This window comes from Phlebotomus papatasi, chromosome 3 (genome assembly GCF_024763615.1).
Source record: "Phlebotomus papatasi isolate M1 chromosome 3, Ppap_2.1, whole genome shotgun sequence".
In the NCBI taxonomy this organism is placed as follows: domain Eukaryota; kingdom Metazoa; phylum Arthropoda; class Insecta; order Diptera; family Psychodidae; genus Phlebotomus; species Phlebotomus papatasi.
Genome location: NC_077224.1, coordinates 64,113,754 through 64,174,701, shown reverse-complemented (window position 1 = coordinate 64,174,701; position 60,948 = coordinate 64,113,754). Strand labels below are relative to the sequence as shown.

General features: G+C 33.7%; 1 protein-coding gene across 5 annotated transcripts; it reads left to right on the top strand.

The window, feature by feature from the left end:
- The first annotated feature begins 811 nt into the window (after positions 1 to 811).
- LOC129807186 (protein decapentaplegic) lies at positions 812 to 46,687 on the top strand. Of its 5 annotated transcripts, none has more exons than XM_055856280.1 (4): positions 814 to 1,184; positions 2,352 to 2,817; positions 40,271 to 40,720; positions 45,101 to 46,687. In XM_055856280.1, exons 3-4 carry the CDS (start codon positions 40,285 to 40,287, stop codon positions 45,958 to 45,960), a joined length of 1,296 nt encoding a protein of 431 aa, XP_055712255.1. In that variant the 5' UTR covers positions 814 to 1,184; positions 2,352 to 2,817; positions 40,271 to 40,284; the 3' UTR covers positions 45,961 to 46,687. The 5 variants fall into 5 exon arrangements, with proteins under 5 accessions (XP_055712251.1, XP_055712255.1, XP_055712254.1 ...); XM_055856279.1 differs by having other exon boundaries at positions 851 to 1,400; XM_055856278.1 differs by having other exon boundaries at positions 990 to 1,184; positions 2,145 to 2,817.
- The last annotated feature ends 14,261 nt before the right edge of the window (positions 46,688 to 60,948 follow it).

The window sequence follows — 60,948 nt, the reverse complement described above, 5'->3', positions numbered from 1 at the left end:
ATTTTAAATGCAACCGTCGATAACTCGTCCGGATTACGCCGATCCGGATTAGAGAACGGGCACTGTACCCCAAAATTAAAAATATTTGATGTCTTTTAATAGCATATTAAATTTTTTTGGTTTTTAGCAGCATTTTTTCTTCAAAATTGCAACGAGGCCATAAGTAAAGACAGGTGACAAGTAATGACGACAGCCTACCTCACTAAAGTCTGAAACGGTCTTTAGCGAAAAATCGGCAACTCATTATGGGACGACTAGATAACTAACTCAGAATCGATGGATTATATATATTGCTTACTCTTTGAGTTCGAGCAATAAAAATTCCATAGATCTCCTGGAAGTGATGATCGCGGTTTGAGAAGCTGCGATCACTGTGCGATCTTGTACAGTTTTTTTTTTTCGATACATTCACCACAATATTCACGCGTTCACAGCGAGTTTGTCGCAGAGACTTTCGCCTTTTATCTGTTGTTTTTTTTTTCATCTTTCCCCATCTCAATCGCAAAATACTGAAAATCCGATGGTGTATTTGTTGAAAACAGACATGGAGTCTGTGTTGCATAGGTACAAGAGCAATGGGGATGGGATCATGGAGCTCGCGACAGCACCTTGCCAGGTGATAGAAAGTTCAAATTTGAGCAATTGAATGGCTAAATTATCCGACATAGTTCCATCATGCAAATTATTGGATATATATAGTGTCTCCAATGGTTGGATCGCCTTTTCTTCAATATTATTACTTGGGTGCTCTGATCATCCGTGTGGATCTCTTTGCAAATACAAGCACGAGCGCGCACAAAGTTGGAACAGTAATCGGGCATTGTGACAGTGTATAGGATGTTGGCTTGTGACCACTCCGAGATGGGGAGCCAAGAGTTCCACATTTTATAATCACTAGTGGACAAGTGTTGTTGTTGCCCCAACCAATGTTGCTGCCGTTGGTGTGCCTTGGTGCGAGAGTTGCCTACAAGTCCAATATTAATGTTGAGTATATTGGACGGTGTTGGCTGGTGCGTAGCTGGACCCCAACTTTAAACCGTTCACGAGATAGACTTAGCCAGTAGAGAGCTGATCGCAGACTTAACAGCATCAATTTCTGTGGCGGTTTCATTAATTAATTGATTAATTATTTAATTAAGTAATTAATGCTATTACCATAAATCTCCGTCTCCTCAATCACTAAGGTTGGGATTGAACGAATTAAAAAAAAAGAGAAAAAAGAAAAAAAATATATTGTGCTATAGACTTTCTTGCTACAGTATCGCACTTGTATTTGCCATGCCTAATGGTTGATGTATGCGTGTTGGTGCGTTGTTGGTGAAAAGTGATTGAAAAGTGCTTCTTTCTTCTCCATTTCTTCTTTTTTTTCCAAACCGTCGATTTGTTATACGTCCAAGAAGGTGATATTGCAGTGAATTTTACCATCAACTTGATGAGCTTTTACGACACGAATACAGTGGCTGACACTGAATGGACTTAGTGATGGAATTCCATCTCTTTTGCACCACATTCGGTGGTATTCTGTGAAAACTATATTTTAGTTAATAAAAAAGGCAAAATCGACAATTTTCGAATGGGACTCTGCAAAATCGCAATTATTCACATATGACTTTTAGGAGTAAAAAAAAAATTGGACAAAAATGTGATATGACCAATTAAGCAAAGAAGTTCAGTTGAAGCTGACCATCTCTCTTGGGACAAAATCGTGCAGAGTGTTAAGTTTCAACACTATCCGGAGTCTTTTTTGTTGTTGTAAATTTTGTTTTTGACCCAAACCACTCACTCTCCTTCATTTTGTACATACCAATAAAACTTTCCTTCACATTTCATTGCAAAGCCTGAAATTGTGTGGCTTATTAACAATAATATCGATGAAAAGTGGTCGTTTTCTTTATGTGTCCCATGGTGATTTTTTTCTCTCAGTGCAAAAGAGAGATCCAAGACCGAAAAAGCGTACTCTTCAAATTAGGAGTGACCTCTAACATTTTTATATAAAAAAGAACCGTATAGCTTGCGGGGAGAAAAAAATATATATATACCGAAGCACACAGCCAAAGTGATATTTGGAAGAACTTGAACGTTTGTGGTGTATTTTACTAATTAGTAAAATAAAAACTTGTGACTTAGCATATGATCATTTACAGAGCGCATGCTGGTGTACTTCGTGACAGAGTCAATTACAAAATATTCGATAAACAACTCATTTTTTTTAAACTTTTTAAAATCTTTTCCTTGTGCCTCTCTTGGTGGAGTGTAAGAGTGCTCTCCGTGTAAAATATCCAACATTCGAAGTTGTAAACGAATTTTTATCAATTTTTTTTTATTTTGCTTTCTGTAATCGCCATCTGCAGAGAAATCCAGTCAAATTGCAAGAGAAGGAAACACTATGGACGGGTTTTTGCTGTGTTGCGATGTGAAAAACTATGTGAAACACTGAGAGAAAAAGTGCTTATTTGCGCATTAAAATCTGCTTTGTTCTTGTGCTGAAACGACAGAGAAAAAAAAAGAGGAGAAACAGTGTCCCGCAAAATTGAAAAATAATCAAAAGGCCTGATAGTGAAACAATCACAATCCAATGACTGGGTACGATAAGATGAAAATCCGCCTCTAAAGTGCCTCCCTAAAACTTGTGTACATTGGTGTAATGACTAGGTGTAGGCTCCTCAAGCTAAGGATATACCTACAACCATCCATACTCATCTCCTGTCCAACAGCCATCACCGCATCCCAGATAAATTATTCTGATATTTGGGAATAGATTCCCAAATAAAAAGGGGTGCTTACCCCACCCTCATCTGCTGCCATCGCGCCAAATAGGTGAGTCTGCCAACATCAAAGACTTTTTAGCATCTCACCAAAAAAGATGTTTACACTTAAGATGCCCAAACACTCTTGCTGAAAGATATATTCTTCTTATTTCTCTTTTTTTTCTAACGAAAAATGTACTACGCGGAATTTGTTTCAAACAACCAAAATCACTGCACAATTTATGCCAATGATTTACATGTAATTTAGCAATGATTGGAGATTTCTTCCGGGTAATGACTCCACTCCCAATCCACCATACAATATCATCCGTGAGCACACACTCTGGTGTTCCGCCAAGGGGCGTCCAATTGTGCCTTTTCGTTGTGGTGAAAAAATAATTTTATTGCGAACTGAGGTATCGCACAGAAGATATTCTAAATTTATATCACTGTGCTCAAGTTGTTGAGTGATGCTAACCACAAGCATATCTGCTTGTTAGACACTGAGAGAAAATTAAAATAATTGGAATAGAAACTATTGAGAGATTGTTATTCTTAAGCTCGAAAGGGGAACAAGGATCTATCTATATGTGTGCACCGTGTAGACATACAGAAAGCTACTTTTTTAAAATATAACTTCAAGCTGTTTATTTATGATGTTTAAATTTATCTCTACTAAATTGAGATTTATCCTAAAGATATCCTAGCTCTATATTTTGGAATTTACTAAGGATATTAGGTAGGGTAATATGGGGTTATTCGGAATCATGTTTATTTTGGAATTTTGAGATTTTTTCTCTGTTTCAGATCAAAAAGAAAAGGAAAACCACCAAGAAATAGGGTAAAGTGATATAATAATATAATATAATACAATTCGCCGCTACAAGTTGGACATGGCTTTTTTCTTGATAAATAGAGTACCAAATTTGTTTTTAAGCACAAGGAACCAAATTATAAAACTAAAGCATTAAAAATATACAAATAAAAATAATGAAGTACTAAATTTATTAAGATAAAAAGCCCTGTCCAAATTGTACCATTATTGTCCAACTTGTACCACTTTACCCTACAAGACCTTACATTCAAGAGCACATGTTCAAAAATATTTTAAACTTGACACGAAAATGTTTAGAATAGACCTAGGTATTTAAGAATTAATTATTATTGTAAAAATCGATTCGAAAGGTCTCGACTTCAGCTACAACATACTAAAGTTTAAAGAAAAAGTATGGTCTAGTATTCGAAATTGAAATTTCGAAAATCGATTTTCAGATCAATAGAAGATTCGATTGCATCGGATGAAGTTGGGTTGCAATAAGAACTATAGAACTCCATGAGAACTTTCCAAACCACCAAAATTTTTCGCATTCCGATAATTAGAACCGGAGATATGAGCATTTCAAAATTCAATTTTTGATCCCTTTCAACTTTGGTCAGGGGAGTCAGGCGACCTTAAGTTTGATATTGATCGAAGCCCCTTAGGCCCAGCTATAACGTACTAAAATTGGAGATTGATCAATGCTATAAGGGCTGAATTATTGAAAAAATAAAATTTGGTGGTGTTTCAAAATGGCGGGAGGGATGGGGTGTGGGTCTGACATCACGTACTTCTAGCTACCTATCGATATTTAACCTTTGCCGAAAACCGCTTGTCGATATCTCTTTTCGTTCTCTCTCCAGCTCCAGAAGCGTTTGTACTCCGGACGGGACGGAAGGAAAGGACGCGACAGACGGGACGGTCGTCCACGAAAATTGGTTTTTAGCACACATATTTTTCGTTATTTATTAGTGTCAAAACGTGTAAATCCAAAATTTGGGCCCGATCTGACGAGATCGAATTTCACCTCGGACCACAAAAGCTGAGATTGTAAAGAATCTCAGCTAAAATAAAGTGAATAAAGTAAATTTTTCTCCTAAACATTTTTTTAACTGCTTACTTATGGCCACGTCGCAATTTTAGTCAGAAAGTGTTTTAGAAAATTAATTAAAAATCATAAAATATCAAATATTTTTAATCTTGAGGATTTTCGAAAACATTTTGCGACAAAAAGTGAAGTTTTTTGTGAGGAGGCCATAAGTCCAGACTCCAGGTAGGCCATAAGTAATGCCGTCACCTTATTTTTTGGTGAATAAAAAATCTGCTAATGATGATATTCCAATCCTGATCCTGGTTTTCATCATCATGTAACGTAGTGGAATTTTATAACGATCTTCTTTCAGCTCAGATCAGTTTGAAGTTATTGTATTTTACACATTTTGTATTTTTGGTTTGATATTATAAATAATATATTTTCCTTAGCATGTGCAATATTTTTAAACTTATCTTCAAAATTAGAATTTCATTTAAAGTACATCTAAAAAGTTCACTACAATTGATCACACATGTTGTGTGTTGTGTCCATTGAGTTTATGTACACCATTTATGAACATTTACAAACAAATGTTTGTAAAAATAAAGATTTATGAGCATTTCGTAAGTCCCCAAAAGGAATTCACAAACATTTACGAACAATTTTACAAAATATTTTTTTCTGTGTATGTGAAAAAAACTGGAATTCTTCCACCAAATGCAAAAATCCCCAAACTAAACCCATGAAACTAAAAGATCACTGAACCAATCGATCACTGAGAAAGACACAATTCGTGTTATAAGTTCTGAATAGGGGTTGAGTTTTTGATCTTATGTTGAAAACTCCACCAATTGTGTTGCCGAATCTGGATGGAGATCCACTACGAACATTTCCATTGTAGTTTGTAACGCTACGGTTTAACATAACTAAAACTACCTTTGCTTTGTATTCTATAGGGGAATTCTGTAATTTTTGTGGCATTGTCACGTGTGAGTTCGAAACAAAATGAATTTGGCCTGAAATTTGGAATTTGTAAATGAATTTGGCCTTCTCCCCTGAGTAAGATTCCTATACTTGTATTATTAAATTCTTATACTGGAATAAGAATATAAAGAAGGAAAAGGATTTTTATGGGATGCTTATCAAAACCTTTTATTTCCAGAAAAATTATAGTGATCTAAATTAATTGTAAACAGATAAACTTGCATCGTATAAACACAGATAAACTTCTCACTGTTGACCCATTCCTCTCGTTCAGCTTTGAGAGCTCTCTACAAGTCAGATTTTTTCTGTACCGATTCCAAAGTATAAAAGAGAGAACTTACTAAAAAACCATTGGAAGTTCGAAACTGACGAGTTGCACAAAAGTGAGCAAGTTCGTGAACAGAATATTTTTTAATGAAATGGTAATTCAAACGTTCTGCCATACTGAAATTCTTCAAAACTTCAGAAAAATCAGTTTTTGCATCAATTTTTTTTAAATACTACAGTAGACTCTCGCAAATTCGGCTCTTTTAAGATCGGGCTACTTTTTAATTCGGGCATCGGTTACATTTGAAAAATGTTTGTTGTCATTTTTCAAGTTTGATTATGCTTATCAAATGAATCAAATATGCTCAAATTTGGCATGGTTTGTCTTAGTTTTGATGTGATTTTGCATTATTGAGGGATTTTCATGCAATTTACGTTATATATGAGTATGTAAACTCAATATCTATATGCACATGAATAAAAAATACTTGCATTTCAAAAAGTTTGTCGCCCGAATTTCTGTCTAATTCGGCTGACATTTCGGTCCCATATGCCCGAATTTGAGAGAGTCTACTGTATTCTTCACATTGCTGACGATTGAATTATCAAGCATACCGTAATTCGAAGTGGTAGAACAATGTGCGCTAAAGCGCCGAGTACGTAAACTTGCAACTTGCTTCCGGTAGATTTTCGAATAGGTTTAGCTTGGCTTTGGAGTGGCCTTGTCTCTTCGAAAAGTTATTACTGGACGAAAAGTTATTACTGGGCGGATGAGATCTCTGACTTGACTCTCAAAGTTATGAGTTCGTGTTCCGCCCGGTGCAAGCAACCGAATGTCCGAAAGACATTTTCACTCTGATAAAAACATAATAAAATGGACCGCCTCTGCCAAAAACAGTCTGGACGCATGAAAGAAACATCCACATTGCGGGTAAGACGCTTCTGGGCGATCTACAATCAACAGATTATTCCAACACGGAATATACAACAACATGATTGAATTGTAATAAATACATCCCGATACAATTATTAATAATAATGTAAATTGTTGATTGGGTTAAAAAGTTGTTGTTCCTTAATATCAGTTTTGATCTTTAAGGAACAGCAGTTCAAATTTAACTAATTTACACCCAATAGTCTTGTTATAAGATGCAATCCAATAGAGAAATTTCCCAACGAAATGAAAAGTTCTAAGATCTGTTTCAAAGGCCAAAGAATAGGCATTTTAATATCTCTTTTTACCAGCATGATGACTGAGCTATTCCCTGTTCGAAGTTCGATGTGCCTTGAGTCTATTTGTCAGTCTTGCAACTTGCTGTTAGGAAAGTTAAAACGACAAGGCTTATCAAATTCTTTCCCAATATTCTTCTTGAAACTCTTATAATTTTTTAACAGATTTATAGTTTTGAATGAAAATTTAGATTGAAAATTCGAATTTAAGTTTCAATTCTTCGAATAATAACGTAAATGGAAAGTTATATTACTTTTAGACCAGACACTTTTGGCATATAAAGCTCAGGCTGAGCAAACAGAATCGTTATTTTTCGAACTTATTCATGACTTGGCGCCTTGAATATCTCCACTTAATCGCCCCCCTTGAGCTCTGTGTATTTGAAGCTCGCGGCCAAGCAAAGTAGCAACAGGTGTAACTTTGTACCTTCAATTCGATCATTTTTAATAATTTCATTAAGCTGAAGAATGTTGCTGTAGAGACGCGAAGAAGTATGCCGTGGCTGTGTGAAAAGAAATGAGGACGTTTTATTGATCAAGTCCCGTTTTTTTCTTCCAAAATAACACTCGTTGTTATTTTTCTTAGTGTTTACCTGTATGTATGTAAATCAACTCAAGAGCGAGAGAGAGACGAAGATTACGAAATATTTTTACTTTGGAAACTCTCGATTAGATGTTGTCGTATACATATATCTGCTTTTTTTGCCCTAAACAGACTGCTTTTTTTTCGTGGTCACAATGGTGAAGAATGTTGATTTTTCGTAATGAAGGGACATTATGTAAATGACTATTTCTCAATTAAAATGATCAATAAGAGAAGACGATCGTGTGTGAGAGAGGAAATTTTTGACAATGGACCCGCAATTCTTTCTTTGGTGCCTCATTCGCCATTAAGACTGACGATCTTGCTTGGTTGATCAGCGTCAAGATGAAAATGATCGTGGTGAATTCAACGCGAAATTAAAATTCCTCAGTACGTTTGTGAGTAGCCAACAAGAGTAACGATGTCCGTTTGAGATGAATGAATGAAAATCAATCCATGTATGTCAAAATAATGCACTCTTTTCAATGATCTTTCAACCGGTAGCAAGAAAACGTGAATCTTTCCGCTGTACATATACATTTCACGTTGTGGAGACAACCTGAGACATGCAGAGGGAATTGTGACGAGTTGCGAATAAGTAAGAAGCGCAAACTGCATCAGGCGAATGGAAAAGAACGAAAAAAAAAAGTTGCGCACACACATATTTTATAAATAATTTAAAAGATCAGCGATCATTCAACCATCCATCATTGAAATCACAATCCATTGATAAATTCATAAGTCATCTTATTTTATTCTTGTCACGAACATCCTATCGATACATGTGCTGGGCATCGATATACACTACTGATCATAAAAAGTTGAGCAGGTTATATTATTTAAGAAAAAAAACCTTCTCCTTGTCAGGACTTTAACTCAAAATTGATGTATTATGTAAAAATAAGATATAAAAAAATAAAATTTTAATAAATTTAAATCTAGATAAAATTATTAAATTTATTTCACTAGGGTAAAGTGTATAATTTGGAATTAGTGTTACAAGTTGGACAATTAGCTGGTACAAGTTGGACATGGCTTTTTTTTTTGATAAATACAATACAAAATTTGTTTTTAAGCACAAGGAACCAAATTATAAAACTAAAGCATTAAAAATATACAAATAAAAATGAAGTACTAAATTTATCAAGACAAAAAGCCCTGTCCAAATTGTACCATTGTCCAACTTGTACCACTGTCCAACTTGTACCACTTTACCCTATAGTAAATCGAAACTGTTTGTCTTTTTGAACGGAGATATTCCAAAAATTTAAGGTTATGATACTTAGGGCCTAGACAGACCTGAGGATTAGCCGAGAGGCGGCTTAGCGTAATTATATTAGAAATAATGGTTAAACTACATTTACATCATTTTCCACTAAGTCGTCTCTCGGCTTAAGTCGTAAGTGTGTCTAGGGCATTACTTAGACCTCATGGTAATGATATCAATATTTTTCATTACTCATAATCTTATTCTCAAACATCGAATCATGATTTATTTTAATTTAATTAAACTAAATATGATCAAGACATATCATAATTTCGACTCATTCTTTATAAACAAGTCTGCCACTCATGGTTCACTACGGGTACCGATCTGCGCGATCCTGGAAACTGATCGCGATATCAGCGTGATACTGGAAACCTATCGCGCAATTAATGTGATCGGCGCGATCTTTAAGATTGAATCAACGTGATGTGCCGATCTGCTACTCATGGTTCACTCACTGGCTATACTTATTCACCCCCTGGGATGAATAAATGGCCCAGAGAGTGAACCGTGAGCAACTATCAGCAGATCGGGTCTAATATTAAGCCAAAATCGGCAAAACAGGACAACTTCGCCGATAAATCGGCAGATCGACATTTGAGTGAACTGTGTTTAGTACAGATATCTATCTCTTATGTTACTACTATAAATCGTCGCCTTCATCATTTAATGTCGTATACGAATTTTGGAAATCTTCATATTACTTGTAAATTTCAAAAAATAGTTTTTCTAATGAAATTAAAATTGATATTTTTCTTAAAATTCTGTTAAGTTAATATTGCAAATGCGCTCCTTTTAAGTGTTAACTGAGACCACAAATACATACTCTACATTGATATATACAATTAAATAAAAAATTAACATTTAAAGTTGTACCGGATTCATATGAAATAGGTTTAATCTTTTAAATAGAAAATTTGATCAGCAAAAAATATCAAAATGAACAACAAAAATTACTTTTGGTCGGTAATAAAAATAAATTTGGTCAGTAAAGAATTTTTTTTTAGTCAATGACAGGAAACCGATCTTGATAAGCAAGACAAATTCTGTCAATGGATGATTAAAATTTGATAAATTATCATTTTGAAACTTCCAAAATAGTGGTATTGTCCAGGAAATCTTATGTTCTGGGCAAACCTACTACTTAACCCTTTAAGGGCGAGTGGGACACCGCTATCCCAAGAACGAAAACGATTTATTTTACTAGAGAGAGGGTTATTTTGTCCTCAAAATAATCCGAATAATTGGATTTTATTTTTGGGACACCGGTGTTCCATTCTTTCTTAAAGGATTAAGCCGAGAGACGGCTTAACGTAATTAAAATAAAAATAATGAATTGACCTCATTCAGATAGTTTTCTACTAAGCTATCTTTCGACTTAAGCCGTAAGTCTGTCTAAAGCATTAAATGCTAAACTCACTGACACGCCTTTTGAATCAAAAGAAAATATAAAATCATAATTCACATTCATTTTCTTTATCAGGCGTTTTGCATATGTATACCGCTATTTCGTTTTTCAAATTTACCTTGTAAATAATTAAAATAGTGCAGGAGAATTAAGACTATACTAACATAAGTACCCTGCAAGTTAACAATCTGGTCTAGATTATATGAGAAAATTAAAAATGAAGTAAGAATTTTTATTTACGAATTAACAAATCAACAAAAAAATATGGTGGAACCCCGATATAAAATCATCGTTCTATAGTATTATGGTAGTATAAAATAGATCATTTACCTAAATTTTTATTGGCCCTAGAAGGATAAATTCCATTTTTTTTTCTTAGCAAATTTTGTGAAATTTAAAATAATAATAACGATACTTTTTGAAATATTTTCGAAAATGATACCAATAGTGTTCCAATTTTTCTGCCACGCATTGTATATTGATTGGTATTTTCTGAAGATGAGAAAAAATTGAACAAGTCTTCTTCTTGACTTGTATATTAAAATAACAAAATCCTCTGGACAAGAAGTACACAACTGCACAATAACTTCTCATTGTTGGAGTGCAATGTGGTGAAGCGAAAAGCGATGCAGAGGACAAAATCATTGAAAGAAGTAGTTGACTAATGAATTATTGCTGCTGCACTGAATCTCTTCTCCTCACATGCCACTCTGCCAGCTACCGGTGTGTACAGCCCGATCCACGCACCCAGCATCATTGGAACAGATGCCTATGATGGAATACCTATCAGGCGGGTTCTCCACGATGCCAGAATGCAGGTATTAATGTGGAAGACATGAAGCCATGGTGAAAAAATGTGCCCGCACCGGGGAAAAACCAGGCCGGTCACTTAGACGGTCGCTGATCAATTGTGTAATTGAAAGAGTGGCCAAAAGAAAGACACCGAAGGCTCAATGGGAAATAACATATGGCATTCAAGGTAGTTTCCGGATGACTTTTTATTTACTGCCATGGTAACACTAAAGACTAAAAGCAATATACCCAGAGATCCCCAAAAGATCAATTTTTGCTGCATCTACAGACCATTCATCCATCTCGACTAAAAAAATACCTGTTGTGCCCCACCTTTGGCTGATTTTTTTTAAATGGAAATGTGAGATGGTGCAGAAATTCAGATCATATAAAAATTAATACGTCCACTTTTAAAAATAACCAAGATCGGTTGTTCATCTGCTCACCAGTAATATCCAAGACCAAGAGGTTGACATTTTTCTATCGACGTCATCAGAAGAATGTTACCAAACTGGTTCCTATCATCGTACATACATAAAGCCACATTAAATGATGAAGTTACTTATTTTTAACCATAAAAAATATATATACATATACTGTAATACATTACAAATGTATTTGAGGCGTAGAGAAGACTCCAGGGTGAAGTTTCGAAGAGTTTGCAGCAAAACTAAAAAAAAAACAGACAGTTCTGAGAACAGGCTGTTGCAAAATTTCAGACCCTGCATTGGAATTCCAGAAATTTTATTGTACACAATGAAATTGATACTAACCTGCCTGACTGAATTAATTAAAATTTGAAGTATTAGAAAATTAGTAGAATTTTCTATTTTGTTCAAACATAGGGAAATTTTCTTTAAAAAAATCACAATGAATTTTTCTGTTCAAAATATTTATTGAGATTTCACGTTTAAAAACTTCAAAATTTATGGCAAGCTCCTAGCGAAACTTTGTGTTTCGTTTATTTAAAAAGAGTTCAATGTGTATTTTATTCCATTATTAACTCTCCATTTTTAATATAAGAACTTGGCCATTAACTTTCGTTACACATGATCAGGAGTATGCAAAGGGTTACCTGATAGAGAGTTCACTCTAAGGAGTAAGTATTCTGGATTCAAATCCCTTTCAAACCTCCAAAAATATTCAGGGATTAAACGATAATTAAAGGTTGATATTAAATGATTAAATGACTTTATGATTACTAAATAATATACAACAAAATTAAAATTCTTAACCTAAAATGAATGTTTTTATTTGACTTCGTGTATCTTTGCCATAGATAAAATACTTAACAGCGATTTAGCCCTTCTATTGTTTGTTAGAGACAGCTTTATTTTTCTCAAAATAAATTTGGCCTGGATTAATCCGAACTTCATAGATATCTCGCCCTTAAGACGAATCTTTAACCCTTTAAGGATGAGTGAGACTCCAGTTTCCCAGATAGAAAAACTTTTTTTTGACTATAGAAAGTTATTTTGTCTTCTAAGTAGACAAAAAAATGTTTTCGTTTTTGGGACATCAGTGTTCCACTCGTCCTTAAAGGGTTAAGCCTGAAAAGCAAAGTAATTGCATCATTGAATCAACTTTTAAGTCTTTTGGCATATCTTTATAAGGCTTATAGTGAAAATTTTGAGTCGAAATACTTGTGCAAATTCTTTACCCCTTTTTGCATGTGTAACTATTAAAGATAACCGAGACCAAGCAAGTAGTGATACAAATTAGTTTGTATATAAAGTTCTATAAAAAAATTGTCCATATAGAGAATATAGTGAGAATTTTTCAGAGAATTCGATAAGATAATAAAGAGAAGCAGATACTTTTCATTAGTAGATACTTTTAACTCAATTTACATATTAGTGTTTTCAATATAAAATTTGTAAATTTTTTTGTTATAAAAATACATAGAAAAAACATAGATAATTAACGCTTATATTGTGGATTGTAATTCATAAATCATTTTTCACCGATTTTTTAACTAATGACCTCTACACATTGGGAGCAGTTTTCGTCAAAAATGCTTTTTTGAAAGAAATTCCTTGCAGTGCTGTAGGTGGAAACGTCAAAATTCTGTCAAAAATGAAATTTTTGACAAAAATTGTTCCCAATGTGTAGAGGCCCTAAAGGACGAAAAGGGAAGTCCTACAAAATTCATGCTATGACAGCAAAAAATTACCTGATACTTCAATAATCCCTTTTTTGTTTAATTTAAACAAAAATAAATAAAATCGAATTATTTTTAGTTTACTCTATTTATTGACCTGAATTTCCACAGTGAATAATGCAAAAAAAAAATATTTCCATCACCTACAAACTCGTTACATATTATTGTTTTTTTTATTAGTTCAGTCTCGAAACTTTCCAAGAAATCTTATAACGTCAACGAATCAAACTTGCGTCACCTGAATCCAGAATGAAGAACACGTCTTTCAACCTTATCATTATTGCCATTGTCAAATATTTCACGCTAAATCTCATTTAATTTTACGATTTCATTTTGGTTGAATTTGCGTTTTTGGATTTTGTGAAATTTGGCGAAAACAACCAGATGTGCTCCTCGCAAATACTGGATTCTCTATAATGACTCTCTAATAAAAAATTATGATCTTATTAATTATTCATCATTGTTCTAAATTTTCCAGTGGTGTTCGCTTAATTCATTCAGTGAGTGTAGTTGTATGTAAAATAATCTTGCAGTGTTTTAATGGTACGCTTTACCTTTACCATTCACTTATTCGCAAACACTCCTTGCAACGAAATGGTCATTATGTCCTCATTGAAACTCTCGCTCTTGAAATATCTGACAATTTCCGCTGTGACTAGCAAAATAGTTGATCTATTTTATCATAAATACATCACACTCCACTGAAGTATGCTGTAAATCTGTCACATTCTAGATTCTCATGCTATGGGTGATCTCTCGAGAGTGTATTAAACATTTGATCAACCATACTGAAAAATTTAACACAGTTCCCACATTAGATGATTGAATGGCATTTATAATCACTCCATTTTATTTATAGAGGAATGCCGGTTAATTATAAATAGTCAGTGGACACCTTCTTGTGAGCACGCTAATTGCAATTAATTTATTAAATATTCTGTTACATTTTCTTAAGATTTTTGCAGAGTATTTGCGTATACTACATGCTATGATCATTCTGGGGTGTTGTTTATTGGTTAGAAGTCACTATGGAATAAGCATATGGAAGTTGCGATGTCTATGTACATTTTGCTTTTGCATCGATTGTGCACACCGAGAGATATTAAAGATTATCTTGCCACTGGTCTTCAGAAAACAAGTTATTGAATATTCACATTTCAATTCAAATTAGGTCTGACTCTTGTGGCTTTACTTTAGCAACTCACCCATACTATATTTAAATTACGTGAGTAAAAACAATTTTAATGATCACCACAATGACTACATGCACCCATACTCAAGGGAGAAGTGTCCATGGAAATCTCCGCACGCTCTTACAATATTCTTTAGGTTAGTTCTTTCAACATTTCAATATGCAATCAAAATCATTATTAATTAAATTTTATATGATATTACAGCGTGGATTATTAAATTGGGGATTAACAGAATCACCTTTAAATTGAAAATCTTAAGGATTCCAGAGAAGATTGAGGTTTAGAAACGGGATGAAGGAAATTTTACAAATGCGGAATTACGAAATTTGCACTAATGCACTAATGCAAAATTGCTCTGCATATAGGGTAGGGGAGATCGGGGCAGATTTAGCCAGGTATAGTATTGGATAGTGGTATTTTATAGTTTACCGTCGAAGGAATATTGAGGAAACCACTCTTTAGTCTAAATACATGTATTCTTCCCTTACTATTCATTGAAATATTTATCAGCCTCATACAAATATTTTTTGTACAAATTATGGAAAATTTCATTTGATGGCTAATTCTAACCCGGTCTCCCCTAAGTGTACTAATTTCGGCCAGATAGCAATTTCGGCTACTCTTTTTAGTTCCTAAAATTTCCATGAATTTTTAATTATTGCATACTCTAGAGATTATATAATACAAAAAAATAACAAAAATATCTCTTCGACGAACGAGATGATGTAAAAAAGATTTTGTAAAGATTCCGAAAAGGGAACGATTAGTTATAGAGTTGTATGGCCTAGGATTTCTTTTAACTCTTTCGCGTCTTTAGGGTCATATATGACCCGGGGAAAAAAGTTTCTTTTTGAATATTTACATTAATTGAAATCTAGCTGGAGTCTTGAGGAAATGAGCCAAGAATCTTACATCCTTCTATTATGATGTCGTGCACGAACAGATAGATTTCAATTAATGTAAATACCCAAAAGAACTTTTTTCCCCGAGTCATGACATTACCCTAAAGACGCGAAAGAGTTAAACCTTTATTGTAAAAAGGAACAGATGAACAGTTAGGGTAAAGTGGTACAAGTTGAATAATGGTACAAGTTGGACAATGGTATAAGTTGGACAGGGTTTTTTTTCTTGATAAATTTAGTACTTCATTTTTATTTGTATATTTTTTTATGCTTTAGTTTTATAATTTGGTTCCATGTGCTTAAAAAAATTTTTACTCTATTTATCGAGAAAAAACCATGTCCAACTTATACCGGCGAATTGTCCAACTTGTAACACTAAATCCAACTTGTATCACTTTACCCTACCTAGTTCATGGTAATTTTTATTGCTCGATTTTTGCGGAGATACCAGTGATATTACGTTATTGGCATACATGGATGAAGTATCTTATCTGAACAATATCCAAAACATATCCATAAAAAATAAGAGAAATTTGTTAATTCATTTTGAAGATATTCCAAAAGCATAGGAAGAGGTGGGGCTATTTTGAACAGTAGAGTTACATTGATATATGATTTTTTCGTATATTTCTAAAGGAAACTGGGCCTTAAAGTAATGTAATTCAGATAGACAAAACAATTGTGGATCTAAATTAAATTATTGTAAGGTCCAGCTTTCATTAGAAATATGCGAAAAAAATCTATATCAATGTAGCCCCACCTCTCCCTATGTTTTTGGAAAAGAACGAGAGCGGTAGGCTTATGGGGAAGAGGGCAGTTTCTCGGAACACTACAAGGGTCTATCTCTCATTTTAGTTACCACTTAAATCTCATTCGGAAAAAATTGGAAAAGATATTCTTAAATAACTTATTTCTCCTTTTTCTCAATATGTTTTGAAGGATATTATTTATATCCGTCGGAACGATTACATTAGTCGGAACGATTTTAATCCCTTTGTTGGTGTATCTATCATAGTGTTAATGAAACAACGAGAAATAACGAATTGAGATCTACAAAGGGCTCAATCACGTAGTTTTTTTTTTAATAACTTCAAAATTCGTTCGATATTTTCTAATTATATGATCAATCAATTTTGCTAAAATTGTATTAGAGTAATTGTTCTTTAGAAGGTTTCATGGTGCAAGTTCCTGCTAACTCGACCTTTACGATGAGATAAGTTCTAGTCCTGCAAGGTGCAAAAGATTGAAGCATTCGAAAGGATATTTCTTACAATCAATTGTACAAACTGAGTGGAAAATTAATAAATGAAATATTGTAGGGGAGAGCTTGCATGTTTGAGACGCTGTGAATTATTCTTTGATTTATATAAATAAAAACCTTAAACGAGTTATTTTAATAAAGTCTGTACTAAGTAAGTATTAAGTATACTTAGCGCTGTACAAGATTTCAGGATAATTTTCTGAGTTTTGGAAATAATGCCTGAGCGCTAAAACGTAAAAATAGTGTCTCAAGCATGCTAGCTCTCCCCTATAAAACAGCAAAAAGATACAAGCTCTCCTGTAAAATTTTCCTACTGCGAGTTATTCGTTTCTTATTCTGAATGGTCGATATGGCGTTAGTAGAGTGTTACAAATTCTGTAACACTCTACTAACGCCATATCGACCACTCAGAATAAGAAACGAATAACTCGCAGTAGGAAAATTTTACAGGAGAGCTTGGATCTTTTTGCTATTTTATAGGGGAGAGCTTCTACTAACGCCATATCGATCACTCAGAATAAGAAACGAATAACTCGCAGTAGGAAAATTTTACAGGAGAGCGATTTGAAGTTGAGATTTTACATGCAGAGTAAGGATTTTTGAGATTTAAAATTTCTGTAACTTTGAAAATAATTATCTTTTGAGTATAATATTCACAGGGAAGGTAAAGTGTATAAAGAAGTATCCAAATGCAAATAAAACGATTTTTGGAAGAAAAACGAGTTGTTCGACTGATATTCTGAGTGGTTGATATGACAAATTGCGTAAGAACGGAATCTCAGGAGAGCCTTTTCGAAAAAATGATTTTTTAACCGTGACATTACCATGTGGCAGTGACAGAAGTCACATTTTTGAGCTTCTGGCAATTCCAATGACAATGGATTTTATAAAACAAATCAATCCAGAAGAAACTGTATCTGCAAAGAGTAAATACAGTAATCAGAAAAGAGATTTTGATTTGATTTAAAAATCAATGAATCTCATTTTCAAATTATATTATATTATTATTAATCGTGTCGAGAGCCTCGTAATGGAAGGATCAGTCGGTCCCCGTGGATTGTCCAGCAGCATCGATTTAGTTCCGATACCAGCCCTAATTACGTATGGGAGGTCCTTCATGATATGAGAAAAAACTATGATATGAGAAAAAAGCTAGAATGACATTGTCATGTTTCAAACTCACGTGTGACAATACCAGAAATATTACAGAATTCCCCTACAGTACATCAAAATAAATAAATAATAATAATATTTTTTGCGTCTGGCCTATATTAATGAATCTGTTCAGAGCGGTTTTAAAACCGCAAACACGAATCATTTTTGTACAAAATGGATAAGCTTGCGAATGCTAGGATTTCCAAGTTCGACCCTATGTCTCATTATTTTGTTATGTAAAATAACATTACTCACCTAAAAAAAATCTTGCAATGTAATACTTCATTCTTTAACGAAAACAAAATTGACAAAAAAAAAACGCTGTGCAATTGTTCACATTCTATGTTGGACATTGGCATGATTTCAGGGGCATTTTTTGTTGGAATGGCATCTTTTCTGGAAGTATCAGGAAATGTTTATTTTCCAATAACCCACACGCGAGACCGATCAACACAAAATCCAAGACATGCTACGGGCAAAGATCGGCAAGTTTTGTTCCACGGACAGTTGAGAAAGTTGGTCGAATATATCGATTACTCTTACAACTTTGGATGAATTCGGCGTTGAGGTGTTTCCGGGTTATATAAGACATGTCAGAAGAAATGTGCATTAAAATGCAGAGGAAAAAAAGCTCTTCTTTCTCTCTCAGCCTGTTTATTTGCCAAGAGCGGGAAAATTTCATTAGAAGATCGTAATTCAAGATCACTGTGTCGGCCATGGAATGGTTTTCCAAATGAAAAATTGGAGAGTTTTCCCATGAAAGTTCCCTGATGATTGTATAAATTGGTCAGAGATGGATAAAAATAAATGTGGTGATGTTTTGGAGTGGCAGACACCCAGAGTGTGAAACATATTCCGAAAAGAAAACGAGGTCTTTTGCTGCTCCAAGTCATTCAATTTCGCTAAATGAGTACAAAGAGGTTAGATAATATCCAAACAAGCATCCGCATGAAAGAGTTTAGGATCATGCAGTGTTCTCCATCTCAGCCAGAAAACATTTATATTTGACTTGCTTTCAAAGCCAAATAAACATTTCGCAATAACATACACGAGATGTGATTCGAAAAGTCTAATATATCTTGCCCCTTCTAGCATTACCCAAATCCCGATTTTACAAAGTGAAAATGCGGCTAAAGAGACTCTATATATCTCAAGGAAAGGTATAAGTTCTATAATAATTTCCATCAATATCCCACCCACTTTACACACATCCACCCAGAAAAAAAGCCCATACACACTCACAAACTTTGGACTTTGCCTTCGATTTTCCTTCAAAAACTTCTTTGGTGTATTTTGTAAACGATTCACGATTTATGCGAAATTGGACTTCACAGAGAGTGTGAATAAGTTTTCAAAAGAAGGGAGTTGCCTCGGTAAATACCATCCGAAAACCACATCATAAATTCAACAGTATCATTAGTGCAATTAAATTGAGAAAATATAGACACTATCAATCGGTGAAACATCCAACTATTAAGTGATTTGTGTAAGAAAATATGGTTTTTCGAGTATCTCAACTTGTCCCAGACATCTAGACTCCATATACACACAACTTATTTATGGGATTTTCTTTCGGATATAATGACTATTTTGGCAAGTTTTCCCAAAAGAAATAAAAACTACTTTTATTTCAAAGAAGTTGTTCGAAGACCACAACAGAAATTCAATGATGAAATAATATCTCAATAATAATTACTCAGTCACGATGAGTAAGTGGATTAATAAGAAACATGGCTTAATTCTCCAACGAAATATTGTACACAAGAATTTCAGAACAGAGGATGTGGGAGATAATTGAAAGTTCATTGAAGTGACTCACTGAATTGCAAGAAATAAAGTGACCGCTTCGGAATACGAAAACATATAATTGTGAAATTATTTCTCAAGGAAATTCTGAGAATTTTGAGGATAAAAAAGTTACAATCTGGTTAATCGCAAAATATTTCTGTTTTATTTATTTGGTTGAGAATGTATATTTCGCAAATTTATTAAATTGGTTTTATTATAAATTGGACTAGTTTTAAAAATTGTCAACTGCATCCTCCAAAATCATAATTTTATTTACGATATTGTCAAATTTTCGAGATTTTATTAATTTTGGTTATAAACAAATTATCCTAAGTATTACTATAATACATTAGAATTACATTTATTTAATATGTAGTGAAACAAATATTTTATCTAAAATATAAAAATAGAGATTTTTAACTGCAAAAGTTCAATTATTTTTTTATTTTTTTTTTGTTTTATTTATTTTTGTAGGTTGTTTTTTAGCTAAAGCTCTTAAAAGCAAAAATTTAGATAGATATAGGTGTTCAAAGAATTAAGTGTTTGTGTGATAGCGGTCATCGTCGTCTTAGCATTGGTAACCAACCTTCAGAGTAAAACGGTGGGAAACTCCTCAGTTTGTATGAGCTATCTGCATTATAAAATTTCTTTATTTTCCGTAATTTCTTCATACATTTCAATTTAAGTGTATTAAATTGTTAGGTCATATCAAAATTATACGTCAATGGTTAAATCTCTACATAGACAAACCTATTTTGACGTTTATAATAAGGTGGGGTAACTGGATCGTTTTCCGAAGAGTGCTACTTAAACGTTTGTTTTTGGACTGATGAAATTCTTTTTTACTTCTTCTAAATGTTCTAAATCCATAGAATTATTCACTGTTTCATTCAGAAACATAATATTAAAAAAATTATCAAAAATAATAAAGAAAATTTATAAAATAGTGATAATACTGAAATAAGTCAGCATGGACTAACTGGGTCGCCTTTTCGTTAATTCACTTTTAATTAAACTTTAGATTTAAAATACTTTTCTTCACAAGGAAAAAATCCAACTGGCACAAGATTGAAATGAGTCGATTACACTCACTTATGTAATGGATAAAAATATTATTTTTGCTTTTTCTCAAACTTGAATAGTTATATTATGTTACTGTTAGTGACTATATTACGGAAAAAAAATAAAAATATTATTTTAAGTGGATTAGTCATTAACGATCCAGATAGCGAAGCGCCCGGATTAGCACACTTGACTGTATTCGGTTTCAGACGCTTCTTGCTCATCCCTGCTTTAGGGACTGATACAAAATCTTAACACCTAAATATTTTTCTAACATTTCAGATCTTCAAAGGATAGTCAAATAATCATTTTAATAAGTAACCTTTTGTTTGGTTTTGCTTTAATTTAAGGTTAAGTATAAGCTGAACTTAGATATAACCCTACAATTCGACCGAATCAAATTTTACAATCTTTATATCAAATAAAACAAATAAAAATGTTTGAGATTATGTTTAGTCGAACAACAACTCGTTGTTGTAAACTAAGGTCCTTCTGTTCATATTTATTGTTGATTATTAGATTCCAAACGATTGAAGAAGATATGGCTTCAATGGACTTTTGTAGAAATTGTGGAACTGACTTCTACAATTTATCTTTTGGTTCATTCATATTTTGTAGTTAATGACAAACAGTTGCAGCCGATAAAAATTTTCGGCACATATAAGGTAAAGTGCCCTCAAGTCGACCGGTTCCTCAATTCGACCGTTAGAGTTATTTATTCAATTTATTTATATTTGCACTAATATTTGGCGTATAATCTAACACTAATAGGTCAATTATTTCATAAATAAATACGAATCAGTGACAATTTTATAGAAATTCACCATTAAAACATTCAAATATTGACCACCGGTCGAGTCGAGGAACCGGTCGATTCGAGGGCACTTTACCTTATTTGATCAAAAATTAGCTCGTCCACGTACACCCAATTTTTTGGCACAATATCGTTCCCTTTACGAGACTTAGGAAGATACTCAACATTAGTAACGAATTTGTTCCAAAAAATTAGCTCGTCCATGGACACCGAAATTTTTTGGAAGAAATTTATAACTTCTAGGACAAACAAAAAGACACCAAATATTAGTAACGAATTTGTTCCGAAAGCCACCATCGAAGCGAGCAGGAGGACGCCAAATTTGTGGCATTTTTCGAGCTTCAATATTTATGGTTCACTTTTTTTTAAATTCGAGATTCCCGAGTTTCCCTTCCCCTCCTGCTGCCAGCACTCACTTGTTAAGTTGACTGTTATTTGATGTTCCTTTTGAACTTTCGCCACCGAAATCCATCTCGACTAACGGATTAGGCCTTTTTATCAGACGAAGTCTTTTAAATTACACAAATTTATTCCCGACAAAGGGTACAAAATGTATATGTATATTCTGTTTAAACTTTTAAGAACAAATTTTTCTAAAACAAAATCAACGCAAATTTATAGATATTCCAACGTATCAAAATGGTTCATATTGTCACTATATTTCTTAACAAAACCGTAAAAAAAAATTTAACAAAGAAATATCTTCTCCAGGTATACATATTTGTTCTAAAAAAAACTAGTTCTAAAGAAAATTTGTTCCAATATTTTGGTCAGTGTCCAAAAGTTTTTACTGTGTACCTTAAAATTTTGATTTCCCTACAACTCAGTTTCTGTGACTTGAATTGGGTTCATATTTTTATCTTAGATAAGTCCAATTTTTAATTAAATCTTGACCCTTTCTGACCAAGGGGTAACTCGTACAATGCAATTTAAAGCAGCCTGAATGCTCAGTTTCTCGAAAAAAAAAACTATTGGGTCCCTAGGTACACCATAGGTTCCAATGTATTGCACGTGGGTTTGCTATAGATCCTTAAGGGTTCTCTCATACTTATACTCAACAAACTCCGAACCCCCGACCCGAGATAAGAACGGTTCAAATAAATATTAACTAGTTTTTAATTTTTTTTATATTGCCATGTATTTGTTTAATTTAATTTATCGTCATAAACTTAAAAGAAACTTGTTTCCAAATTAGTGAATTAGTACGATTTTTCACGTTAGAGATTCTGTTAATTATTTAAGATACACCAGAAAGCCTCTTCAGAGATGTTCTTCATCTGTTGCAACTGGAAGTTGATGAATCGTGATTTTGTGCAAAGAAATCATTGACAGAGAGTCAATGGATGGACGTGCATGGGGAACATATTCATGTTGGTCAAGCACGATGGCAAGACGATACAGAAAGTGAACTGCATTGCCGCAAACCGGCCAAGCTCTTAATAATATTAATGTTATTCCAATCACATTGATATTTAATTGTGACAACCGTTGTTTTTTCTGCGTGCGCCCGTGTGCTCTGTACGTGGCATTTATTTTCAATGAGATTTACATCCACCACATAAATACGCGTTTCTGCGTGCCATCCATAAATTTTAAAAGTCAGGATATCAACATCTCTTAGCACAACACAATCAGACCAATCCACTCTTAATATTGTCCCTTTTCTTCGGGGCGCGCACAAACCTATTGGATGGATTCATGTAACAAAATGAAATTTATGTTGCTCCTCTCTTTGGCACATTAATACATATCTTATAGTGCATTTATGTGGATACATTTATATAGTCATTCATTCTTATAAACCACACTTGATATTGGCGCTTGTGGTATAAATAATCTTGTAGACGGGTGTTTATTATACTATGAAGCCTGTCCGCACAAAATTAATTCAATCGTTGCTCGAAACGTTCACCTTATAGTGGCAATAAATCATAAAATTTTCAACTCTTTATAATAAGTTCTCAATAAATTAATTCATGATCACAAATTTATTTCACATATTTTTCGTTAAAATGTTGCACACCAAAGTCTCAAATCACCTCATGGAGGTGTTCTTTGGTTCAATGAAAAAGAAGCCATAATGTAATAAATAAGGTCAAATTATTTGTTGATATATTTATATCGACAAGTTGTTTATTTCTAAAATATAGATATTACTAGTTTATTGTCAATAGTGTAAAGGTCTGAGTAAAAATTTCGTCAATCTTTAAACAATTAAAGGGCTATTAAGATGTTTCATCTTATATCTCACCTCATAGAAATTTATTGGGTGTTAAATTTGGTAATTCCCATCTCAAATTTAAGTTACAGATCTTCGCTTTCTCGAAAACGAATAGGGTGTGTTAAGACTGCTTTTTTCAAAATTCTATTTATTTCTTTGCCTATTGGTTGCTTTTCTTCGATTTAAAGGACGTACAATAATGTGTGTATATGTTTCTCAATTTTTAAATTTTGCAAAAAGACTCCTCCTTTCCCCAAATATTTTACTGATACTTATTTTCTTTAAGTTGTTATTTCAAATATTAATATATTTCAATTTGTATTTCTATGACAAATTTAATATGTATTTCCAGATCGAAAAAACTCTTAAATTTACCAAATAAAAAATCACTGCTAAATAGAAAAAAATAAACATAATAAACAGCTGAGGCTTTTTCTTCGGCGTTAGGCGTCAATCAACAAAAATTTACGAAAAAATACTTTGAGTTCAAATTTTATTCATTATGAAGTTGACGTTCTTTTTATGAAGTTTGAAACATAATTCGTTTATATGAGTAACTCCAATGAATAAATCTGAAAATAGTTTTGCAAATCTTTCAGCTTCGAAAATTCTAAATAAAATTTGCATTTGTGTTTTACATATTTTTACCACTTTGCTTAAAAATAAGTTTTAAGCCATGCCCTTTTCAATAATTTTTTCCAAATATTTTGACTTTTTCAATATTATAGAGAAAATTGCAATAATTTAGACATTTATCAGCAAAATTTACTTTAAGACAAAGTACCTAATACCCTGAAAACTGGATTTGGACCTTCATGAGACCCTAAAGACATCAATGAATTAGTGAAAAATTCTTAGAAATGTACAGAAAAATGGTTTGCCTGTCAGCCTTTGAATATTTATGTTTTACTCTTATTTCTCAAAATACAATATTCTATTTTATAAACCATATTTATAATACTATTAACTATTTTCTATTAACTTCAATTAATAAAATATATTTTTTGATTTGCGAAATAGGGTAAAAATTGGAATATTCAATTTAAAGGCAGGCAATTTCCCCTACTTCAATCAGAATATCGATTACACGTTATAACGTCTCTCTCGACTAAGTCTTAGATTTGTTGAGGTCATTAGAATAATATTAACAATTTGCAATAAAAAACATTAATTATGCTAGATTTTGTTGAGTTCTCTTTCAATCTTTCATACTAACTTTCCGAAGGGGTTTTCCTCCTTCCTCAGGTTATGAACTTGGAGAAGGTAAGACCCTTCTAAAGCTTCCAAACTTCGGGATTGAACAATTAATCATAATAGTAAAGAAGTTCTTAATCGTAAGAGAAATACCCGATATCTATTCTACTGAAAAAAACAATTTTCTTGGAGGTGGGAGGTAATATTAATAATAATAATAATAGGGGAAAGTGCTGTCCCTTCGAACGTTCATGCCTTCGAATAATGTGAATTTCTTTTGGTTTTCGGAAGAGATTTACAGTAATATCACGGAATTATCAACAATTGATGATAAGCCAACTAATATTTAATAGAAATGTGTAAGTCTTTTAGGAAAACTTAAAGAAAATTCACATTATTCGAAGGCATGAACGTTCGAAGGGAGAGTACTTTCCCCTAATAATGGTGGCACAACGTTCCATATCCATGGAGGAACCTAGGCTTTCCCGCAAGGGGAGTTCGGGACATCCATTATTATTTTTTCTTATACAGGGATGGGGTTGTCAATTCCATTCCTCATGCAATCAAGTGCATTGAAGTTCACTGACTGGATGCAATTCGAACACCTTCAACGCCAGAAAAACCCCTGGTAACCTAAAGGGGATTCGAACCCGGGACACTTGCTTCGTAGAGCGAGTGCTCTACCACTTGACCCATTGAGTGTCCTATATAAATACTGATGCCTGAGGTGGCCAATATAAATACTGATGTCTACTCGGAAGCACCTCCCAGTTTTGTAAATTATACCCACCCCAAATTCACTTATTTTAGTTTAGGTTCATCAAATCTTCAGAAGTACAAGTAAAAAGAATTATTCTACCGTGCTTTATAAGAATCATTAAACGATACATAGCCAGGGCGTGACCTATTTTTTTGGTTTGTCTCAATCATAAAGTGAGATACTGTCTCCTCAACAAATATAAGATTTAAAATTGAGTAGTGCAACACTGCAAAAATATCCCTATTTTCTCAAAAACTCTTAAAATAAGAATTTGAATTACATGCATAGTTCGGAACTCACAGTATATACGAAAATACCAATTGTATCGACATGAAAATGCAAAAAAAAGGTCCATTATTAGGCTAAAAATATGACTAAAATGTTTGTCTAACCTTCGGATGTTTAAGCTTCCTGAAGGTTCTAACTAGCCCACGGAAGGTCGAAAGAATTGTAAAAATCCAACCAACTGGAAGCAATAAGACAGACTCCAGCTGTAAAACGTGATTGTAGAATAAGAGAATGAGTCAAATAATATTGTGGCATATAGCATTTATTTACACGAAAACCTCACACAATTTGTAATAAATGTATATAGCTGCTCATGGGGAACTCGCGCTGCTCCTAAGAATTGAAACACTAACAACTTTTGCGTCCGGAGAAGGTCACCCACAATCGATTCACGCACCACCAGATCCACTCATAACTGTAATCATAAAGCTTTCAATGATGCCGTACTCATAATTCTTCCCATTTCTCCCAGTGTTTACATAATCCCGCGGGAATTATCTCCTGCACTAAAAGAGCGTTAAAGATCCTATTGCCGGGAACATCCCTCGGATGTTAGGGCACGTGGCACAAATGATGGCTATAAAGTTCATTCTGCTTAAACTTTTCAGTCACATCTATCCCATCAAATGGCTTTTAGATGTGATTTTCACTGTATGATCTCACTGATCTACAAATGATCTCTTACCAGCACGAACCATTGGAGCCAACATCTCATTTAAGTGCGAAAAGCATAATGAGAAAAGGAAATCATTTAATTTCTATCTCATTAAGTAATTATATCGAGATCTCACTCTCCATCTATCCTCTACTCCTCTTTTCTCTTCTAAATATCACGTTGACTATATTGACAATAAGAATTTTCAATGGAATTCATAAACAGACAGTAAACTAAAATATTGTCCATTATTTGAAGAAGATTATTCTTAGAAATCATTACCCGGAATTTACTTCATTAACTCTTTCGTCTCCTTTGGGACTCTGGGTACCCATGGAAAAAATAATTTTTTTAGACTATTTAGAATCGATAAAATTCCGATTCTTGTGGATGATTACAAACTATAAGGATGTCCAAATCTAGGATATTTTTTGCAGGATCCCAATTAACTCCTGAGCTAAGATATTCTTGGTCAAAAATCGTGAATTTTCGATTTTCTGCTTCCTTGTACAGATTGTGACTTTTTTCATATTTCTAGACCAGAATAAGGAAAAACCTCTCGGGGCCAATAAGTATGATAACTATCAATTACAGATTACATAAATTCGAAAAACAATTTTTTCATAAATTTTCAAAAAACTTGTTCAAAGTTGATGGGAATTCTCGTCCCCAAGAATCTTGAGGTCAAATGTAAGGTTATCCCGCCAGTGCCCGCCATTTGGTTTTTGACACCAACCTTGTAAGAAAATTCAAGCGGGAGCGAAATTTTTGTCAATATGGCCGATAATTTTGACATTTGGCAGCGAAGGAGATTGCTTTCGGGGAAGTTTTTCCTATTCTTCCAGATTTTGGTGAATTCTGATTGTCCAGAAAGTGTTTTTTTGGCTCTTGAGAAAGCTTAATGTGTCTGCAATAACATCCTGTTGAGAGAAATGTGTGTTAAAGTGCTATTCTGTGAAATATTTTGAGGAATCTGTTGGCAAGCAGGAGCTGGGTGTCCTTTTCAGCACTTCCTGGACATCCCACAAGATACTGGTCAATAATTCTTCTTGTTTTAGTGATCAACATTGTAAAGGAGTCATTTGACATGCAAAAATAATTCACAAAATTGATATTATTGGCTTTTGGAAAATTGAAGTTTGTCCAAGTCTCTATCTTTTGCGTTCTTTAGGGGACGAGAGTTCCCATGAGTTTTCCAATTTCCCAGAGGCGGACAAAATTCTTTCTCTACAAAAGTATCATATTTGACCAGTAAGACTTACAATAAAGTGAGTTTTACTGAAATTCGTTCGCTGGATATGTTGTGGTCCGGAAAGAGTTAATCGTCAACAGATAGGGGAAGTGCTTATAATTTTGGACAGTCTGCATATAAGCATCGATATCCTAAGTTTGAAGTGCCATATTTTCAATACTAATTGACTTTTCTTGTTACTCTCTTTTCAGAAGGATTGTTTAGAAACTTGGCAAGCTATTTATCATCTCATTTTTACTAAAATTAGTTTTAATACGTTTAAAAATGAATTGATATGTAGAGGTGAATTTGACTCTTATTTTGGACAACTTGGTTATTAATTTTTACAACTTGTCTGTAAATTTGGACAGATAATCCGCCTCAATAGGATGCCCATTGTTCTTCATTTTATGAACCAATCTTATCAAGTCCTCTTCCTGGTCATGTAAGGGAAACGTGGAATGTCACAAGAAGCCCAGAAACTTTCCATATCATTCATTAAAGTGAGTTGACTTCGATACTCCAAGTACGTGCAGATTTGTTCATTCCCTGACCTTTCCGGGAGCCTTTCAAGGCATTTCTCACTGCATCTCTTTCGTAGAGATGATGCTCCTTCATTTCTCCAGGCATTTGTCCAACCTAGTCATCACAAAAGCTAAAACTTCACGAAATTTCGTGAGAAAAACACCTGTCCAAAATAAGAATCATCACCTCACTGGTGAATGTCTTAAAAAAATTCCCATTTTTCACACGAAAAATATAATTCACAAGGCAAATCTCACTTCAGGTCAAATGTACAAATCATCAGTAACGTGAATCAACACAATATTCAATGAATATTCAATAATATCACTCAAAAACAGCGAACAAACTTTGTTAGTACTTCACCAAAACTAAATAAGACTGAAGTAAGCCACGAAGTTCTGTCATATTTCTCGTAAGCAATTGCTCACACTGAATTTTCAACAAAGCAATTTCAACTCAAATCATATTCAAATTTTAACGTATTTAGTGTTAAAATATTCCAAAAAGAACAAATATTTAGATAGAATTCATTATTCATCAAATATTGGAATAAAAATCCATCATTTTAATCAATTTATTTTTAGTGTCCAATGTTATCCTCAAAGTGTCCAAAATAAGAAACTGGACAAAATTAGAAGCATTTCCCCTACTCATTAAGAGTTCTGTAGAAAGTCAACAGAAGTGCACAAGAATAGATTTCTGGAAACTAAATTCGTTTTGCAAAGCTCAGTTGGGATGTTTGCATAAATGTTTCAAGAGTAAAGCACATCGATCATCAAAAAATATAGAAACTAGTAGTCGAGATATGTATTACATAGCCGTAAGGGTCCAAATTAGTAAATTCTTCTTAAGAATATTTGATCAGTAAAATTTGGTATTAAAGATATACCCCAAACTGTCATACATTGGGAGCTTAGGATCATCGATCTTAGGTCCTTTGCATAAAATCATTTTCTTTCATTTGCTGCCAAGTTCTGCACAATATTCGGACCCTAACATAAAATTATCAATATTTGATTTATAATTCAACAATAATTTGCTTTGCTTAGAACTTACGATGCACCTTTGACCTATTTTAGGGTAGAGTCAGTACTTTTCGCCACCATTAAGCTTTAGTGGCCTCGTAAGATGTGATATTTTTGTCAGACTAAAATGAATTTTTGTATAAAGATACTTTGAAGCAATATCTATCTACGTCTCGAGAATTTTAGAGAATCTCATTGAAAAATATGCATTTTCCCCAATTATGCTTGTTTCAGTACTTTTCGCCACCTGTTTTAAAACGAATTTCAATTAATTAATAGACGTAATAACGTATTGGGATATTAGAACAGAACATATTATGAGTGTTGAAATGCTACTTATTCTTAAATGCCTTAAATTAGTTGTTTTATATTAGGTGGCGAAAAAGTGCTTACATGGCGAAAAGGGCTGACTCTACCCTATACTTGCACTGATCTTTATCGTCAGACTAAATAATAATCGAAAAAATAATTTGTTTTAATGCCCATACTCTTACAAACAATAATAGGGGTCTTCGATATACTTTCCGGGTGCACTATATTGACAAAAAATAAGTAAATCTAGGTGTGTTAAATTTTTCTTATTGGTAATTAATTTATTTATCTCAAAAATATATAAAGCATAAGTACTATTTGTATAGAGAATTTTTACAATAATCGTCATTACACTGAGAAAAAACGGGGGTGCGATTAACTTTTTTCCCCATAACTTTAACACTTTTTAGGTGTAAAAATATATCAACATTTTTTATGTTAATTTTACGCCTTTTTAAGGGTAAAATTAACATGAAAAGGGTAACTTTAACCCCTAATACTCCTAAAAAGCATAATATTCACACCGATTTCGGGAGAATACTGCAGGGTAAAATAAACATTTCCAGAATGTTATTTTAACTTTTTCGGATTTCTCTCAGTGTGCAATGGTTCAACTGGGTTAGACGGTAAAATTTATCAGCTTTATAATTCGGATTTCCCATATTCATATTTTCCAATTTAACAGAAAATATAATAAGTACACCCTTTCTTTAATAAATCATTTGTTAATATTATTTTTTAACCATTTAAATAGTATTCAGGATGCAGTCTGAGATATTGAGGATATTTAGAGTGTATTGGAGGATAGAAAGACATGGGAAAAGCTACCTTATACGTTTTAAATCCGTAACTTGATTTTATTAAGTCCTATAAATATTAGAAAAAGTTCTCGTCAAAAATTGTATTTTTCATAGAATTTTGACATTTCCCCCCTAAAATGCTATAGATTATTTCCTTAATAAAACAATTTTTGATACGTAATATGTAGATTCCTTTAAGAATAAGCGGTTGCAAATGAGTGAAATGAACCAATGGTCCCATTTGAGAATTTCTAAAGAGTTTTCCTAGTTTTTAACCCTTTAACGACGAGACACTTTTTACGAATCGATAATCAACAATAAAAATTTAACCGATAAACAAAATCAGTAAAAAGTCTTACATCTAGCCTTAGAAAATCCAACAGAGTCTGATTCGGTGTATTTTTTATCTCTATGAGCGATAGGGACAAAAATAGCCCAAAAATTTAAGTAATTTTTCTGACAATAACAATGAATAATAATTTTCAGTCTAATGAAAAAAATTACGTATAAATATTGTAGTTTCTTTTTCCAAAACGATTTGGATTGAAAAAAATTGGAAGTATAAAAATATTTAAAATCATTTTTCAATATGAGAATTTAAAAAAATCGTCATTTTTAAGATTAAATATTTACTATATAGCAAATAGTTGGAGACTTGCAAAAAATATCCTAAATTCCTTCTACTTTGCAATTACGTACAAACATAAGAAAAAATAATTTCAGGTAGTCAGGAAAAATTATTTTCTTTATGGGACACCAATGTTCCAATCGTCCTTAAAGGGTTAAACCTAAATATTGCTTTTCAAAAGCCTAGGTAACATTTAACGTATCATTCTAATGTCTAGAAATTCTATTTCACGATCTTTAGTTATTAACTATAAGAGCAATAAAAAAAATTAAGGAAATTCCCTGTACTACTGAAAGCCCAAAATTCCTTTATAAATATTTATAAACGAAAATTTTTCTCAATATGTAGAAGTTTTCATATAAGAGTAATAGGGGAGACTGGGTTAAAATCAGTCAGTGTTGAATTAGACAAATGAGGTATTTAGTCTTCTTTAAGAAGAATATTGAGCAAACAACTATTGATTCAGAGTAATTAACTCCCTTCACTTTCATTGCAAAAATATTTCAGTATGATTCAAACACTTTTTGTCTTCCCCGGTCTCCCCTACACTTAAAAACTATTGAAAAAATTATAAACCATGATGAAAACACAGGGTAAATAAATATACCACGCACTGTTTATAACTTGAACTTCATTCAATTAATCTACTTCTTTTGCCTCACTCGCAAAGGGTACTTATTTACCCCTTAAATACAATCTACCTTGATATATAAATTTATCATTGATGTCGTCGAAAAACATTGTACCTCTTAAAAAAAATCGTGACATTTTTGAAATCACATGGCGTCTCCATATAAATTTTCCCAACGACCTAGGAAATAAGGGTGGGGGATTAAAAAAAAAGTATTTTATTAGGATCTAGTTTATTCAGACCTTGTTATTTTACAAAATTATTAACTACCACAACATCTTACTTAGTAGTTCCAAAGGGGTTGTGTTTCGACAAGGGTACTAGAGGGCTCTTATGTTGAGGATTTAGAACAAGGGGCTTCGTGTAGGGAAATTAGTAAAATCAAAGATGCACCTCTGCTGGTGATGGTGAGTGGGTCTGGCCACATTGGATGTTTAGAGTGCAACATAGTGCATCCGATGCACGTGAGTGTCTCTCTGGAGACAATTGGGTGTGTGTTTATGGAGTATAGAGAGACGCAAAAGAATGGGGAAAAAAGGTACACAATACCGTGGATAAATTGGGAAGACGAAGTGGAGAAAAAAAGATGAGAATAAGCATACCATCGTGGCTGTGATTGGCCACCAATGTGGTGTCTTGAGCATGGGAACAGGAGGAGTTTATCCTTGGCGGTTGTTTTGGACACAAATCACATTTAGGTACTTGGGCAAGAAGAATCTTCTCTCTTTCACAGTTTTCGCCCCCTTCTTTAACATCCCAGACATCTATTTTGGCTTCGATTGTGGTCTTCTTCTTTAATGTTACTGTATGCTCCCAAATGACTAACACATATATAGCCGGTGCGGCATGCAAAGGAACTTCCATCCATTACCGATTCGTCGTGAAGTCTACCTGGGACGATAAAGGTTGGAAAATGATCGTGAAAGAGGAACAAATGTTTTTAGATTTGTTGGTATGTGTGCACATATATATGTTGGGGGCACAACAACGACCAATAGTATTGTACGGAGATCTTTGTGAATTGGTAGAAAATAAACCACATGAGAACGACACGGCAAACTATTCATTAGTTAGTCAGCGCTTATGGTGTGTTAGCTGAGCCCGCAGACAGACAGTCGGTTTCGTGATCTTGGTACGTCATAACCGACGTTCCAGTATTATTTGAACCAGTCATCTGCGGCTTGTCTAACTCATTGGATGTATACACAAGTGGTATTAATTTTCGGCAGCGTTGTATCGTCCCAAAAAAAAACCTGATAGAGATCCCCTATGAAACGTAATCAACAGTGATAATTAAGTGGACACTTTTCATTTAGCATTCAGCTAAAACTTCTTAATTTTTCCACAAAGCCTAAAAAATAAATAATCAAGCAAGTGTTTCAAACAACTCCCTGAAGTGATCGTGTGAGTGGATATAAGAACAACAGTTCAGATGCACTTCAAACTTAAGACTTTACCTCAGAGACTAATGAGAAAAGGATTATTGATGCATAAGGTGTCACAAAATAAAAGAGTGGAATAGTTTTGTTTTTTAAAATACTTAGGTAAGAATTTATTGGTTATTTTTGGATATTTTTTTTAAATGCACCTTGAGTACCGTGATATTTTTTTTGAAACCTGCGCTCGTTTTATCCCGGCAGATGCATTTTGTCCTATTGCTGTGTGGTCCCTGATGAAATTCACATTTGCCTCATAAATTGAGCACAAGTCCCTTTGCTGAAACAGAAAGAAACAAAAGAGTGAAAAAAAAAACAAATATTTTCTCCAGTACACTCGGAAAAAATACGTTCTTTCATAAAAATTTCAAAATTTGTAAGGGACATTAAATGAGTATAACAGTGTACCAAATTAGATAATTTTGCAATTTGAGTGCATTTTGCATAAATTAGTTTAAATATTATTTGACTAATTTTAAAAGATGATGGTTAAATAAATTCCTAAGAGGATTTCAGAATTTATGTATTACGATTCTAATATTCCTATTGTTTTTTGTTAAAATAACCACAATATATTCTTGAAAAAAAATTTTAAAAAATAATAAGATTTCACATTTTTTAGAAGGCAATGTATAAGTAGGAAAAATCGAATTTCAAAATTAGAAACGCATATCAATATACATTTTTTTTTAAATCTAAAATATGTATTTCGTTTTTATTAAAACAGAAATGCTTAATGTTGTAATTTTTTCAATTTTACAAATTTCAAATTTTACATAATTAAATTCGTTTATCACTTGAGGAATGTCGAATTTCGGCTGTCAGATTATTGTGGTCTAAAAGCTGGTTGTGCTTTACTCTTCATGCATGAAAAGTGTCTTTAAAGTGATAAAGGAGCTTGAACATAAAATTTGCGTTTTTATTACTACGTTAGATTTAGAAATATTAAAGTTTTTTATTTAAAGTTATTAAAGCTGTCATAGCAAAATTCACCGATTACTATTACCAGAAGATATCTACATATTTTCAGTAATTTCGCTTTTACAAATGAAAAAAAAATAGTTTTAATTTCGATCGGTGTTATCCATAGCGAAAAATATTTTTGTTTGATCTAATTTCTGTAAATTGAAAAAGTATGAGATATCATTAACTTTTCACTCTTAAAAAATACTTAATGCCTTAAACACTCAATACGCTTTTATAACCGATTTTATAAAGTGTTGGCAAACTTTTCAAACATTTTATAATGATTAAAATTATGAAATTTACAAATTTAAATAATGATAAAAATCTAAATTAATTAAAAATTTATAAAATAAGTTTTGAATGCCTATTTCTTAACACTAAACCTACCAAGATCGATTAATTGACCTTTAGCTTTTCAAAATTAGCATATATTTAAATGGTACAATATCGCTATAAAACTTTATAAATTTCTTAAAATATGCAAGTAGTATATTTTTCAGTGTTTAGATTTTAATTTTTGCCTCTTTTCCAAGAAAAATGTGTTAAATATCCTACCTACCATGTTCTGTCATTCAACCGAGCGCGCTAGGGAAAACGATTAAAAACAGTCGGTAGGTTTACTGACAATGTCTGAAATTTTTCATGTTTTTTTCTATTTTTTAGTTCTTTTTGAGGATGCATTTTATTCTGTTCCTAAACTATTTCCGATATTTTATTATGTTTTATTCTTATGAAATACATATTTTGCTGGGATTCTTTACTAGAGTAGAATCTCTCAAATTCAGGCATTTGGGACCGAAATATCACTCGAATTTGACAGAAATTTGGGCGTCAAACTGTTTTAAATTGCAACGATTTTTTGTTCATTTGCGTAGTCATAATAAATTTACATACTCATATTCAATGTGAACTTCATAAAAAGCCCTTAATAATGTAAAATCATATTGTAACTATGATAAACAGTAGCACATGTAAGCATATTTGCCTCATTATTCATAATCAAATTTGAAAAATATCAACAAACATTTTTAAAATAAACTACTGCCCGAATTAAATTTTACTGTACCTCTCAATAAAACCTAAACCTTGGTTTCTTTTAATTTATTTTTGAGGAAGTTCCAAAATTTTAATTAGCTAAAAGTTCACATTAATTACGTTTTAGTTTTTTTTTGCAAAAACGTAAATCATAACTAAAATTATATCGTAGATACGGGTGACTTTCTCCTCTCTGGATGGACTAACCCCTTCATGTTCGTAAGCTTTTCTTTACTTATAGAAATTGAGGATGGTCTTTACCGATCATGTCTATCATGTTTGATCGGTGAGAATCAATCTCAAACATTAGAATTTAAGAAAAGTGTACGTACAGTAGGGGGTCAAAGTCAAAGTCATCCGAATCTACAGTAACAAATACAAAAAAAAACTTCATTTGTGTATTTTTCTCTCAGTGTTTTTGAGTCCTTTGTTTTCGGACAAAAATAACAGATATATCAGTCTTTTATCACTGTATTTCCTGCCCACTAAAACGTCTTCTTCTTTTTGTTTCTGAACGGCAAAGGTCGAAAACTTACCTGTATCCTGTGGAAAATTTATGAGGACACCACTTTCTTGCTTGATCTATGTATAAAGCAAAATTTTGGATATTGTTTGAAGCACAAAATCCTCAAAATCGTTCGCAATATCACAAAAAAGATATACACAACAAGTGCCAACAATAAAAACCAAATCATAACTGAATTTTCTGATTAATCTCTGTCAAGAAAAAAAAACGTACAATTTTGCCAAAATATTGTGGAATACTAATCTCTTGATCCAGCTTTAGCTTTCTTACCATTCTCATGTCATTTATTTTATTTATTCAAGTGTCTTTTTCCACACTTTTAATTTCAATTGGGAATTTTATATAGGAAATTTGTTGCCTAACTTATTTATTAAAGTTTGCAATACCCAAAAGGCCAACGCTTGGAGTTGTTTTTAATTTCAAACGATAGTGACAGTGAATAGTCGATATAGTTCTATTTCCTGCACAATAAACCTCTTTTATGTATTATTTTTTGCAATGCACAAAGACTAGGAAATTTTCACTGTACTACATACAAAAAATATTATTTTAATTTAATAATAATATAATTGTTCGACATTTTCGCCACAAATTCAAGTGTTTCCAATACAAAATGTTGTAATCCTTGATTTTAACTGTTGACAAATAATACAACTTTCTTTTCACTGAGACCATTTCATAATTTTATAGATTTGTTCAAGCTTTGGCAATTCATTCTAATTATATTTTTACATGCAAAAAAATTGCCCAGAAAATAATTTTACTACCTTTTCTGGAATTTCTGCAAGTAATCTTCTTCTTTAAGTATTTTTTCAAGTGTTTATTTAGCATTGGTTTAAGAGTTCATTTTTCGAGGTGTAAAAATTCTTTTCCCTACAGAAAGGTGCAATAGAGCTGCTGATGACTCAAATAACAGCTATTATCCTCTTAGTTCTTCTAGTTGCAATAAAATATGACCCTCAAGAGTTTATCAAAACCTCTCCAGGCAACAACAGAGGTCAAAAATAGAGCAATAAAAGAGGTAGTTGATGTCTATGCATCTCTTTTCATTCTTTGCGAAAAAGTGCGATAGAGATAATGAAAATAAACTACTGAAGAAACCATGCCACTTAACAGCCCTAAGAAGTCCTAATTATTTACCCCCTCATTCTCTTGAGATTATAAAATTTTTTTGACCATCTTTTTGAGCAGTAACAAGTTTATGCTATTTTAGAAAAGAGGACTTTATCAATTTATTTTTTTCATATATTTTTTCTTTTAAATATTTGATTTTAAAAAAAATTGTAAGTCCAGTCATATTCCTGTTTTACATTGACAATAAGGTTAAAGTTTTAAACAATTGTTGGGCAATCATCTTTTAGATAAACCAGTTAATAGAATAAAAACTAAGCAATTGATTTAAATAGATAAAATTGTTTTGAATTTTCGCAGGAAAATATTTTTGAGAATCTCTACTTGGTTAAAAATACTTATTACAAGTATACTAATTATGTAGAAAATTATTTATTTCTCAAAAAAAATAAAAATGTGAAAATAACAATTCCCCATACGTAAAAAATTACAAATAATATCAGAAATTGTACATTAAAATTGGATATAAAAATCTAATACGGGTTTTGAATTTTAAATTTTGATAAAAGTATCACTGTCGATTCTTTAATCCGAAAATAAATTCACGCTGGTCTACAAAAATATTCTATGATATTTCCACGAGTAGGGGAAAGTGACCATGCTTGATACTGTAAAATGATGTCCAAGGGTTGTGATTTTTTTCTGATTAACACACAAACCGAAGCGATTCTTCCACTATGACAAAAAATGTCTCACTTATTAGGTTCATAGTCCTAACTCACATTGTTCCTGGAAATCCTTAGATTTTCCTCAAGAAGAAAATGAAAATTCAGTGCCGACTTTTATACAAGTCGGGTCCGGGGCCTTCCTGTATAATAATTGATTCGACAAATCGGAGGCCCATTTTCACTGCAAAAATTTCACCGGATACAAAAAATTGCACATCAATATTTAGACGGAACTCTAATCTATCTGCTTAAATCGTTTGTAAGACTGGTTATTAGTTTTAAAATCACTTTTATGTAATTTTTCTAAGCCGTGTTTTTATGACATTAGGGCACTAGCGAAAACCATTTTTTCACCTTGAGTCCATGAAAATGTCACTCTGCAACCTTAAAATTCAGGCAACAGGGTTGAAGGCTATGCCAATTGTCGATAAAATTGGCGGATTTCAATAGGTGTAATAATGAAAGAATCACATCTAATGATAGAGTTGCCACAACTAAATTATCATTCATGGACCCTTTTTAAAATATAGGATGGACACAGGTAGAATTTATGAATTTGTCACCACCCACAAAAACAGTGTCCCCAAGTAAAAATATTTTTACATAAATATTAATACTGATGAACCCTCTATGTGCCTATGATAGTAGTTTTCCTGAAAAGCGACATTAATTAAGAAATACTTATAAAATATCATGTATCAAAATTACAGTTTTGGACCTATTTTTGATTTTTGCTTCGTGAAACAAGGAAAAAAGAGCTAGGATCCTATTTTTTTTAGGAAATGTGAGGCTTAGCACTAGCTATTGAAATATATTGTGATAAGTCATAACTATTGATTAACATAGAAAATAAATAGTTATTATTAAGCTTGGATCGTATCAAGCATGGTCACTTTCCCCTAGTACACTTCCACGATCTTCAGAAATGATGATTAGTCATTATATGTATAGTCAACGTCGTTAATTCCTTATAATGTAGAATTTTTAAGGCAATGTTGTTTAAGAATTTGATATCAATGGCAAAGGCTCCATTAGATTTCGAAAAATATGTAAGACAATTAAGTTATTTTGATATTCTTGACCTAGAACTTTGGGAACTGGTTTAAGTCTCTAATTTGAAACCCATATCAGGACACAAATAGTCTCAGGCTGATCCTCGAGAATATTTAAAATAAAGGATCAGCTAATGAGCTAACTAATAAAAATTTTGAATGATGGATTAAAAGATGGATTAAAGAGAAGGGGCAGGCGGAAAATGAAGGGCATGTTAACGATCCTTGAGTCGACTTATGGGTGGCCCCCCGAAGGTCCCAAAGTTACTATCTCTTACCGTTTGGTCTCTAGAGCTGGCGAAAGCCGGACGAACGGACGGACAAACAGCTTGACGACATTTTTCAGAAATCGTCTGAAACGTGAAGATTTGTTGACCAAAATAGTCTTCGGGGGTGAAAGATGAAAATTTTAGAGGGGGGTGAAAAAATCGAAGGATTATATTGTTGCAAAACTGGAAAAGTGTCAAAATGCTTAACTTTTAGAATGCACTTTTCCTCTTTTGACACCTTTACTCTTCCTCTTCCCATTATTTATATTAAATATATTGTTATTTTTATACAAGAAATGTCGCAACATTATAAAATATTCGCGATCCATTGTAATTTGGTTCAGTTCTACTCAATAAACTGCGAAAACTTCATCGCTTCAATATACATATAGGCATCTTCTATACGGGGGGATTTCGAAATGCACCCCACTGTGCTATGCACCGGTGAGTCTTGAGAAATCTCCCCTAGTGGTTCATGCCTGAGATAAATTTTCTCCACCCTCTGTTATAAATTCTCCAAGTGTGCTCTAACTAAAATAGATAGTCTGGTGTCTTCTATTCCGTTTAAATGCTCCCATACTGTTCTGTCCGTGGAGTTCGAGCAGTATAAGGTTGCATGAAGTAATTTACAATTTCTATGAGCTTTTAAGAGTTTGACCTTTCCTCTTTAGGGGTGATAATTCTCAAATTTTGTCAGTAAAATATTTAATTTATTAACAATACTCATATAAGAACGGTAAAATCAATAAAATTATCATGTAGCGTAGATGCGGGTGTCTTTGACGGGTGTCTTTGAATTCTAATGTTTAAGAACGATTCTCACAGATTAGGCATGGTATATCGAATCGGTAAAGATCATCCTTAAGTTCTAGAAGTGAAGAAAAGCTTACGAACAGGAGAATGTCAAAGTTTTTATTTTTTTTTTTCAAAAACTATTTGAGATAAAAATTAATATTAATTCGGATTTGTGAATATTTAAGTAATTTTCAAAGCAAAATTTAATATTATACTGCAAATTTTAATCATCTCAATACGAATCACGTTGGGAATTTCCGAAATCCTCGGGAAGTTTGACTTAACTGGCCAAATTTATTTTTAATTTTAATAATAATAAAGATGGGGCACAACATTTCGTATAGAAAATAGGCCATCTTTCTAAGCGAGATATCTAGACTTACAGAAATATTTTTTCTAATATAAGGATGTGTTATAAATCAGATACCCTATTAATGTACAGTGGAGCTTATTAGTGAACCCAATTCAAACACAAAAATTCTGATGAATTAAAGAAGATTCGAAATCGGGATACTAGAATAATAGAGCGAACGCTACACCTCTTGGCCTAGTGTGCTTGTTTTTTTTATCTACTTAAGATATTTTGTACATTTCCATTTTAGAAATTTGGAATTTTTTCAAATTTAGTTAAATTTTGAAATTATCCTTCTTTTTGCAGAGTTGCGAGCGACCATGCGCGCGTGGCTTCTCGTCATCGCAGTGCTGGCGACTTCTCAACCATTTGCCCAAGTTGCTAGCACAGAGCCACAGAGTCAACCTCAAGTATCGCTACTATCATCAATAACTACCTCCACAGAAAAAGTGTTATCACACAGACATAGTGATAGGAAGAGTCACAGTCAGGACACCCGGGAGGAGTCCAGCAAAGAGCAGAAGGAGAAGCCAGAGAAGCCCGATCCGGCCATATTGGCGGGACTTGAGGGTAACTTCCTGTCACTGTTTGGCCTGAAGAAGAGGCCAACGGTAGATAGATCAAAGATAGTCATTCCAGAAGCTATGAAGCAACTGTATGCCGAAATCACTGGTCATGATGTGGACTCTGTGAATATACCAAAGCCTGGATTGCACTCCAAATCAGCGAACACAGTTCGAAGTTTTACACATGAAGGTGAGTTTCTGTTTTATTTTTATTCCTTTAAAAAAAAAATTCGCTAAATTTCGCAATATTACGAAATCTGTGTTTCGGCACCGTGGGAAAGAAACCACAAAAATTGATGATTACCAGGGAAATTCTAAACAGGGATACCGATTAGAAATTTCCAATGATCTTACTCAATCCGACCGGTCCAGACAGCAAGATTTGTTTGGAAAATTAAAGAGCCTAATTGCAAACATACGGTGAATCTCAGCTTTTTTTTTGTTTAGAATACTTACTGAAGACGCCAGAAAAACGGGCGCCATAGCACCCCCTAACGGCGTCGAAGACTCCTCAAAGACACTTCAAATGATAGACAATTTATGAAGCTGAAAAAGAATTAAGATTGAACAAAATAACCAATATAAGTTCTGGGAAATTTTCCGGCAACAAGAAATAATCCTCAGGCTTTTTTCATGCGAAACCCCCACAAAACAAAGATTTTGCAAAATTGAGTAGTTTGCCAAAGAAAAGAACACTATGCCTGGACATTATCCAATTGAAATGTTTATTTGTTATGAATGTTTATGTAAAATTCTGGGAGATTTTGCTCATTCTATTTATCATGTAATTTTCCAAGAGTGATTTTTCACGACTGTAAACATTGCAATATTGAGAAACATATTTTGGGACCTAATACTTAAAAGCTACTTTACACCGTCATTCATAATCTCTGCAGTTCTCACAATTAATTCCTTCTAGACACATAATAATGAAATGTAGCTTTATTAATGAAAATTTAAAGAACAATTTCCCTATTGTTGTGCCCAAAGTAAAATAGAATTTAACAATGAAATGCAGAGGAAGCAGTTATCAAGTCCGACTTAATGCCAATGTCTCAGCAAGTACACTGAACAAATATTTGAAGCTGTTAAACTTTTTTTTTTGAATACGCAGCTACAAGATTCTGACTGATTAAATATTTGAAAATCTTTACATGTTGTGTCATATGAACTTGTTTTATGATTGCGTCCTGTTAAATTTCCTATTTGTCTTCCCGCTTTCCGAACAGTTTGGGTAAACACGACAAGAGATCATAATGCTGCCTAAGGTTTTGATAAGTTTAAAAAGTTGTTACTTATATAAAAGCAGTAATTTTTGGTATTTTTAAGGGGTTAGAAAAAACTTGTGTTACAGAATTATCAAAGATATATTATAGAAGATTCAAATCATCACGTTTGTTGTAGATTAACCAAAATGATAATCTTTTAATATTTGTTCAATTTCTATGATCATATTGCATACACTGAGAAAAAAAAAGAGACTGCGATTAACTTTTTTTCGTCGTAACTTTAACACTTTTTGGATGTAAAAAAATATCAACATTTTTTAATATTAATTTTACACCTTTTAAGGGTAAAATTAACATGAAAGAAGGGCAACTTTAACCCATAATACACCTAAAAAGGGTAATATTTACACCGTCTTTGAATCAATCCTGCAGGGTAAAATTAACATTTCCGGAATGTTATTTTGACTTTTTCGGATTTCTCTCAGTGTAACGAAATTCAGTTCTGCCTTTTTGTCAGGATTTACTTTCCGGAAATTGATAAATAAAAGAAATTTAAGATTCTTTTTGTGCATATTTTGGTAAAACTATACCTATTTATTCTTTTACTATGTTTAAATTACAATAACCATCAATGAAATACATTTAGAAGCTGGGACTGATAAATTATAAATAAAATTCCGGTTTTAGAATTAGAAATCACCATAAAATTTAGCTAAAAATCCTAGATTTAGGAAATACTACTGATGAATCAAGAGCTAGAATTCTGTTTCGAAATTGAAAATGATCATAAAAAATTTGTATTTGAACGATTTTAGAAAATAAATATTTTTTTTACCGAAACCGTCTACATCAATGACTGAAATTTTGCAATTTAATTATAAATATTGCAAGAATTGTTAAGTAAAATTGAATCAACCTGAGTCAAACCTTTGTTTTCTATTTTATTCTTTACATCTGGAACAATTTCTGAGGCACATTCAGGCAGTTAAATGTTTTTAAAGTCTCATTCGCTAAACTTGAGGGAATGGTTATACAAAATTCGAAGAAATACAGTTATTGATGGTTTGAAGTTTTAGATATCTCTTCCGGTTGATGGTCATCCTTCAGTTTTTTGGACCATTAAGAAAATTAATGCCAATAGGTGTCAAAAAAGAGATGGCAAAGCGTCCTAACTTTGCAGAATGCTCGAGATCTTGAGATAGAGCTCTCTATGAATAAGTTTTTCGCATGATTTTATGATGCTTACTAATCTACTAGAAATCAAATTGCTTCATAAATCACAAAAATATTTAAAAATCAAAAATTGGTAAAGGCATGATCATTTTAGAATGTTCTGGCATGGGTCACTACCATATGGACAAACAAAAAGTGTAAACACGAGAGAGATAAGTCAATCTCGGATATTTAACCGATTCATTACTGATTTCAAGAGTAGATAAACTTTGACTTTCAAAAATTCAAGATGATGATTTTTTAGGTCATAAGTATGTTTGAACAAAATTTCCGGCTAGACCACCTCTAATACAGGTATCAAAAAAATAAATAAATAAATCATAGAAACAGTTTTGAGAAAAACCAAAAAAACATGGGTTTGAAAGCGATGGAGTGGAGTGGGAGAAAAAGAAAAAACAACTCATAGAGATATCGTTTTTTATTGGGGTTCATCGAAGACCGGAAGTTGATATCTCTCACCGTTTAAGCTCTGCAAAAACCGTTGAAACCGAATAAACGTCAAAAGAAGCATGTACATCAATGGTCAAAACACTAATAGAACAAACTTATTTTGACGTTTATTCGATTTCAACGGTTTTTGCACACCTCTACTCTAGGAGGGTGATAAGTTGAAAAAAGTCGATTATATAACTGCTCTCTCTTTGAGTTCCAGCAGTAAAATAGGCTTAGAAAAACCTCTGAAACCGGAAATGTGAACACGTTAACCTTTTGGAGAGAGGGACTGGACATTCCAAAAGTATTCAGCATCATTTTAAAAATCCAGTACCAAGTAATATTGGATAAAAAGGTTTCTTTTTTTATCTTAAACGTTACTATTCAAATTTCTTCTTTGATCGCTTCTAATTCGATATGGTGTAATTGTCTTCTGGGACTCTATCACCGTATTTTTAAGTTATATGGAGAGTCAAGGCAGTCCGGTTTAGAACGTTATGCCCCTAGACACACTTACAACTTATGCCGACAGGCGGCTCAATGTAATAATTATCAAAATAGCGTCTTGAAAAAAAATCCTTCGATTTTCTACTAACTGAGCCGTTTCTCTGCTTCTGCCCAGCGAGGGATTATCCCAAAAAGCAAAATAGCTGCCTTATAGAACCAAGTATTAAACAAATCTTTTAGTTCACTATTAAAAGACTTAAAGTGCGAATTTTCTATCAAAATTCCTATAGAAGCTCCTAAGATCCTTAAGAGTGCGCCACTTTACTTATAGGAATCTCAGTGATGGAACCAAGACCGTTATAAGCAAATAAAAAGATTTTTGGTTCTATAGAGCCTTACTTAAGGAATTCTACAAGACTATATTAAGAAGAAATTGTTTCTTGGGTAGTCAGAAACTGATGGAAATATAATCGGATCATTATTTTTATTATTATTACGTTAATCTGTCTAGAATCTCTAATGAAAATCTCGTCGAATACTAAAAGCTATGTCGGCAAGTTGCCTTAAGAAAGCTTATTCCCTCTCGATTCCTTGAATCTAATGAAATCTGGACCGGTAGTCTGTAAAAAATAAAAACAATGGCCCGAACGGTTTCCGTACAAAAATTTTCCTGATATTTCCATATGGATCATTTTATATCTAAAGTTTAGCACCAAAAAGTACCACAGTGTCAATGTTCTATCGATGTGCTGATCAATTCGAAGAGTCCGAAGCTTTCATTGGCCAAAAATTTCAGATAGATCCTCAAACTTTGAAAGTTTTCTTACATATTTTTCATTAAATTTAATGAAATATAAATAAAAGTTGCAGTTCAATTGACTTACGCTACTGTAACAATTAATAACCGCTCCCCCTGACCTATATTTTTTTTAGTTTGAATTGAGATTCTTTATCTTTTGTATAATATTTAGGACAATAAAAAACTTGATGGTTCCGTAAAACATTATGGAATTCAGTTCTCAGTTTCCCTGATCTTAATTCACAATTCCTATCTTCGATCGATAGGTTAGAATTAAAAAGTTTTGTACTTTTACGATTCGAATAACTATTTCCTAAGGATCTTAAATTTGAATTCTTTTCCCAGAATCGAAAAATACTAAAGTTTAATAGAAGTAACTTCTGGCTCAATTAGGCCTTATTCGTAACATAGATTTTCTCTCTTTTTCCAGATAGTAAAATTGATAATAGATTCCTGCATCATCACCGATTTCGGCTCTTCTTCAATGTGTCTACAATACCACAGCGTGAGGAATTGAAAGCCGCAGAACTGACACTAAGTCGAAATACAGTCATTGAGGGGGAGACCAATGTGAGGCATCAGGTGCTGGTGTATGATATCCTGAGGCCTGGTATCAAGGGCAAGAGGGATCCTATCTTTCTCCTAATAGACTCCAAGACAGTGCTGATAAATGGCACTGGCACCGTCAGCTTGGACGTCCTGCCAGCCGTTCAGCGGTGGTTGCGTCAACCAAAGCAAAATTATGGACTACTCGTCCATGTGGACTCAGCCGGTCGGAGTCAGGCCGAGGGTCCAGTTCACCGGCATATTCGGCTGAAGCGAAGTGTCAGTGAATCACTGGAGGACTGGCAACAGCAGCAACCCTTGCTGTTTGCGTACACAGATGATGGGCGCAACAAGCCCCGATCGATTCGGGATGTCAACCGATCGCGTCGGGCGAGTCAACGGAGAGGTCATCGGAGGAAAAACGTACATGAGATTTGCCAACGGAGAGCTCTGTACGTTGATTTTGGCGATGTGGGATGGAATGACTGGATTGTGGCACCGCCAGGCTATGATGCATACTATTGCCATGGTGAGTGTACCTTTCCCATTCCTGATCATCTCAACTCCACAAATCACGCTGTGGTACAGACGTTAGTCAACTCCCTGAACCCCAGCCTAGCACCCAAAGCATGCTGTATCCCCACACAGCTCGCCTCCATCTCTATGCTCTACCTGGATGAGCACAACAAGGTGGTACTGAAGAACTACCAGGACATGACCGTCGTGGGCTGTGGGTGCCGATGAATTTGTGTGAATAGCTGTTCTAGTACATGTTTTATTTTTAAGCGAAGCTGTTTTGCTTGACTGACGCATACCCAGATAGACGTTCCTCACATTTTTTTCTTTTACAAAGAACATTATGAACTCTTGCAAACTGTGAAAATTTCGCAGCATTTCTTACGATTTTTTTTTTTTATTTTACAAAATAACTGATAGTGGAGTAGGAGTGTCAATGGAGTCAATACACAATATAAAGTGTGTATACCTTACTACTCATTCTGTGTAACAAAACAAAATGCTATTTAATCCTCTAATAAAACAAACATTAAGTGTCATAGTCAATAGATGTGTGAGTATTCCCTCAAAGGATCACCGCTATCAAATCCGGTGGTCGTGCATGCGATCTTCAACATGAAAAAGTCTACAATGCAAAAGGTAGTTTGGAGATGTCAAACACAAACGATGTATAATTGTGTAATATATTTGTTATACTATTGTGTAGTACCTGGATAAGGATTTCTCAAAAACATTTGAAAAAAAAAACGATGAAGAAACAATATTTATTTCAGCAAATTAATGATATGAAATAGTTGAATTAAATATGCCATAGGTGTTTAAATTTCAGAGAAATTTTAGTTTAAAAAAAATGGATAACGCGTAAAATCTAACAAGTATTTCTAGAGTGAATACAGTAAATACTTTGCAAATACTATCTTGCAAAGATTAGAATTAAACAAAACAAGAAGAAAAATCTTAGCCTAAACTGATGCCACTGTAAAATTTTTGTATATAAAAAGCTTCTTAATGGACAAACAGAAAAAAAACAAATATAAATACGATTTTATAACATGATATATGTATAAAAATTTGATGAACATTGAAGAAGATTAAAAAAAGAAAAAAGAGACAATGATTTTTTTTTTATTTTTTGGTGCGTTCACTTCTGAGGACTCTCGTGGTAGAAAATTCTTAAAGCTGAGATTCGAAAATTAAGTTAAGGTTATCCAAAATTCTACTTTGCGGTACTCATTGGTAAGTAAGTAAAATTTAGTAAGTATAATTATCATCATCATTTACAACCGCTTATCCCCATTGGGGTCGCGAGCCCATGTCGTCAAGGATAACAGCCCACGCCTGTCGATCCTCCGCCACCTCAGAAAGATGTTCGGATGTAATTCCAAAGCGCTCCAAGGCAAGATCCTAAATTTGATTCAGCCACCTTGTTAAAAACTAAAAAATCATGGAAATTCAAGGAACAAAATTGGTGACCGGAATTGCAAGTCTGCCGGAATTTGGCACACTTACCCTACGTACAGTGCCCGCTCTCTAATCCGGATCGCCGTAATCCGGACGAGTTATCGACGGTTACATTTAAAATCATTTCGAGGTTATGTATGCACGAGTATTAGCAATGAAAATGAATTATCCTGTGATGTTTTTGTTAAATAAATTAATTATAATAGCATAGAATTCTATAATTATGTCTTTTTAAACTTCTTTAAAACTTTTATTCTAATTCTAGAAAAGAAAACATATATTATATTTTCGAGACGTTGAACAAATTCAAAAAAATCCATTCGGATTACGAAGCGAACATCTGTCATATTGTCTCCCAATCATCTGGATTACGAAGCGGCCACTGTATTTATAAAAAAAAAACACAAAAACAAAACCTTCTGTTTTAGTCATCAGACTAGAAATTTGGCCTAGTTTTCAAAAATCCTAAAATCATAAATAGCAACCAATTTTAGAAGTTTTCTAAAAATATAATAAATCATTTATCCTTAATAATTCATTTTTAAATCAAAACTTTCAAAATCTTAACTGATGAAATATCAGAGAAGTTAACCCATATGGCTAAGGATTAACTCTAAAGCTCTTATTAGGGACTTAATTAATTAATTCTCATTGTAATAAAATCCTGAAAAAGATTCCATCTAGGATCGAAACACCTATTGGCTTAATAAAAATAAATTACGAACTTTAACACGATTAGAGTAAATAATAATTCCTAAAATTTAAGGTCACAGTGCGAAAGTTTTGCTAATTCCTTACTTTGATACGTAAACTGCAATAAATCTGAAATTACCCAAAATCAGAAATCATACTTCATGCTGTTTTATAATTTTATTATAGTTAGACTCAAACGAGAATCGTTACGAATTCAATAATGATTTCTAAGCTCAAGTATTAGTTCTTTAATAAAGGGTTAAAAGATATCGTTATACGATGGATAATAGCTCTAGGTCTTTGGCAGAAAAGATCCCTGGCTCGACTCTTGCAGTTTTAAATTCTAATTTCGGTACAAAAAACTGAATGTTAGGAAAAGTACATTTTTGCATGTGATAAAAAGTAATTAAATTCATCCCTGTGCCAAAAAAAAACCGGGAGCAGAGAAGAAACATCCACATTGTGAGGATGCGCTTCTAGGTGGTATGCGTAGGATTTAACAGATTCTTCCGCCGACAACAAATTCTTTTGACAAAGAATTTGTGTGTTTTACTATCCTGAAAACATTACATAACCTAACGCATCTAGAAGCAGTTCATATCCTTATAAATAGTATGTGAGCTAAAAGTAAACCGTTCAGGGTTTAACACGTTTCTCTTAAAGATGATACAAAAAAAACATAAAATTTAAATAGACTGTTTATGAATCTTCCACACCAACAACTATTAGATTATTTTTGATATTGGTTTATTATAATATTTATTATAATATTATATAATTTATTTTAACATTGATAATATTACATGGTCTTAATGCGAAAAAACTCTGCGCTTAGTCTTATACATATCGCTCCTTGGAATTTTTCAGGAGACAGAATGAAAGATTCAACTTTGTGTAAATAATTATCTTAATTCAATTACTGAACAAAAATAATTTATTTAATTTTTAGTATAATTTTATTTCTCAATCTTTACAAAACGTGTTCACACTCGGGGCACTCTGACAAGAATAATTCAACTAGCGCCTCTGGCGCCAAACTTACAAATCACTAATTCAATTTAAAAATGAATCGTTAATATTTATACTACAGCTCGGCCAATTCTGACCCATAATTTAAATCTTATTTAAATTAAAAATTTAAAAAAAAACAAAAACAAATTAAATTTAATCTACCCCAGAGTGTAAACTTATTTTTCTTCAAAAAGCAAATCTATCCCTAATTCAGGAAATGAATGTTGCTCTGTGTCAGAATCTGGCTCACAATCATTGACACGCCACAATCGCATGTTTTTCGCTTCAACAATACCTTCATAGGGGATTTGAGTTACCTGGCATTCATCAATATCACGGATAACGTACCGATCATGAGGCAACACACGTTCAACAACATAAGGCCCCTTGTATTTTGGCATTAATTTCTTATTAATGCCGGGCGTCGTGTCAACATTCTTAATGAGAATGAAATCGCCTACTTCATAGGTTCGTGGACTGTGGTGAAAACGTGAAAATTGCTTTTCATTGTACGCTTGAACCCTTTCAATATTCTGAGAAGCCCTGTCTCTTTGGTCTTTAAGATTTCGTTCAACCGGATCCGCCTTATCTTCTAAGTATTCTGTGAGTTCATCCACGTCAGGCCCCTTCTGATCTACCCCAAACAACAATTGACTGGGAGTACAACCAATTGATCGATGAATAGTGTTATTCAGCGCAAATTCAGCACGTGAGATCTGCTTCACCCAGTCAGCGTGCTGTGCAGGTTCGCTTAATTTCGCTAATATTGGCAACAAGACACGATTAACCCTTTCCACTTGACCATTGGCCTGAGGAGATGCAACTGCGACTTTTACATGCTCTACGTTTTTCTCATCCAAAAAACTCTTGAACTCATGCGAGGTAAAGCAACTACCTCTGTCTGAAACAATCCTCACCGGTCTACTGTAATAATCAAAATACTTTGCCAGCGCACAACAGACCTCCTTAGTGCTCGTGGAAGCAACCGGGTACAAGCGAGTGTACTTTGTGAATGCATCAACGACTACTAGTACATGTTTCCTCTTTGATTGTAGTGAAGGCAAAGGACCCACATGATCAACGTGAAGCGTATGGAATGGTACAGCTTTCTTCGGAATACTATGCAAATCTTGACGATTATCTTTAGGCGGAGCAGAATAAAGCATACACTTTACGCAGTTTTGTATAAATGTTTCCACCTTCTTATTCATACTTGGGAACCAATAAAGTGTCTTCAGTTTATCATAGGTCTTATTCATACCGAGGTGCCCAACCTTCTCGTGAATCTTTTGAATTAAAGCTTGTTCCATTTCGCAAGGGACATAAAAATATGCATGGTTTCTACGATCGCGCCTGTACACCAATCCATCCCGCAAAACGTAAAGCTTATCTTCTTTAGTCTCTAACTTCTTTTTAATCTCCAAAATCAATGGATCTCTGCTTTGTGTAGCTCGCAATTGGAAGTCCAAATCAACTTCTCCTGCATAATAGCAACGACTCAATGCATCAACATGCTGCATGAGTTCACCACGTCGGTGAACAATCGTATATGAATATCCCTGCAATTCTATAACCCAACGAGCAACCTGCCTATTCATGGGCGCTTTCTTGGTTGTTTGTTCAAAAGCAATACAATCCGTTACTATGAAAAAGTTAATCCCTTCCAAATACACACGAAATCTTCTGAGAGCATAAATAACCGCAAGAGTTTCTAGCATGAAACTTGAATATTTAGCCTCGGATTCAGTAGTACATTTCGAGTAGTATGCAACTGGATGAAGCTTCTTGTCATCTTGCCTCTGTAAGAGCATTGCTCCAAATCCCATAGAACTGGCGTCCGTATGGAGTTCTGTTTCCCGCTTAGGGTCATAATATGCCAAGACTGGGGAACTAATCAATCGACTTTTCAACTTAATGAAAGCATCTTGGCATGCTTGATTGAAATCAAACGTGGCGTCTTTCTTAAGCAGATCAAAAAGAGGTCTCGCAATTTTTGAAAATCCCTCTACAAATCTACGCAGGTAGGCACACAGCCCCAAAAATGCCCGAACTGCTCTTACTGAGATGGGAATTGGATAATTCTTAATCGCACGAAGATGTATATCACTTGGCTTTACTCCCTTCTCTGACACGACATAGCCCAAGTATTCCAATGAGGAGTATCCGAACTTACACTTAGACACTTGGATATCAAGTCCGTTCTTTGCCAAGCAATTCAAGACGCGTTTAAGCAAAACCTTGTGCTCTTCGAAACTTTCACTCGCAACCATTATATCGTCCATATAGACAATGATTGAGCCTTCTTCAATAAATTCTCTCAATATTTGTGAAATGAACCTTTGAAATACAGAAGGTGCATTTTTGAGACCGAAAGGCATCATTGTATATTCGTATTGCCCATCAGGCGTGACAAACGCTGTATACTTGATCGACTGCTCTGATACTTTAACCTGATGAAATCCACTCTTAAGGTCCAGCAAAGAAAATATCTTCTTATTTCGCAACTGTTCTAAGCAATCGTCAATCAGTGGCAAAGGATAATTATCGCGGACCGTCAAGTGATTTAAAGCGCGATAATCGATGCACATTCTTGTGCTACCATTTTTCTTTTGTACTAATACAATTGGTGAAGCGTATGGAGAATTACTAGGACGGATCACACCCTTACTACAAAGATCATTGACAATCTCACGTACTTGTCCCCTTTCTGCATAAGAAAGCCGCCTTGGTGGACTATAGAAAGGCGTATCATTGGTCAAACGAATCTCCATCTCACATTTAGAGCCATGTGCACCATTCGAAGAGAACTTCTCAAAATATTCCTTCTCAATTAAATAACGCAATTCAGTTGACTGTTCTTCTGACAACGAAGTACAGATATCAAGCTCATCATAACTGACTGCCAAAATGGCATTCTCCAAAGGGCAGAAACCACTTTCCCCCAATATTTCAATATTTCCGATCATCAATTGGATGGAACGATCATTGAAAGCAACTTTATCCAAATCTTCAAAATAAGACTCAAAATCTTGATCATTTTCAACACAATCCTCGAACCCGAAACAAATAACCGGAAGTTCACTTAAATTTATATCCGGCTGACTCTTTATTTCGCGCTCAATATTGACAGGACTTTTTGTCTCATCATCGTTACGATCCACTCTCAATCCATGTACATCTACCGCGTTTGAGCCAGACTCTGTGATTGTGTAAAGGAATGCCTCGCGATTCTCTACCAAGCCCATTTCTTGATTTTCTTTTACTTTGTTGGTAAAATGTAAATGTATACCGAACTTTTTGAGAGCATCTCTTCCCAACAACAAATTCATAGGCATACAAGAATCTGGAACCACCAAAATCTTTATTTCAATCTCTTTTCCTAACAGTATTAAAGTACAGTTCAATTCATCAAGGAAAGTGATTGGTGTTCCTCCAAAACCTCTGAATCGTGAATTTATTTCATGTTGGGTATTCAAAAGATCTTTTGGAATTACTGATGCTCTTACCAAACTCACTGGGCTTCCTGTATCCAGAAGGGCAACAATTGTTTTAACCGCGACACCTTCCTTACAATGAATAGCAACACTCACCTGTACAGTAATTGGAATCTCTGACTCATCTGACTCTACAGCAGCAGCTATGGCAGCTCCAGTAGTGCAATCCTTCACCGAATGTCCTAGTTGTCCACAAGCGAAGCAACTTCCTGGTGTTCTCTTTGGTTTAGGGCAATTTGCAGACAAATGCCCCATTTGGAAACAGTTGAAACACTTCCTCTGGCTTATCGGTCGACTGGATGATGAATTCTTAACTTCCCGTCCGTCGCTCATGGGCTTCAGTGGTTGTCGTTCATATCTTGGTATTAAATCCTTCAATTCTTTCAGCGTTTTGGCTCCAGCAAGCACAGCAGCATTTGATGTTCCATCTCTCAAGCCTTTGAGAACAGCACTGATAATGTCCTCTTCGGTGATTCCTTCAGCCATGGCAGCAATCTCTTCCATTGCCACAACATAACGATGAAGAGATTCATCTTTGAGGCGCATACGTTTGTCCATCTTCTGGAGAACCTCTCGAATTGACAGCTTTCTACCAAATTCTGACAAAAGCGCATCTTTCAATTGTCCCCAAGTGGTTGAATTGTGTGCCCTCAGTACCATTCTAGCTGTTCCTTTCAGCATACGTCTTGCGAACACCATCTCAGCCGGCCCTCTGATTCCAAAAGCAGCACAAACGTCTTCAAACGATTCTATCCATTTGTGCACCGGATAATCATCATCACCACTGAAGGATTCAAGAGCACCCTCGACATCAGAAAATCTCAAGGACATGGAATTCATCGGTGGCAAGTCATCAGTTGCTCGTGCACGTGAGCCCGACAGTTCCAAAAGTCTTCGAATATCAACTGTGGCCAAAAGAGGTGGACACTGAATATCCGCATTTGTCTCATTACGTGCTGGGTCGCTTTTTTCCCCAGAAGCTGCGCCGTCTGCATTGGAATCTTTTGGAATAGCTCCACGTGTTTCAGCAATTTTCATCATTGAAAGGCCAAGATTCACATTTTCCGCAAGTACATTGACGCCGTCTGCATCCTTTCCGCCGTATGCATTCTCTCCACCGTCTGTGGAGTTCCATGAGTGCCCCCTCGCGCCGTCTGCCTCGGGAAAACCCCGGAAACTTCTCTCACAGCTCCTAACCTCAACTGGGAGTCCGATGGCATGAGCAAATATTTCACGGATTTTCGCTTCGTCTGCGTCATCCGGGAAGTACACCCCCATCCTGGTCAACTCCTTTTTAATATCTTCCACTGTAGGAGTCATTTTTGCACCCCACACCTGAATTTTAGTATAATTTTATTTCTCAATCTTTACAAAACGTGTTCACACTCGGGGCACTCTGACAAGAATAATTCAACTAGCGCCTCTGGCGCCAAACTTACAAATCACTAATTCAATTTAAAAATGAATCGTTAATATTTATACTACAAATTTCTATTTGTATGACCATTCCCAAGTGGCAAAAATGTGTCAGTATGACGTTATGGTTATCGTATGGTAATAGTAATAATTTGGTGCACCCGCACGTCATACTTTCGAAGTGGGGAATAACCTCCACGTTATAAAGAGGTAAGCGAAGCGACACTACTTACCATTTTGGTAAGTTCACTAACGATGGTGACACGTTAGTTGAACGTCGCTTCTTACCTCTTTTCTATTTGTCTCTTTCTACTCCACATTCTTTTTCTTCGTTCTCTTTTTATTTCCATGACGCATAATACTATCATGAAATCTCTCACTGAAAATATTTCAATAATCAGCGCGCAAATATCGCGGGATTTCATTGATTTTATTTATTATATTCAACATGCCGATGCCGTTTACCGATAGAGATATTATCAAATATCGATTTAAAATATCACCTGACCAGAAAAAATCTGATATTTGATAATTTTTCAATGGAATAATTCTAAAAATTTTCTGAAATTTTTTTTTAACTATTCCCTATAATTTCTGACATATTGTTACAACTTTTTGGTCATAAAAATAAATTTCATAAGTAATTAGATTTCATGAAAAACGGAATTTAAAGTCACTCTGAAAATTTTGAATTCGCGCGCAACAAAATCTTATGGCGCACTCATCCCAACAAAAGTGTGTCCGCGTCCGCGGAAAGTCTTGCGACATCTCTTGTATTCCAAAGACGGATTCTTTTAACGCTCATAGGATAATAATATAGATTTTTATAAAATAATTTTAGACACTTGCAGATAAGAAAAATTTCTGGAAATTACGTTACGTTTATAAAAATTTTTAATGAAAACGGGAAAATTTATATACATACATTTATATTTTATTTTGAAGGGATTATCTTGAATCGGGTTCCGGTCAAAATCCTGAAAGCCAAAATCCCAAATTTTTAAAAGTGTCATGGCTACTCCCACTATTGCACTCATTGCACTCGCGTATGCTGTGGAGACAAAGGAAAATTTTCTGTGTCTTGGGAACTTATTCTACACATTATCCTCCATATAATTTCATCCCATTTTAGGATTATGGCGTTCGGGATTTTGATTTTCGGGATTTTGGCTTTCGAGATTTTGGCTGCCTCCGCTTGAATCATGTGGCGTACATTTAGTCCTCAAATCCAACATAACAATCATAAATGTTTGGAAGAAACTTTAATAGAGAGGACAGATTGTCCTGTTTTTTTTTCGAAATAAATTAAAATAAGAATAAAATTTCACAATTTTGTGTTAAATTTTTAAAAACCACTATACAAAATAAATATGATCGATTTTTTAAAATGTTGAAAATATTTTATTTTGTTGTATCAATTTAATTTTACTTGATTTTTAAGAAAACAATTGCTTTCTTTTAAATTTATTTTAAATTTTTCTTCGTTAGTGAAAGGCTGAGAACACGCTTTACGTCCAGGAACGTAATGGAATGCCATTTTCGAAAACTAAAAAGCGTTGTTTTGAGAGCAATTTGTCCACAAACTGTAAAAACAAAACTTGCAAAAGAAACTATACTTACATTTTTGTGAAAAAAAAATCTTTTAGTTTTCTACAAAAAAAGGTACTTTAAACTTCTGAAATATTTTATAATATCTACAATGCTTGAATCGACTTTATGAGAGTCCTCCTAGAACCTCAGGTCACTATCTCTAACTTCTTAGGTTAAAACACACCGCTACCCGAATAAGCAACGTAATAATAATATAATAATGCTGGCACAACATTCCATAGAGGAACTTAGGCCTTCCCGCAAGGGGATTTCTAGACACGCATTATTATTTTTTCTTATACGGGATGAGATTGTCAGTCCCATGCCCCGTGGAATCAAGTGCAGTGAAGCTCACTGGATGCAATCCGAACATCTTTAACGCCAGAAAAATTCCTGGTGACCTAAAGGGGATTCGAACCCGGGACACTTGCATCACAGAGCGAGTGCTCTACCACTTGACCCATTGAGTGCCCTATGATATATTTTGCAAGACACATTGCTTAGGCAAATGATTTAAAAAATAAATAAAAATAACACTATGTATATCTAGGACAAATAAGATCATATGAGGATGAATTCTTAATTTTTATTCCTTTAAAAAGAAATAAAATCAGCAAACGCGTAAAAGAGCTTTTAAAAACGCTGCTTTAGTTAAACATTCATATTAGGAGTATATTACAGTGCAAAGCAAATATTGCGATATTAATGATAAAAAAAACGGCCAGTGATTAAAAAACGATAAATAAATGTATATCTGAATAAAAAAAATAATAGAAATGAAAAAAAAAATAAACAATAAAACGGCGCTAAGCAAGAATCGAACTCGAGACCTTTGCGATATAAACACCGTCCGCTTGCCTGCTGCGCCACTGCTGCATATGCTGTCTCTAAAACTTTCTTTATCATATACAGTTTTTCATGCAATTATTTTGGGCGCTTTTCTTAAAGGAAAAAAAAAATTTAGCACTTTTTGAGTATGACACAATCCTTATGATGCCCATCCCCGTCTATGTTCTTAATATGAAGCCAATCAGAATTTGATGACTCGATGACCTCCCTTGTGAGAAAATAATTCGTTTGCAAAATATTTGCAAGAACGAAAAATTTTATCACACATTTATTAAATACAAGACAATCCAATATTACATTTTATTTTTAAGCTATTCTATAACCTAATATTCTTATATTGTGATTTCTAAACGTTTAAAGAGCTGTAGATATTCTATTTATAGGGCTGAGAGTATTGAAAGAGAACAATGACAAAATTACGTTATGTGCACGTAAATTTTCTTACAAATAGTTACGTAATATTTTGAGAAAAAAACGACGAAAAAATTACGTTATTATGATACAGCAAGTCTGACGTTAATATTTTAAGTAGACAAAACGTTATACTTAGGTCATAAGGTTTCCTCGACTCTTTGCAACTTGAAGTAACTTGAGTGACGTGCAACAAACGTTTCTTTTACCTCATTTTTGCACTATAGTAAATTTTTGCCACTTGGGTTAATATAAACATCGGTAGAGATATATTTTTATGCCCAGCGCACAATAACTTTTGTTTGTAAATATGTTTTGAAAATTTCCTATGAGAGTGAGCGATATGAATAGATCTATATTTCACTCACTCTCATTGAAAAGTCAAAAACATGTTTACAAAACAAAAGTTATTGTGCGTTATGCGTTATCTTTCAAAGTATGTTTTCTTTTATGAGTTAGCTCCTTGTCATTTTATAAATGATGTGCAAATTTTCCTGAAATTAGAATGGCAAGGGATCAACTAGCTTGAGTTAGTCCCTTGTTTCACAAAAATTTGAACAATAAATCTATTTTGTGCCCCTTAACTTCAAACAAAATTGCGCAAGCAATCAAAAAGGGTTATATTTTGAAAACTTTTTCTAATAACGAAATCTTTGCGTGGATTGTTTTTGAGAAAATTTCGGTCTGATGTGACAAAACTATCCTCGAAACGTTGTAGAACAATAAGACAGCAAAAATCAAGAAAGGTCTAAGTTTTTCCGTCTACTGGCCAACTAATAACGAAATTTAATGACTTATCATCTGAAAATTTATTAAATTCTCTTTCTAAGTGCATTAAAATCTCAAAATCGTCAAAAGTGAGTTGACGCCTTGTACTTTCTAAGCTGTGTTGTTCCAAGATATAAAACTAATTTGATTCTGAAATATTTTAAAATGAAAATCCTTTATTAGACATTTTCCGACGGAGCATTTTCTCATTGCCTGATACACGTAAAAAATTCCCACTGATCGCAAAGTATCTATACCGTCGATTTAGAAGTTAAGCATGCTCATTGATGATGAGCACTAGTTGAATAAAAAGGAAGAAGAATGAGAAATTCCCAGTGGTAATTCTGCCCTAAAACCAATTCTCCATGGGCGGCCCAAAAGCCCAACGTCCGATATACAGAAATATATCATGAAGATGTACATTTCGGTCTCTTTCTTTTTCATATCCTATCCTTCGATGGCGCATTTCAGTCTTGAGATGGCAAAAAAAAATCACTGCGGTTTCATCCCAATTCAGCTTCTCAAGCACGTGATTGTGTCAATTATTCACGGGTACTTCACAAATCAATCAAGGATTTGCCTTCAAAATAGAAAAAGGTGAATTGGGAACCTTTTATTGAAGTCAAGATGAGAGATGCTGCACCTCTGTTTTTTTGGGAGGTCTGGTGCCCATAATGTTTGATCTCAAAGTGACAAGGAATTACTGAATGGTGAGGTGTAACATGGGAACTCGTTAAAATCTTTCTTGCAAAATCCGGAACGTGGGGGCTATTTTATTGGAATTCCACAGTAGAATGAAAACACGACCGTCTCTTATTCTGGATGACTTAAAAGTCTCGACTGGACCGAGTAATATATCTTCTGGTGGCCCGATAATGGGACATTTGTTATGGAATCTCTCCCCAAGATTTGTTTTAATTGATCCAGCATTATTTGTTCTATCGTCACAATGATTTATGAAGTATCCAATATTGCTGGGACGGTGTATAAGAACGAGAGGACTCTTTTGTAAATTTGTGACGATTGATCATACACTAAATGTTGAATAATATCCCATCAATAGACTTAAGATAACACACAGAAAATAAATGATCTTTTGGGCGTTAGGACCTCCCAATAATTTCAATATCCCTGTCAATTCTTTTGCCAAAGATAATTTCTACCGCAAATATGTTATCAACTAAAACCATCTTTTTGTAAATTGCTACTTATAGTTTAGAAACAATTTTCTTGAATTACTTTAAAGTATTTCCGACAGGATAAAAAAATTAAAGTCATGGGTTAAGTACAAAAAACATAAAATCTTGGCAAAGGTGAGGTATTAGAAACCACACATTTCGAAGCGAAAAACACGTAAATTGGCATATGTTTTTTTTTGTACCTTCTGTAGGGGCTAACAAGGAGAGAATAAAGGAGGAAATACACAATTTTCAGCCTTCAGGGACAATTTTTCTGCATAAGAAACGACATTATCTCAGGTTTCCATCTGCAGATGAAGCCAGGCCACAGCATGACGTTCTCGAAGATTTCCGTCTTTGATCTAGATTACTTCAACGGAGGATGCAGGTATATAGGCAAAAAAGACAGCAAATGTTCCTCAACAAATTCTGCACTTTGTAGCAGATTTTTTTTTGTGTGATGGCACATGTTCATTTGGATCTGTTCGGCAGAATAGTCCCTTCATTCTCTTCCAGCCACTTCAATTTGGACTGCCCTAATCTTATTTAATAATTTATTATTCCTTATAGCTTGACTTTTTTATGGATGGTGGGATGCAGAAGAGGGAAAAATCATCTTGAATCATTTTCAACCATGACGATGCTATTTAGTCTCAGAAAAATTTCCGGTACTCATACGATGGAGCATCCAACTTATTGTCCAGTAGGGAGAGGTGGGGCTACTTTGAGCTGTGGGGTTCCATTGTTATACGCTTTTTTCGAATATTTCTTGAGGAAACTGGGTTATAAGATGGAGCAATTTGGATAAACAAGACAATTGTGGATCTTAATAATATACTTGTAAGGATTAACTTCATTTAGAAATAGGCGAAAAAATAAGATACCAATATAGCCCCACTTCCCCTTATGTTTGTCATGAATTTACAGATAGTATATTTTATTGCAGTTTTATAAATAGAAAGTTTTCCTGGAAAAAAGAAGAAATTGTTCAATTTAATATTCAAAAATTTAAAATATATATTATTCTAAATTTTTGAATTAAAATTGTTCTTATCGTGTTGCATTTTTATCATGAAACATGACACAGTTAATCGATTTTCCATCATCCAAATCTGGAAACAAAATCTCACACAAAGATCAAGAATCAAATGAAGATCTTAATTGTTTAATAAGTAATTAACTTTGAAAAATTCTCATAAACATTTAACTGGATTTCATATCGGATTATGTACCTGATAGACATAAATATTTTTAATCAGAAAAAATAGGGAAAGGCTTTCAAGCTTCGCACACACTCCGGTTTCAAACACTTGATATTTTTCCCTATTTAAGGAACCTGACCTAGTGACTGTGTATTTCAATATAATTAAGTCTTATGGTGTCTACACGCTAGAAGCAATTTTCGTCAAAAATTGCCTTTTTTAAAAAATTCTGAGGTTTCTGCCCACAAAGATAGGGGAAATTTTCTCTAAAAAGTCATTTTTTAAAGAAATTTCTCCTACCCAGCGAGCACACTTAGCTGAAAAAAGTAGCGTTTTCAGCATATTTTTGTTGAAGCGACTAGCAAAAATTTGCTGACTGATCAGCAGTTGTCGAACAAAAAGTGCTAACCAAATATATGAAAATGGCACTGAATCGCCAATTTTGTTTCAAGGGTTAGCAGAATTCAGCTGAAAATACATATGTTTTCAGCTGAATTGCAATCGGTTAGCATTTGGTGCTCGCTGGGTAGTGTATAGAGACCTTTAAACCCTCTAACGGTGTTTTCTTTAATATGCGAAAAAAATTCTAAAACAATGTTTTCTAGAATAATTATGATCCAATAAATTCGAAAAAACCATTCATTCTTCATTACCTCTATAAGTTTAGGCGCTAGGTGAGAAAATATAAAAATTTTTTGAAAATCTTTTTGCTTCTAAAATTCACATTTTTAGTTTTTTCAATTTTTTTTTAAATAAAATATACAAAGTAGAATGACATATCTTTCAGTAAAAAATAAATTTATTTTAGTCAGATAACTTTAAATCGGTATTTTTATGGAAATTGGAAATGAGTTTTTTTTCACAAATATTTTTTGTTGCTTTTTCTCTGACCTGTCACACAAAACTGGGAATAGCAACAAAACAAAGAGTCAAAATGAGTTCAAACTTTCAACAGATCTTTATAAGACTATTACCGAGGACACTATAGCACTTTTAAATAAATAAAACCTTTATTGTCGCTGTAAATGTGATTTTTGTGAAGACCGCCTGGAGGCGGTCTTACCCGTTAGAGGGTTAAGTCACATATTTCCCGAAAAAAATAAGGTCAGATTCATTAAAGGAATATGATAAAAATATGAAATC

Excerpts from the sequence above, each read along its gene's own strand:
- LOC129807186 (XM_055856276.1), top strand. The coding sequence starts at position 40,285 with ATGCGCGCGTGGCTTCTCGTCATCGCAGTGCTGGCGACTTCTCAACCA. Across the intron at positions 40,721-45,100 it reads TCGAAGTTTTACACATGAAG|ATAGTAAAATTGATAATAGA; the intron begins GTGAGTTTCTGT and ends CTCTTTTTCCAG.